The 72,089-nt window shown below is 42.6% G+C and overlaps 2 protein-coding genes across 4 annotated transcripts in view; one reads left to right on the forward strand and one right to left on the reverse strand.

The window, feature by feature from the left end:
* Nucleotides 1-49,379: 49,379 nt before the first annotated feature.
* Nucleotides 49,380-53,182, reverse strand: HINT1 (histidine triad nucleotide binding protein 1). The gene is made up of 3 exons (XM_037129957.2): nt 52,949-53,182; nt 50,915-51,019; nt 49,380-49,692 (listed from the first exon to the last, which is right to left on the reverse strand). Exons 1-3 carry the CDS (start codon nt 53,057-53,059, stop codon nt 49,528-49,530), a joined length of 381 nt encoding a protein of 126 aa, XP_036985852.1. The 5' UTR covers nt 53,060-53,182; the 3' UTR covers nt 49,380-49,527.
* Nucleotides 53,183-56,888: 3,706 nt separating this feature from the next.
* LYRM7 (LYR motif containing 7) overlaps nt 56,889-72,089 on the forward strand; it is a 20,654-nt gene continuing 5,453 nt past the window's right edge. Inside the window, exons 1-5 of one of the 3 annotated variants that reach the window (XM_053672781.1) lie at nt 56,889-57,193; nt 63,202-63,274; nt 64,704-64,774; nt 67,566-67,647; nt 68,140-68,543. In XM_053672781.1, coding sequence (XP_053528756.1) covers nt 57,176-57,193; nt 63,202-63,274; nt 64,704-64,774; nt 67,566-67,647; nt 68,140-68,174 — 279 coding nt within the window. In that variant the 5' untranslated portion in view covers nt 56,889-57,175 and the 3' untranslated portion in view covers nt 68,175-68,543. Of the gene's footprint in view, nt 57,194-63,201; nt 63,275-64,703; nt 64,775-67,565; nt 67,648-68,139; nt 68,544-72,089 lie in introns of those variants that run through there. The other 2 variants (XM_053672780.1, XM_037129945.2) reach the window with 2 other exon arrangements.

Genomic DNA, 72,089 nt, shown 5'->3' on the forward strand with positions numbered 1-72,089 from the left:
CCAGCCTCTGACAGCTACCAATCTACTCTCTGTTTCTATGAATTTGAGTATTTTAGATTCTTCATATGGATGCTGTCATGTAGTATTTGTCCGTATAAGTCTGGATTATTTTTCACTCAGCAGAATGTCTTCAAGTTCACCTGGGTTGTTGCAAATGGCAGGGTTTCCTTTTGGATGGCTGAATAATGTTCCATGGTGTGTGTGTGTGTGTGTGTGTGTGTATTACATTTACTTTTCTTTTTTAAAATATATTTTATTGACTATGCTATTACACTTGTCCCATTTTTTTCCTTTTATTCCCCTCCACCGTGTACCCTCCTCCCACCATCATTCCCCCACCTTAGTTCATGTCCATGGGTCATACATGTAAGTGCTTTGGCTTCTCCATTTTTCCTACTGTTCTTAACCTCCCCCTGTCTATTTTGTACCTACCAATAAGTTATGCTTCTTATTCCCTGTACTTTTCCCCCACTCTCCCTCTTCCCCTCCCCACTGATGATTCTCCACATGATCTCCATTTCTGCGATTCTGTTCCTGCTATAGTTGTTTGCTTAGTTAATTTTTGTTCTTTTTTTCGGGGGAGGGGGGTTCAGTTGTTGATAGTTTGGAGTTTGTTGTCATTTTACTGTTCATATTTTTGGTCATTTTCTTTTTCTTAGAAGAGTCCCTTTACATTTAACATTTCCTACAATAAGGACTTAGTGATGATGAACTTCTTTAACTTGACCTTATCTGAGAAGCACTTTGTCTGCCCTTCCATTCTAAATGAAAGCTTTGCTGGATAGAGCAATCTTGGATGTAGATCTTTGGATTTCATGACTTGGAATACCTCTTTCCAGCCCCTTCTTGCCTGTAAGGTCTCTTTTGAAAAATCAGCTGACAGTCTGATGGCAACTCCTTTGTAGGCGACTGTCCCCTTATCTCTTGCTGCTTCTAGAATTCTCTCCTTCATTTTAATCTTGGGTAATGTAATGATGATGTGCCTTGGTGTGTGCTTTCTTGGGTCTAACCTCTTTGGGACTCTCTGGGCTTCCTGGACTTCCTGAAAGTCTATTTCCTTTGCCAGATTAGGGAAGTTCTCCTTCACTATAATTTCAAATAAGTTTTCAATTTCTTGCTCTTCCTCTTCTTTTCCTGGTACCCCTATGATTTGGATGTTGGAACATTTAAAGTTGTTCTGGAGGCTCTTAAGCCTTTCCTCACTTTTTAAAATTATTTTTCTTCATTCTGTTCTGGTTGGATGTTTACTTATTCTTTCTGGTCCAAAGCATTGATTTGAGTCCTAGTTTATTTTCCTTCACTGTTGGTTCCCTGTATATTTTCCTTTATTTCACTTTGCATAGCCTTCCCTTGTTCCTCTATTTTGTGACCATACTCAACCAGTTCTGTGAGCATCCTGATTACCAGTGTTTTGAACTCTGCATCTGATAGCTTGGCTATCTCTTCATCACTTAGTTATATTTGTTCTGGAGCTTTGATCTGTTCTTTGATTTGAACCATATATTTTTGTCTTGGCACAGCTGTTACATAGTAAGGGGTGGAGCCTTAGATGTTCATCAGGGCAGGGCACCACATCACTGCATGTGATGCTGTATGTGGAGGAGGGATCTGAGAGGGAACAATGGCACTTGCTCTGCTCTCTGCTGGTTTTCAGTCACTTCCCCTGCTACCCACAAGCAAATTGGGCCCTTCTGGTGCTGATTTCCGGGTGGGTGGGCTTGTGTATGTTCTAGGACTCTATGGGTCTCTCCAACAAACTCTCCTGTGAGGCTGGGAGTTTCTTCCACTGCCGCCTTAACCCCCACAGGTGTTTTCAGTCAGAGGTTTGAGGCTTTATTTCCCCACTAGGACCCTGGGTTGTGTGTTCTGTCTCGATCCCCAATTGTGCTTCCTGGTTTATCTGTGTGCAAATATGGGACCACCTGGTCCGCCAGCCACCGCCTCACAGGGAGTCCTCTCCACCTGAGTGCCCATCTCTGCCCCTCCTACCGTCTGGATGAGAGTGTCTTCTTTAACTCCTTGGTTGTCGGACTTCCATGCAGTTCGATTTCCTGTCAGTTCTGGTTGTTTTTTGTTTTTACATTTATTGTTGTCCTCCTTTTGGTTGTGCAAGGAGGCACAGTGTGTCTACCTATGCCTCCATCTTGGCCAGAAAGATCAATACTACATTTTCTTTATGCATTCATCTGCTGACAGACATTTAGGTTGCTTCCAGGTCTTGGCTGTTGTGAATAGACCCTGCCCAGCAAATATTCTCTGCTGGCAAGACTCAGCAGATGGTTCAACTAGTCCTTCAACAACTGAAGCATGCTGAAACAAGTTATGGGGGCTAGCTTTCCTAAGTTGTTCCATGGAGACTTGGCTTCCCTTGAAGAAAAGAAGGGACTGACTGAGATGGTCTCAATGCTGCCCACAGCTTGATGCGGGAGGGAGCAGCTGGGGAATGTACATGCTCCAGAGGAGGGTCAGTTCAATTTACGATTCCTTTTCACTCTCCAGTCAAAGTTTTATGCCCCCTTCCCTTAACACACAGACATAATTTCTTTTCCTTAGGGCGTGAAGCGTCGGCGGCATAACATGTGTCATGAATAATATTTGAACAATTTTCCATGAAGAACTACTCCTGAAACTTCCCTAATAATAACATCCATTGCCTATTTTTAGTGTTTTATACTGTTGTTTAATGCTTAATTTTCTAACGTCTTAAAATTGTTGCGTACTCCAGTCCATCTTTTGAGTGTAAGATTTTTTACTTTTCTTTAGTTACATTAATTGAACCCTAAAATGTCAAATACACTTTTATTAAATGTTATCTAGTATAAGTGTACATTTAGTATCCCCACAGGTTTTCAAAGGAAAGGCCACATAATCAATGCTTTGTGAAAGAACTTCAGCACAACCAGACTGTAATGCCAAGCTAACAAGACAATGGCTCCTTCCCGTGAGGCTGGAACCCATCACGGAGTGCAACAGCTGCAGGCAGAGTCCTGGGAGGGCTGCTTTTGTTCTCCTTGTGGCTGTATTTCTTTTTTTTAATGTCAACTTTTTACAGTCCCAATTTTTCCCCTTTCTCTTCCTCCTCCACTCAACAGCACCCCCACACACACACACAAACTATTAAGCAATTATTCATTGCTTTTTTGCAGCCATTTCCTTCTTCAGGAAAAACTGACTTTGATAATTTCATTAGCCAATGCATTTTAGTGACTTTTCATGGCTTATGTACATACTAACAAGTAAAACTATGTTTTCACCTTGAAATAATAAATGTGCTTTGAAAAATATCTAAAGGATAAAGCAAAACCAAATGATTTTTTTATCAATGGGCACATTGCTTCTTCCTATACTTGTTCGATCTCAGTCTCCTCTACCTCTTCCCCTATTTTCTTGTAATGCCTATTTACACCCTGCAGTGATAGTATTCTGAAGAACACACTTCTGGGAACAGTGAATTAGACAGCTCCAGTCAAAGAATACAGTGGCTTCAGGCACCCTTTTTCATTAAAATTCTTTTAAAAATATAAATTGAAGTTTAATATAATATGCCACATGACCTCATTACAGCAAAGGGGGTAAAGAGAGAGAAACACATACCACATCTGTTCTTAGCCTTCCCAGCTGCTGGCCATTGCCATCCATCCCCTGGCTCCCATGATGGCAAGCGAGACCACAGGAAGTTACAGCTTCTGGCAAGGCCACTTGCACCTATGTGGACAAATGACCCTGAAAATCAACCTGTGATTCTAATGGTTCCCCATGTCTTTGATAAAAAACTGACAGGTATCCCCTGCTTTTTGAAGTTCATGTTCTGCCACTTTGCCTTTACAAAAGAACTATACTTAGTACCTGTTTTTACTAACCAAACAAAATTCAAGGATTTTTCACTTTTACGGAAAATGGTGAAAATCAAAATAGCTCAGGGAAGAGTGGCCCCGCCCCTGAGCTCCTTCCCTCGGCACCACACTCAGCATCTCTGCTCAGGCCTCATGGCTTTGAACTGTGTCTGTGCACATCTGTGTTCTCTCTCGATTTACTTTGCGCATCATTAGCAAGAGGCGTCCTAAGGCATCAGAGGTACCTAAGAGAGCTCGTAGGTGCAGTGATGCTCAGACTAAGACTGGGTGTAATTTAGCATTCCAATCATGGGGAATGAAACAAAGACACTGAGCAGGTGCTAAATGTGCCTGTGTGCACGATTTGTACTATTTACACGCAGACAGAAAGAATCACAAAAGCTGCTGAAACCACTGTTGATTCTGCTAGTGGCAAGGTGGCGTCCAGGAATGGACAAAGTGGAAAGCGTTGCTTGAGGTGGGCTGGTGGGTGTACAAAGCATAGTGTTCCGTTGTCTTGTCTGTAAGGAGAAATCAGTCAGTCGTTCCAGTAAGTGGAACCACCATGTGCTTACATTATCTGTACTCTATCTAGGCTGCGTACTTACGATATCATTCCTGCTTTTACTATATGTCAGTGTTATTTTAGGATTTATGTGTTATTTGGTCTGACTTAGTAGGTTATTTTGGGGGTCTGGGAATGCTCAGAAGTTTTTTGTATACATTAATGATAATGGCTTCTTCTTTGCTTTATGCCATTTCAGCTTATGAAAGGTTTCATAGGAACCCTCTGTTTTTGGACAGTGTGGGAAACCTGTATTGTAACTGGTCAATCAGAGGTCATTTTAAATCTGAACTTAACAAACTTCATTGGATAATGGGCCAAGAAATTGTCACTTAGAGGAGACTTCTAGAGATCTAAATATAACCAAGCTAATGTAAAGTTTGGTTCTGATCTCATACTTTGAATAACTTTTTTTCCCCCTGTGTTCCCACTGTCTACTACCTTTACAGCCAGATACCTGGCTCAGTTTGCCTCAGACCCACATCTCATGTGTTTTAGGAATAGTATTCTCAAATCTAATTCTATAAAAACCAAGGCGAGAAATTACAGCTTAGATGTGACCTCCAACATCCAGCTGCCCTTGATTATGCAGGCACTTCCCTAGGCAGAACTACCAATTCGGTGTTTATACAGTCAGAGGGAGCAGTTGTTCCCAAGATGCAAATCTTAACACATAGAAGAGACTGAAAGAGACTTGTCACTAGCTCTGGCGAAAGTTATTAGTGATGCCACTTCTTCCTCGTGTGGACTAGAAATCATTCTCAATTCGGCGGCATGAGCAGCTCTAGATTTCCTGTTGGCCAGTCATGGTGACATCTGTGCCATCGCTCACGTTTCTGTGTGGTGTGATCTGCTAGGGTACACGCTGCCATGCCAAAGGAAGATGCTCCTGGCATGGATATGATAAAGATTGGAGAGATCTGGATTTATCATTTCTCCATGTGGTTGTCAATTATACTTGTACATCTGCACTTTGGGGAAAGGCCATTGTTTCCTCACTCCATTGGAATGACAGTGCATGCGGAGTAACTCCATATTTGTCCGTATCTGTTTCTAGTCGGCTCCTTATTCTGTCCCATTGACCTCATTCCATATCACACCATCATGGTTACTGCATCCTTATACTAAGTCTTGATATCTGAAGGATAATATCCCAAGTCTTTATCTGCTTCTTCAAGAATGTCTTTGTTACTTTGGGCCCTTTGCATTTCTATATACATTTTAGAACGAGCTTGTTAATTTCTACTCCAAAAAGTTCTACCTGCCTGGCTGGTGTAGCTTAGTGGATTGAGCATGAGCTGTGAACCTAAGGGTCGCTGGTTCAATTCCTAGTCAGGGCACATGCCTTGGTTGCAGGCCACGTCCCCAGTGGGGGGCCTCTTGAGAGTCAACCACACATTGATTTTTCTCTCCCTTTCCTTCTCCCTCCCCTCCCCATCTCTAAAAATCAATAAATAAAATCTTTTTTAAAAAGTTCTACCTGGATATTTATTTAGATTCTATTGAATCTTTGGATTAATTGGGGAATTATTGATATTTTTCATGATTGAACCTCTGGGTTTATGTACTTGGTATATTCATCTAAGTTTTCTGTAGTTTTTGGTTTTGTTTTTATGTTTACTACATAGCTCTCTCTCCAAAAAGTTCCCTTTACTTCCCTGTCTGTTGACTTATTTCTATATATCTTCCATGGAGAGTTTTAAAAGGTGACTGAGAGTTCTGAACAAATGAGCTGACTCACTGAGTTTAGCCTTGTCTGATAAACTGATCCAGTAGGTTGCTGAGAAACTCTGATACACAGTACTTTGGTACTTTTAGGTATTGTCTCCCATTAGTTTTCCTAAGTATCTTCTTTTTGGAGAGTAAAACTCTGTGTAGCAGCATTCTGGGGAGGGAAGGAGAAAGCTTGGGAATTTCAGCATACAACCTGTACAAGATTACTTAACCCACCTATTTTTGTTACCATATCAATGCCATTATTTCTGCCCATGTTCTCCAGCCTAGACACACTGTGTTTTACTCTCCTCAGTCCTGAATTATCATGAGTAGAAACAGTAGCCCAGAAATGTATGATGTTGATTGTTTTAGAAATATCATTTTCATCAAATCAGTATTATTTAGCATTTTCTTTGATCTCCATTCAAAAAAGTATTTGGGTTTTTTAAATAATTGATAAACTAGACTATATTAAAATTAAGAAATTCATCCAAAGACACCGTTAAGAAAGTAAAAAGGTGAACTACAGACTGGGAGAATACAGTCACAACCCATGCATCCAGTAATAAACTCAAATCCAAAATACATATTTAAAAATATTTTTATAGGGACTTCTGCCAAGATGGAGGCATAGGTGGAGACGCCATGCTTCCTCACACAACCAAGTTGAGAGACAATAAAATATTAGCAACAGAAAACACAGCCAGAACACAGAAAATTGAACTTGTTGGAAGTCTGATAACAACAACTTCTTCAGCCTGACCGGTAAGAGGGGTGAAACCAGCAGCTGACGGAGTGGGGTTGCGCAGGAAAACTCGGTCAGACGGACTCAGGCATGCAGATCCCAGGAGTGGGGTTGCAAAGGGCCAACCCAGTGAGCGACCTAGTGAGCGAGACCCAGTGAGCAACCAGCGGATCCAGCAAGGATGAAGGGCAGCGGGTTGACTGTGCTGGCGCATTCCTGCGCAGATAGACTGGCAAGGGAGTGGGCAGTGAGACAGACCAAGCGGGTCCCAGCGACGCGAGGCAGCAGAAACTGACGCCATTTCCCAGCTCTGACCCCACCCCCACATACAGTGTCACAACCCAGCGACCCCGCCCTGGAGGCCCCGCCCCACCCCTAAGGCTCCGCTCCTCATACTTAATGGGTGGGAACAGACCAAAAATGGCTCAAGAAGATCTCAAAGCCCCAGAGCCCATAAATCTAAGCAATGAAGAAATAGCCAAATTTTCAGATGCACAGTTCAAAACACTGGTGATCAGGATGCTCACAGAACTGGTTGATTATAGTCACAAATTAGAGGAACATATGAAGGCTAAACTAATTGAAATGATTGGCAATGCACAGGAAACCAATAGCAATGGAAAGGAAACTGGGACTCAAATCAAAAAAGTGGACCAGAAGGAGGATAAAAATGACCAACCAGAAAAGAATGAAGAAACAAGAATTCAAAAGAATGAGGAGAGACTTAGGAACCTCCAGGACATCTTTAAACGCTCTAACATCCAAATTATAGGGGTACCAGAAGGGGGAAAGGAACAGCCACCAGTGGAAAACTTATTTGAACAAATAATAAAGGAGAATTTCCCCCAATCTGGCAAAGGAAATAGACTTCCAGGAAATCCAGGAAGCTCAGAGAGTCCCAAAGAAGTTGGACCCAAGAAGAAACACACCAAGGCACATCATCATTACATTAGCCAAGATTAAAATGAAAGAGAGAATCCTAGAAGCAGCAAGAGCTAAGGGGACAGTCATCTACAAAGGAGTTCCCATCAGACTGTCAGCTGATTTCTCAAAAGACACCTTACAGGCAAGAAGGGGCTGGAAAGAAGTATTCCAAGTCATGAAATCCAAAGACCTACAACCAAGATTGCTCTATCCAGCAAAACTTTCATTTAGAATGGAAGGGCAGATAAAGGGCTTCTCAGATAAGATCAAATTCAAGGAGTTCATCATCACCAAGCCCTTATTATATGAAATGTTAAAGGGACTTATCTAAGAAAAAGAAGATAAAAAAGATGAACAGTGAAAGGACAGCAAACTCACAGTTATTAACAACCACACCTAAAACAAAAGCAAACTAAGAGGACAGCTAGATCAGGAGCAGAACCATAGAAATGAAGATCACATGGAGGGTTAGCAATAGGGGAGTGGGAGAAGGAGAAGGGGGGAGAAGGTACAGAAAATAAGTAGCATAGATGGTAGGTAGAAAATAGATAGGGGGAGGACAAGAATAGTAGGGGAAATATAGAATCCAAAGAACTTGAGACACATGGTCATAAACTAAAGGGAGGGAATGGTAGGGGTGGGGGTGCAGGGTGGAGGGGAATGAAGGGGGGAATAGAACAACTGTAATGGCATAATCAATAAAATAAAAATTTAAAAAATATATTTTTATAAATAACTAAGTAAAAGACAGATAACCCAATAGTTAATGGGCACAAGACTTGAACAGGCACTTACAATGGATGATATCCAAAATCCCCAATAAGTCTACCTACCTTTACTTTGCTTGTTGCAAGTTAAAACCCACAAATGAGAAACCCACTCATTAGAATGCAAAAAAAAAAAAAAAAACCACAACATTTTAATGGCAATACCAAATACTGGCCAAATTGTGGAACTAGAACGCTCATATATTTCTGGTCAGAATAAATTGGCACAATCAGTTTGAAAAACTGTTTGGCTGTACCTATTTAAGTTAAACGGATGCCTACCCTCTGGTCCAACACTTTCTCTCCGAGGACTACACCTAGGAGAAGTGAGTGTGTGTATTCACCAACAGAAATGTACAGGGTCTGGCATAAGTAAGCCCTGCTTGAGTGTGGTTAGTGGGGTAATAACATGGGTGTAATAATGTATAGTTTTAATTTGAACATTTCATCTAAAATCTTATGTGGCATGCTTGAGTGTGATGTTGGTTATGTTACAATTACATGCTTATGATTTTGTAATAAAAAATGGGTGTCATTTGTGCTGGATCTTGTATAAGGATGTCCACAGCAGTGCTACTCATAATCATCCAAAACTGGAACAGACTAATGCCAATGCACAAAAGGAAGGATAAATTGCAGTCTCTCCACACAGTGGAATACTGAGTGCAAATACAAACCCCTGCTCTATGCAACATCATGGGGGATTTATACAGACATAGACTGAGAGAGCATATGCAGAAGAGTGTATTCTGTGTGATTCCATTTATGAGACTGGCAAAACTAATCTCTGCTGATAGCTGTTGGTTGTCTGGGGAGGTGGGAAGGGGGACAATGGCTGTTGACTGGGTGGAAGCATGAGAGAGCCTTCGAGGCAGAAGTGTTTGGAACTGCCACTTTCCGAGTCTTTATTCTGCAGAGAAAACTTTATTCTGGGCTTTTGTCCTTATTGACAGCATTCAGCTCTGTCCTCTGTTAAGTTCCTTACATCTGTCATCTCTCTTCCGACTTCCAGAAATGTGTGCGTGTTTTCTCTTTTTCTGTCCTCACTGTCCTTGCAAGTTAATTTTTTAAATCCCTTTTTAAAACCCCTAGAGTATTTGTAGTTGCATTTGCAAAGGAGTGATATTTGATGCCTTTTTTCAATTAGCCATCTGAATTTGGAATGTGATCATCTCCTTTTTCAGGGATGTTACACGACTTCTTCCTGAGATGCATTTAACACCCTAGTCATACAAGCATCGTGGTTACAATTAGACATTTAAATTAGCTATGGTCTCTAAAAAATGAGTTAAGATTCATCCATATTATAATGATCCTTATGCTATTTTACAGGGAAAATTTTCTGAGCTTTTTCTAAAATTTGAGATATGTAATGAAATTGGATCTTATATTTCCCGCAGCACAGCCTACATGTACACACAGCCACGTACACACACAACACACACCTGTGTACATACAACATGAACACCCACATACACACATGTACAAAACACATCCCCATGTATACCCACAACATGTACACACATATACACACGTATACACACCCCCCATGTACACACACACAACATACAACACAAAGATTGTCATTTTAGGCTAGCATTTATTTTTTAGTTTTTATTTATATTGTTAGCATTATTTGGGATTATGTAATAAATCATTTCAGAAGTCACACTTCAATAGTATTAAAAGTAGATTATTTTTGAAGTAAATAGACAATTGATCAAACTCTGCTTATTTATATTATTTACACCTATAAGAGTATATTTATGGCATTGAGCTATAATTGTCCAATATTATTACTGTCTTATTTAATAAGTCAATTTTATTTTTCTTTTCAATACAAAACCGATATATTTACATAAGTAGAATCCTCTCACCTTTTTAAATCAGTAATTATTTCTCTGTCCATATCCCCCTTGCTTTCTGCTAAGAATTATCGAGTATCAGCATTATAGAAGCTCTTTTAGACATAACTTGGAGCTCCAAACAGGTGATGTCACTGAAGCCAGGTCAGTTTATTCACTGAATAGCAGGTAGCCTTCCTTGACCTTTCTCTCTTCCAGTTCAGGACTTCTGTCTATTGCACCAAAATCACCTGCTCTCCATCAGACCTGTGAGTGTTATACGCACTAATTCTGGGTTCCCACCTCTGTGGGGAAGGATATCTGTGATATATAAAAAGCTTTGCCCACCTGAAATGACTCACTCAAGACATTACTCATTCACATCTATTGTATGCATGCCAGACACTTCTGTGTCTCATTGCAATAGCAACGAACAGGAAAATCAGGGTCCCTGTTTTCCTAAAGTACACATACCCTTTGTACAGCCAGCAAGTGCCTAAGTAACAAATTGGTAAGGTATTTTTCGATGGGCATAAAAAATACAGGTGATCATGGGCAGCCTCTCTGAAAATGGGAAGAAAGCCTTGAACAGTGTGCACTGTTGGCTGCGGAGCATCACCCAGACTAGCCCTCCTATCAGGACCAAAGCAGCCATCCCCCAGCTTCTGCCAGCCTTGCCTGCTGACATCCCTCTGCTGTAAAGGACTGTCTCCCCTGAGACTGCACCATTTTCCCAGGGTAGCTCTCACCCAATGGCTGATGGGAGAGTTATAGACATTTTGTGGCTTCGCCCCATGTCAGGGCCATCCCACCTCCAAAACATGTTTTAATTGGCTGAGACCTTTGTTGCAACTACAAGGCAGTTAAGTTTCTCCCCCTGCCTAATCCTGCCTCTGTTACTCCCCTCCCAGGGATCAACCCCAAGTACTCCCAGTATACTTTGTGCACATAAATCTCCACTGAGTCAGCATCCCGGGACGGCAAAATCATATGAGCACAAGAGCAACATGCACACAAGGGGTTTGGCAATAAATAAGACAAGTCAAAGTTAAAAAAAGAAAAACAGTCCAGCACACATTTACTATTTACCTAAGACTGGTTGTCTGTATTCTTTAGTGCAAAGTCAATACAGAATGATATGAAAACTGGAGCAGCAAATATCATGCTGGGTTTCCAGCAAATCCTGCATCATGAGGTCTGGTCTGATAGTATGAGACTCATTATTTCTCCTGGAGGAAAAAAATGGAAAGTCCCCCAAATATGCATGCATCAGATAAGTTTAGAATTGGTCTTTGCCTTTTTGCTTCCTTACTCCATGATAACTTTCAGTTGAAAGCAACGACTTGTGATTAAGACCTTATGTTACAACTGCTCAAGCTTAAGCCATTAAAATAGACCCCAGTCTACACGATGCAAGTGCACTTACTCATTCGTCATAGCTGAAGAATACAGATGAGTATGATGCCAACCCTTTCACGTTTCACTGTCCAGGACTTTACTGTCTCAGTCCACCCAGACTTTACAGGCACTCACTCCAGGCTTTGGCAGAGATGAAGAGTTAAGCACAATTCCCTGAGCAGTAGTTATAACCCAAGCCCTTTCTCAAGCCTGATTCCAGCCTATGAGTGGGCTTAGAATATTTCAGTGGGGGACTGATGATCCAGGTGTAAGAGACAAGCAAATACATAATTACAACAGAATGTTGAAATTTCGAGGATACTGTGACCAAAACCAATAGCATCTGCCACCGCAGCCCACTAAGAAAGTTCTGGAATGTTCCTTCCCTTCTGCCCACCCCAGCCCTCTTCTGCAGAAACAAGCCGTAAGTGAAGGCAAGGAACTGAGACATCTGGAGGAAACTACTTCGTGGAACCACCTGCAGGGGTGGGATAGAGATGGAGAATGAAAAGAATGGGAAAGTGGCTAGTTGAAAAAGTGGTCCTGTGAGTTTGAATTGGATCCCCTTAGTGTTCTTTGAGAGACAGAGTCAGGGTTCAAAATAGAGTTAATTACTTCTGATGGATCTGTTCTTTGAATGTGATGGCGTGCTGGCATTGGGCCACCTGGCGCCCTTGGATTCACTCAGGTCACAAGAGAACTACATGTGCGGGAGGGTGCAGGACATGATGGGGAGGGAGGATGGAGAGGGAAAGTCAAGAGGTGCAAGTCAGGTGTGCAAGTGTGAGCAGGAGCAGAGAGTAAAGATACAATTTATGGTCATGTCTCAGGCAAGAGACAGAGAAAGAGGAAAGTAATGAGTAAATTAGCCCAGCAGTGACCAAAGACTGTTTTATTCCCATCTTCTCTTTAGAAAACCCACATATTTGGATGTATGTGTTTGGGGACACTCCAGGCTTAGCAAGAAGCAAAGCCACTGTGGAGAGTGGCACTGTTAAGTGAAGATGAGACTAATCTGTGTGCACGCAATTGCTCAATCAAAGGCTTTCGCTAAAGCATTTATAAGCCTGACATGATAAGGTCAGATTGTGTTCTTTTGTTGGAGAAATAACTACTCTCTGTAAACATCAAAAACTTTTCTTGTTCTCATCACAGAAGTAAGAAGAAGCAAAGATTCTGTCTCTAGAGGAGGCTACAACTGCTAAAATATGGTCCTGGGCTTCCATCCCAGCTGCATTTAATGACATCAGGAAACCAAGATAACCCTCCTCCTCCTCCTCCTCCTCCTCCTCCTCCTCCTCCTCCTCCTTCTCCTCCTTTTCCTCTCTTTGGCTTGTTTTACCAGCCCTGGACCTTTCTGAAAGCCAGCCCCTTCTGCTTTTGTCTGGTAACACTTGCTTATGCTCAACTGGCAAATTCAGACCATTTTTTTCCCTCCTTGGGATTTTTTGCTCCAGGTCCCTGTTGTTTTAAAATTATATTCTTCTAATGTGTATTTATCTTCCATTTTCATAAGTCAGACTTTATTCACCCTCTAATCTACATTTAGTCACCCAAGCAAGAAACCAGGGGGTTCTTGCCCTGCCTCTCCCTTTTATTAGACTCTTTTGGTCATGGGATTTAATCTAAATCCTAAATCTCTCAGATCCATCCCCCATCTCCCGCAGGTCCGGGCCTTCATCACTCCTGTTGGCGTAGCTGCTGCCCCACGCTGCCTGCTGGTTCCTGTAGTCATTTGATGGCCCATATTGCAACCCTGTGGTGCCCTACAGGGGAACATCTCAGCTCTCGAGCATGGCGCACAGACCTCTTGGGCCTGGCCCTGTTGACTGTCCCTGCATCATCCCCTCCTTTTTCTACCCATACCCCTCTCTAAGTCAGTAACACTGAAACTGGAAATTCTCCAGATGCACCGAGCTCCCTCCCAAGCTCCACACTATTGCATGTGTTCTTCCCACAGCCCAAGATGCCAGACCGCAACTGTTGCCTCCAGGGCACAACTTCAAACTGCCCCTAATGACCCAGGTAGACTCGGGAGTTTCTTCCAGAACACCTCATGCCTCTTGTTCATTCTTGTCCTACAGCACTTGTCACTTAGCATTGTCATGACCTGGCCATGAACCAGAGTTCGAATGGCTATGTGACCTCCTTAAGGGCAGAGACAACGTGGTCCGTGGTGTGGCTGTAGAATGAGTAAATAAATGAAGCAGACGGAGGGCCACTTAGATCACAGAAAGGTGGTTTTATCACAGGCCCAAAGCCTCAGTTTAGAGTCCCCCAAGATAATCAGTTACACATCTGATGGTGGCTTAAGGTTGTCCTCATGTCTTCCAGGAACAAAATCCAGGCAGTCTCTGACATGTACTTCTGTCTGGCTTTTGTTCAAGTCTGTTAGATCATTTTTATAGTCTTGTGTTCTTTGCTCATTTTTTCAAATCACCCTTTTTTTTAAACATAATAAAAACATATCTTCTCTCTCATACTGGTTGAAGCAATCAAAACAGAAGCTCTTAGTCACCAGGGTTGGTCAGATACTTTCAGATAAATCGCTCCTCAGGATTCTTCACTTTTTTTTTTTTTGGCTTCTATAGATTTCTTCCATTCTTGCCATCTCAGCAACTCATTTAACATGGCAGTTGTTATGTATTATTTACTTTTTGTACCCATTGGGAGCGACCTCAGGATATCTAATCAATAAGCTTGCCCTCCATTTACTCTTATGCAGACGTAGAACATGCTGGTCATGGGATGGATGCATGACATGGACTGAGACAGTCTTAGTCTCCAGTTTCTCTGGGCCCAAACAGCCAAAGCAATCTTGAGAAAAAAGAAAAACTTGGAGCTATCACACATACTGATTTCAAACAATATTACCACCAAAGTACAGTGATCAAAAACAGTATGGTGTTTGTAGGAAAACAGACACACAGATCAGTGGAGCAAACTAAAGGGCCCAGAAATAAACTCATGCGTATATGGCCAATTGACTTACAACAAAGGAGCCCAAAATTTGCAACGGGGAAGGTTAGTAAATGGTACTGAGAAAACCAGAAAGCCACATGCAAAAGAATGAAACTGGCCACTGTCTTACACAACACACAAAAATTAATTAAAAATGGATTAAAGACTTAAACTTAAGACCAAAACCATAAAACTCCTGGAAGAAAATACAGAGGACCACATAAAAGTAAAAAGCTTCTGCATGGCAAAATAAACCATCGACAAGATGAAAAGGCAACCTCTATGGAATGGGAGAAAATATTTGCAAATCATATATCTGATAAGGGGTTAATATCCAAGATACATAAAAAACTCATAGAGTTTAATAGGAAAACAAAAAACATCAGTGGGTAGAATAAAAAATGAGTTAAAGGAACTGAATAGATATTTTTACCAAGAAGACATACAAATATCCAACAGAAAGACAGCTAAGTTAGACATCACAAAGGCCTTATAATGAATTTCTTAACCTCTGCTCAGTCTAGCGTACCCTTTTGCCTCATGTCAAATTCTAAAAACTTTAATAAACAATAAGACATTGAAACTCTGTACATACAGCTATTTCTAATTGTCTGATTAATGGCTCTCTTGGTCAAAATGACCTTTGTTTAACATAACTGAATCTATGGAAATTCCTGTACTTTTCCTAGTTACCTCTGTGTTGATTTTTTCTGCTTAACTGATCATGCCATGCACCTGTTCCTTTAATGTTATGTAACAATCTCTATAAAAACAAAGCTTAAATCAAACTCTGTGAGTTCGGTCAGACCCACAGAGGCCGGCTGTTCTCCGGCATCCAACCGGGTGTCTGACTCTTCATTCGTCGCCTGCGCCGTCCATCCTTTGGGGACCCTGAACCCTGTGGAGGCTGGACCCTCGCAGTGGGGGTGTAAGTTGGAGCAGCCACTTTGGAAGTTCCTCAAAAACTTGCCAATAGAACTACCATGTGACCCGGCAGTTCCACTTCTGCGTACACATCTGAATGGAAAGAAATCACTATCTGGAAGAGATGTCTGTGCCCCCATACTCAGTGCAGCGCTATTCACAACAGCTGAGGCATGGAAAGAACCTCACTGTCTGTGCATCAGCAGATGACTGGATAAAAAAATGTGAATATACACCAGGACATTATTCAGCCACAAGAAAGAAATCTTGCCATTTGCAATGACACGAACAGAACTTGAAGGCCTTATGCTAAGTGAAATAAGTTGGGCAGAGAAAGACAAATACTGTATAATATCACTTATATGTGGAATCTGAAAAAAATTAATTCAGAAAAAGCAATCAGATTTGTGGTTATCAGAGGTAGGAGAGGGTGGGATTGGATGGGGGCGTCAAAAGATACAAACTTCCAGTCATGACTGAGTATGAGTGATGCAGAGGACAACGGGACGACTCCAGTCACGCTGCTCTACGGTGTATGTACGTAAACGTTGTTAAGAGAGTAAATGCAAGGAATTCTTGTCTCAGAGAAGATGACATCTTTCATTTTTCTTTCTTCATAGCTATATGAAATAATGGATGTTAACCAAACTTCCTGTGGTACTCATTTCAAAAAATGTTGCTAAAAATGTAGATCTGAAAAGTTTGCATCACAAGAAAGAAATTGTCGTTCATATGAGGGGTTGAGCATTTACTAAACCTATTGTGATGATCATTTCACAATATATGTGTGTCAGACCATGATGTTGTACACCTGGAACTACCGTGTTATATGTCAATTATATCCCAGTAAAACTTATGGCCATGGGGAGCAAGGGGATGTAGAATAGTTTGAAAGTTCTTTTTTTAAGGCTCAGGGACACTTGAGACTATTTGAAAACCTTTTGTTTTTTTTCAGTCTCAGGATATACATACATACATATGCATACATGTATACATACATGTGTATGTATGCATATATGTATGCATGTATACATATACACATGTCAAGGGCAAAAATACAGAGACATTTTAAAAACACCCAACTATAGTAAACCAGTAAACTACAACATAGTATATGTGTAAAAAGCATCCCTCTTGAATTTATCTGAAGAAACCCGAAGCACTAATTTCAAAGAATACATGCACCCCTATGTTCATTGTAATATTATTTACAATAGTCGAGATACAGAAGCCACCCAAGTGACTATCAGTAGACAAGTGGATAAGAAAGCTGTGGTACATTTACACAATGAAATATTAGCCATAAAAAATGAAATCTTACTATTTGCAACAGCATGGATGGACCTAGAGGGTATTATGCTATGTGAAATAAGTCAGTCAGAGAAAGACATATATCATATGATTTCGCTTATATGTAGAATCTAACAAAAAACAAGCAAACAAAATTGAAACAGCCTCCCAGACCCAGGGAGCAGACTGGCAGTTGTCCGAGGGGAGAGGGGTTGGGAGCCTGGGTGAAAGAGGTGGAGGGAGTAAGGATACAGTTGGTGGTTACCAAATAGTCACAGGGGTGTGAGGTACTTGTAGGAAATACAGTCAACAGCACTGTGATCACTATGTGTGGAACCAGGTGGGTACTGGAAATATCCAGGGTAACACTCTGTAAAGTATGTGATTGTCCAACCAGAAAGCTGTAAACCTGCAAACAACACAAAATTAAATTGAAAGGAAAGAAATGAAACTTTTAAATAGTGTCACAAAAATGTGACAACACTGATTCGAGAGGAAAGTGGGAGGCCCACAGGATAAGGCAAGCAGGCCAGTGTTGGCCTGAGGACTAACACCAGGTGTGATTTGTAGGGGAAGCCCAGGGTTCTCAATGAAAAAAAGGAAAGAGCCACTGAACAATTTGTGAGTGAAGCAATTTGACCATCAGTTCAGAAGGTGTTTGCCTCATGTAACTGCCTTTCGGCAAGAAATGGAGCATTGTGTAAGTCTAGGAACCCATTCTGCACAACTGTTCATATTTCACATAAACTACAACAAAATGCACTTCAATCTATGTAGAGTAAGAGAGAGGAGCAGTAGAGTTGATGATCCTAAACAAGAATCCAAACTTTCCATGGGTGGTTCTGAGCTAGGGATGATTCTGCTACTCTGGGAACTTAGCGCAATGTCTACGGCATTTGGGGGTTGTTACAACCTGAACAGGAGTGATCCTGGCATCTCATGGGTGCCATCTAGACCAGGAATGCTGCTAAACGTCTCATGATGCACAGGACAGCCCGACAGTATAACATTATCTGGACGCCAGTGTCAATAGTGTCCATGTGGAGAAACCCTGCTGCAAGTAACCTGTTTGGAGAACTGATTATTCACCTTCCCTGATAGTTCATGGCTTAGGCTAATTGCACTGGATCCCAGTGATGTCAGCTTGGGAAATACAGAATTATACATTTCATGCTATGCTTCAAGTCTGTGGGAGATCAGAGTGTCCCATAACAGGAGTTTACTGCATTAAGCTTTGTTGTAATCCATAAAGACTAACCAACTAATACTGTGTGTGTGAGAGAGAGAGAGCAAGAGAGAAATAGTTTTAGTGGGAATTGCGTAATAATACTGCAGAAGCAATTTGATATTCCATAATTTTTTTGGTGGATAAATTAAGGCTTGGATGATAAACCTACTGATAATTTTGGTGTGATGTTCTTGATGTGTCCTAGGGCCCATAAGAGATTAGGATAAAATTGCTGTGGTAGCCTGAAATTAATAAAATGTATTCATGGAATTACAGGGTCTTTGGTTTTGTTTTTCTTCCTTTTTTCCAAGTATGGAACTAGGATATCATTTGGGGGGGGGCACACATGCTTAACTCTTCTTTGATGGGTACTTTTTCACCTCAAGTACATCAAAGGATTTTCCCACCCCCTCTAAAACTAGAAAATGTGTAACCTGTATTTTCAGAGACGTTGAAATATGAATGACATCCAGCTGTAGGGGCGAAGGGGGAATGGATTGATCGCGGTTGGAAAAATCAAGTCAGACCGACACAGTCTCTAGCCAAGAAATAGAGTTGACTCAACCCTCCAGTCGTCGGTATTGTGAGCTATTAAGGATGAAGCGTCTTCCTGTCTGCAGAGTAAGTATTCTGATTCCTCACTTCCTTTCATTTCTGGAGACTTCTCAGAAATGGAAATTCACCAGGGGAGAAAATGTAGTAAATGTGCTCCCTTGGTGACAGGGAAGGAAAAGTTCAGGCAATAAGTAACCGTGTGAGTTCATTTAAATGCTTAAAACCGCTCGCCCTGCATCATCATAGGCTTTTAAATGCAAACTCAAAGCAAAAAGAAAAAAAGGAAGCTTATCTCTGGTTTGTCTGTAATGACAGCAGTGTAGGAGGGTTAGTAAGTGTTATGAGATTGCCTGAAGAATAAAGCACCTTTCGGAGGGAACAAAAGTAGTTTCAGTGGATGAGACAACAACTCGGGTTTGAATCTCCCCTCAGGAGGGTGCAGAGGTGAGGGGGGCAGCCAGGGAACTGGTTTCACTGCAGCACACCCCAGCATGGACGCCAGGTCAAGGGCTCGGGTTTCAGGAATAATAAATACCTGAACATTGTACCTTCTCCAGCTCCACACTTCCTGTTTCTAATGTCTTCTTCCTTCTAACCAAGTTGATGTTTAAGAAGTGAAGCTGGGCGAGCTTGCTGCAAACAGCCACGTGCAGCGTTCTACACATAAGTTCCGGAGGTAGATAGCGGAGGGAAGTTTTTTGAGCCTCTGGTCCACCTCATGGTTATCTCGGTGCCCCGGGATCCTTGAGCATATGTTTCCATCTCTCCAGAGGCTGTGTCGTCAGATAGACTAGGACCTCCTAGTGGATTCCAGGTGATTGAAGCCTGTGGTCCCAGAGAAAGAACCCCTGGAGCTCTTTATTTCCTTGATCTTCATGGTCTGGTGTCATTGCAACCTACCTGAGATGCCTCCAGCCTACACGGGCCTTCCTTTTGCTTGTTTTGGTGTGTGGCTGCAGATGATTCCAGGTTGTCCAGATCACCTCCTTCACAATAGTTACTAGCATGCGCCTTTCAGACTTCTGCATGTACCTTCCCAGGGCATTTTCAGGTGCATACTTCATTTACCTGCAGATTGTTCCCAGTGACACACAGCCCAGTGAGATCTGACGGGGTGTGACCGAGGTTGGTCACGGGCTGAAAGCCTCCGTTACCTAGAGCATCTTTGGCGCTCCAGTACATTCTATTTTATTGCTCATCTGTCTCTTCTTTAATCGTTCTTGAAATTGGGACGTCTGGATTCATTAACTTGTTTCTTCCACTCAGGAGAAAATCAAATTGGATGAAGCTGGGGAAGGAGTGACTGCGAGTGGTATGTCCTGCTCAGGTATAAGTAAAGCCACAGACAAAGCAGCAGGGTGGATAGAACCTGTATAATCAACTTATACTTTTTTGTATATTTTGTATATTTTTGCATATGCATTACTTCCATGGGGCTCTTGCCCATGGAAGGGGAAAACAAGTGCTAGGAATTCTGGTATCGTATCCCTATAGCATAAGATTGACTCTTAAAGTGTACAATCAAGTAGTTATTTAGCATTTTCATGAGGTTGTGCAACCATCACCACTACTTAATTCCAAAACATTTTCTTCCTCCTAGGTGTATTTTGACCTTAAAAAAGTACTTTTGCTTCATAGTGGCTCATGCGGGAGATGGTATGGTGAACAGAATAACACACCCCCTCCCCTGCTGTGTCCACACCTAGTCCCCAGAGCCTGCAGACAGGTTAGGTTTGAGATGGGGGGATTGTCCCATGTTACCTGCGTGGGCCAGTGTAATCGCAAGGGTCTGTAACGTTAAGAGAGGGAATCAGAAGAGTGATTATCAGAGTCAGAGAAGGAGCCGCGATGCCAGAAGCAGAGGTCAGAGGCTGCAGCTGCTGAGCTGAAGGTGGCCGAGCAGCCGGGAGCCCAGCAACGTGAGTGGCCTCTGGAAGCTGGGAAGGGCAAGGAAGGGGATTCTCCCCTAGAGCCTCCAGGAGGGGTGCGGCCTTGCCATCGGACTGGCATGTTGACGTTAGTCCAGTGAGGCCCATTTCCAACCTCTGACCTGTAAGATAATACGTTTGTGCGGTTTTAAGCCACGAAGCTTGTGGTAAGTTGTCATAGCAGCCACAGGAAACTGGTACAGATGGGGAAGGCGGGCAGGTGGGGGAGCCAGGGAAGGAGGATGGGAGAGGAGAGAGACACCTTCAGGCACTGTGAGCATGCTGACCCTTGGTGACGACCCAGACCCAGAGCTGGCTTGGTCCTTTTACTTGGTCCTGTTGGTCTCTGAAAGGGCGGTTGGCAGTAGAAGCTCTTTGCTCACACATCAATCATTGGTTTTGCTGGTTAGAGTTCAGGAACTGCACTAATAGTGATGCAAATGGACTGGAGTTGTCACTGGTCTTCAAAGTTGACCGAGTCTCTCCGGAAGGCATTGGGGAATGGAGCTCATTAATCAGGGAGACACAGCGTTGCACACCTGCCTCCCACCTGCTGACTCCACTTCGGGTGAAGCTCACTGCACAGGAAATGGCTGGACATGAAGAATCAGGTAAGCAGCTCGATTTTAGCACCAGGACTCAGTTTTGCTTATCGACTATTTAAAACCTCCAGTCTGGCAAGCTTTAAAAGGGGAAGGAACATGAATACTAATGTAATGTGCTTCTCACTTCTTTTTGAGGAGATGTTTGTAGAATTTGGTTAGTTTTTTTTTCTAAAAGCAAAAAAGTGAAATTAATCTTGAAATTAGTTTTTCATATTCACTTTCTAAAATATGTTAACTATTCAGTCATGCTTGGAGGTACCTTATCTGCTAGTATTTTGGCAACAGCTGGAAATGCAACAGAGAAGAAAAGAAAGCTAATTACTCCTAAATGTTGATTTGACTGCAGTTTTAATTTTGTCTTTGATGATATGGTAAAGACTGCCTCATCGCAGCTACCTTGGATACGGTTTCTGAACTGGAAGCCCTGTGTGGAACTCAAAACCGGTCTCCGATCCAAAAATCCTCATCCAGAGGACCAGGCTGTTGCACAGACTTCCTTTGGGGTTACAGGGAATCGCACGCAGTCGTTTTCACAAGCTGCCAGTCTGCAGCAGGGTCACACTGGTAAGAGTATGGTGGTAAGCAGTCTCGTGAGCACCCCACGCGATGCTGGAGCTCTGAGGCCCCATTGGATGACCACTCGTACTGACGTGGGCACTCTGTTGAGAGGGGATTGGGATTTGTTACAGAATCAAAGGAAGAGCTGCAGGAACTCGTGCAGCTTTGAGGATCTCAGCAATCAGAACTAGAAGACGTGTACTTCCAAAGTCTTCTCTTTTTTTCTATTGCTTTTTCTCAGTCCACCTCTAATCTTTGCTGGTCTCTGGTTGGCTGCCAGTAGCAAACAGGCTTTTGCCCTATGGAAGGGGGAAAATGAGTGCTAGGAATTCTGGTATCGTATTCTCATGGCTCAAAACCAGTCTAGGGGAGAAATCCCCTGCCCCCCTTGGCTCCGGTTAGAAGGATCCTGGGGAAGGTCTCGGATTGCCCCCATTCGGGCAGATGTTCAGGCCAGTCATGGGCCCAGAGGGATTGGAGACTAGAATCATCCCAGTCTTTATTGTGTCCATCATGGCCGTGATATTCTAGGTCGTGAAAGTAGGTCTGTTACCAGGATGGCAAGCTTGTTGATTTGATAACCTAATGATGTTCCCAACACAGTAGGTACAAAAGCTAAACAATAGGTAACAACCACTGTGGTAAGTGAGTTGCTGGGATGGCAAGAAAGGAAGGAATCTACAGGTGCCAAAGTCAAAGTGAAAGAAGGAATCCTGGGAGGTGACTTAGCCCGAAAGAATCTATCCAGCCCTGGTGATGGAGAGCTTCAGGGCTTGTCCTTAACTAGGCATACAGGTCCAGGGAACAGAGACCTGCAGGCACCAGGCCGACAGCACCAGAGCTGCGTAACCTCAGAAGGGTGAGGGGAGGAGAAGGTTACCTGAACCTGAAAGGAGAAAGAACCACGAAGAGTAGGCAACCTCGAGAGAAGCGAGGACCTCAGTTGAGGAACATAGACCGTGCAGGAAAGAATCCAGCTGAATAACTGGCCTCAGCTCACTCTCTTCCTCTGATCTCTAGTGAGTGTGGCTCAGACCCTTCTGAAGCCAGAAGGCCTGGGAGCCCCATTGAAACAATGGATTAGCCACTCAGGACAGAGAACAAGGAAGACCTGTAGGAGCAAACAGAAAGCATTTCAGCCTGTGTGTTCCAGGTGGCCTGCTACCGACCTTTTCCTCATTCCCTCCTTCACAGAATGATCTTTCAGGATGAAATTCGTTTCTTACCACAACACTGGTTAAAAAATCCTTCAAGTCTCTGCATTCTACTTAGGGTTCCACAGTAAACATTTTCCATTCTGTGTCCTTCAGGGTTCTCTCTACATTATTTGGATCTTACCCATCTCTCCACTCACCTAGTTCCACTTTTTCTTTAAGGTCTTTACACCTACTATTCCATCTTTTGGCGAATCTCTTCCTTTACTTTTAATGTTGTCCGTTTCTTTACAGCCATCAAATCTCAACATAAATGTCACCTCCTCAGAGAAGTCTTCCATGACCACCCAGCTGCAATGCTTGGTTATTTCCTTGACACACAATACAATGTACACATATGTACATTTATGTTATTTATTCACTCATCTACTTGCCTATTGTCTGTCTGGCCTACTAGAACATACGATCCATGACGATGAGGAATTTTCTTACCTTGTTTACCCCAGTTACTAGCATGGCACAAGGCACAGAGTAGGTACTCAGGAATCACTTGTTCAGTGAATGAATGAATGGCTCCTGCTCAAAAGAGTCATTCTCAATATCTCGTACTATGTGTCCATTTTTATTAATCTCGTTCATTTCTCATGATGTGCTTCTGTCATCAGGGTGGTGCTGATGCTAAGGAATCGTGTGTTTAAACTGACCGAGACTCATCAGAAATTGCAGCCCCGTAAAATCCTCAAGGTCTGGGAAATGCAGTGCAGCTCGGGAGGCAGCGTTTCTGGAGGGGCCACCAAGCAAACACAATGCTTTTGCTTGGGCTTTGAAGAAGCAGAGCAGGGGCTCAGATACCATGCTCTTCAGCGATTTCCTAAGGAAAACCAGGGGAATGTTTGCAGGCTTCAAACACCTGCTGCCGAGGGCAGGGGACTGGGCAGGTATCCGTTGATTAGTGTGAAGTGCCAGCCTCCCTCTAAAACATTATCACAGTGTCGGTAATGGGCTCCTCTCCTTCCCACACAGTGAGCACCTGTGAGAGGGGAGAGGAAGCCCTTTGGCTACTGTGCGGGAAACCAGTCACAGAAAGCCACGGTATTAGACTGCTACGGGTCAGCTTGGTTGGTCAACAGCCGACAGATCCAAAGCAGTGACAACCATGGAAGCGGGGGCGGGGGGGGGAATCGTCCCCATGTCCACAGATGGCTGATTAATAACAGAATGAAAGTCTTCAGTCAAATTCACTTCTTGAACCACAGCACAGTGAAACAATATCAAAATATAATAAAATAACATTTTAATATCTCATCATGATTACTCCATTCAAAGAGGCAAGCCTAAATGGTACATATTATTGTCACTAAAGAGTTTAGATACAGAGTCAGGCTTCTGATCAGTCCCATTCCCCACAGGAAGTGATTGAATAGACCCTCGGGTATGATGTGGGCTTGTACGTGTGCTAGTCTGGGCAGACCAACTCTTGGCCTGAGTCCTAAGGTGAGTCTAACAATGCCGTGCCCTTGGACACCTGTAACTCTACGGGGTATAGTGCCCCGTACCGAAGCTGACAGCTCAAATGAATGCCGAACACAGGTCGGTGACCGTTTGTCAAAACCTCATGACTGAATACAGAGGGATGCACGGTGCCTTCATGGCAGAGGCATTTCCCAGAAGTCTGGAAGAAGATCGGGGATGTTGACTTTCGGTTTCCAGTTTATTCTGGACAGGGCAAAGGCAAGTTCTGAACTCTCTTATCGCTGTGCATGGTCTCTAGTCTTCATGGAAAACCTGGAGACGGGAGGCTTAGAAGGATGGAGGACTGCTAGTATTCCGTGGGCCCCCCTGCCAGAAATGTCCTCACTAGCTTCCCAAGTCTTTAATTTCCTCAGAGGGAGAGATGGTGTCTCCTTCCCGACTTGACTCCAGTCCCATCAAAGCATTTGAGAGAACACAGTGCTGGCCTTGAAGTTTTAAGTGGTCAAAATTATGTGCAAGACTGAGTCCAAGTTAGCTTGGCCTATTCTTTCACTCATTCTTCATTGATTACGTCATTCATGCAGTTGGCTGACCAACACATATGTACTGTGAGCTGCTTTCTCTGCAATAGGAGATGCAAAGAATAATGAACAACCTCCATTTCAGTGGGAGAATTGTTAGTGTCATACACACCACAAGGCCATATATGAGCACAGAGCTGGCTGTTGACTCAACCAATGGAGAGACCACTGTGTACAGAGCAATCACAGAAGATTCGACTAAAAACAAAAAGATAACTGGGCTCAGCTTGGACGGCGATTGACACATGAAGACAGAAAAAACTGCATACAAATGACATGCAGAAGAACATGAACGTACGGCCAGGTCTGCTGCAGGGGCTCCTGATCTGGGTGTAAGGGAGGACATCACCGGAAATATGTGTTGGAACTGGACTGGAAATCCTTGAATGCCAGTGTGGGCTTAATCTTGCAGGTAACAAGGACGTTCTAAATGTTCTTGAGTAATAGAATTACAATATATTTGAACTGGGAATGCCTTTAGAGAAAAATGAATATAAAAATGATGGCTGGCTAGATGAAAGGACAGACGGCCTGAGGTGAGGAGGTGAGAGACAGGTAATAGTTTAGACCGTTGACTTCAGTAGTGGAAAGGAGGAGTCTGGTACAAGGGAAAACACAAAGTAAGAGTGGGCGGGTCTTACCGACTGATAGAGGGAAGAAGGAAGATGTCTAGGATCACTCAGAAGTTTCAGCCATAGGTGAGCACGCAGTGCTGACGCCCACCGCTGGAGAATTCTGTTGGGAGCAGGGGCACGGATAACGATGTCACGGTCAAGGTCAGCTGAGGTGAGCAGGGTATCCAAGTGCCTTTCCACTAAACGATTGGAGTTTTGTGACTGGGATTCGGACATGTTCAAAGACAGAGATGGGGATTTGGAAATCATCCGTGTAGAGGATCCTGCCGATATTGCAGCTGTGGTCTGAGAGTAGCCCCCGACTCCTGAGACCCCGCAGGTAATGTGGGGTCTATTATGTGGATGCACAAGAAAATCATTCCCTGAGTTTTTATCCCAAGAGAGAACCGCAGGCAGAGTATATTCCACAATTAGCACATTCCCTTATAACTCACAATAAATGTATAAACTCAATATGTATAATGCAGAACAATAAGGCCTATTCCTGTTTGTCTTTGTGTTCTCTGTGGCTCGCACACAGTAGGTGGCCCCCCGAAGTACTTGACGACTACATGAAAATAGAAGCTGGCTTTCAAGGTAATTCATATGCTTTTATATGGCATTGGGCAGGGTTTACAATGCTCAGTTTTTATCCCAAGCACTTTTTGTTGAGAATATAGTAAAAAGCTCACAGAAGTTGGAAAAACTCTGGTTATGGGGGTTTTTTTAAACAGAAGGAATGAAAAAATAAGAATTTTCTTTTGTACCTTACTTATTACTAACAGTTTTTGAGAGAAAAAATGACTTTTGAATCATTGTCATCATAAACCTTTTAAGGCCTTAAAATTTAGCTTCTGGTCATATACTCTTTTTCTTTGTCCTCTAAGTCATAGAACCAGATTTTCTGAACTGGAAAAACCTTAGTGCTTACCCATTTTCAAAGGTAAAAATGTCAAATGCCAAAAGCTGTTTGACACGTACAGATCTTATCTCCTATGTATTATCGCTCAACTTCAAGCCGTATGTTCATAAAGCCTACATTCTGTGCTTGTTCAATACATGGTATTCAACCAGTACTCATAGACTTACATGTGAGTCTGCCAAATAATCCCTAACACACACACACACACACACACACACACACACCCCTTACCTTATAACTTGCTTAAAATAGAGCTTAGAAAGTCTTCTTTTCCTGCATTAACTAAATCATAGAAAAACAGTGGTGTCAGCGAAGGGCCTATGCTTTATGGAGAGCAAGGTCTCGAAGTAAAATGCTAGGTCGCCCCGACTCCTGTGGCTCTGTGGGGTGGGCATCGTGCCACACAGCGAAAGGCGGCTGGTGGATTCCCTGGGCAGGACACTGGCTGCTGGGGCGGGCATGCCAGGGGCAGCCGATCGATGTTCTTCTCTTTCCCTCTCTTCCCCTCTCTCTAAAAATAAAAGATTAAAATAAAAACGAAAGTAGGAACTTGTTTGAAAACATTGCCATGATTGAAAAGTGAAATAGTAAGTGACTAGGTTTACACTAGACATGAGAATATTTTGCCCATCCATGCCATTTACTATCTTTGGTATTTTCATTTACCAGTGTCTACACAGAGAGCTTCCTAAAGATTACTGTAGATGCCAGGAGTTAGGAAAAGCCCGAACAAAACATCTAGATCCCTGTGTAACTGTCAAGCTGTGAAAACAACATGGAAGCCTGGGATACGCCCTTTTGCCATTTTGCTCCTACGCACAGGAGTGAAAAGACCAAAAAGAGCATCAGGTGGATAGTTTCTGAAAGGGCGACTGAGTCACAATAGCCAACCCCCGGGCGGCAGGGGGGAGGGGGCGGTTGTCTCCAGCAGAAAGCCAGGTTGCTCTCACCTCTAACAGCTCACCCAGGCTGGTGTGCATTTCATGGTGCTGCTCTGCCCTCCTGTGGGAGCCCGGGGAAGTGCATGAGGACGCGGTGCCCAGGCTCCAAATCAGCTGCTACAGATGCCTTCACTCGGAGAAGCAGGCAAAGCGCACAATGAAATAGAGACTTAGCTTTTAATAGGAAGTCCACATTAAATATTCTTTTTTTCTGAGTATAGTGTTACTGGATGCAAGAGAATAAGATAAAAATAACAAAGGGCAAGAGATTTGCGAATGTCAGAGGGTTTTGTGTTTTTATTATTTATTTATTATTACTTTAGAGAGAGGGAAAGGGAGGAAGGAAAAAGAGGGGGAAAAGCATTAATTGGTTGCCTTCTGTATGCACCCCAACTGCGTGCTGAACCCACAACCCAGGCATGTGCTCTGACCAGGAATCAAACTGGCGACCCTTCAGTTAGAGGAATGGTGCCCAGCCCACTAAACTACAACTGTCAGGACTGTCAGATGGTGTTTAATCCATCCACTTGTAAGGCTGAATTTAATGTTCCCATGTACTTATCTTCTCATTTTCCACAGTGTAATATTGGTCGCTGGTGTGGGTTTAAATGGGAAAAGCAGGGATAAATAATGATAACACTCACTGAGCGATTAGGCACCAGGCAAATAAGCATTAATTCACTTAATCTTCACAACCACACCCTGAGAGGAGTGCAGACTCTTCACGCTCTTCAAAGTGCTTTCACGGGAGAGTCTTCTGTTGCTCCCTCCGCAGTGCTGTGGGGGAGCGAGGTCCTCGGCACACAAGACACCCAGAGGCTTGAGGTGGGTGGGCCCAGGCTGAGCCCCAGCCGAGAGTCCCAGTCCGAGGCCAAGTGTTTATTTCACTTACACAAAGACGTTCTTTTACATCCCTCAAGGAAAACCACTCACCAGACTACTCTTAAGAAATGCCTATCAAAACGGAATAGGCAGAAAGTATCAGGACTACCTCTGACAATTTACATGTTTTTCCTCTCCTGTTTTTGACACTGGAAGACAGAGGAGGCTAACTAAGTCACAAAAACAATAAAGCATACTTATTTATTGCATTATATAGTATTAAGCAGGGTTGGTTTAAGGTAAGTTAATTATTAGCATTAAGTCCTCACTGAAGGCCCAAAATGAACTTGAACTTTCCTAAAACTTTTCCCCCCATTGCTCTGACCTACTTGGTTAAATCCTGTTCCTAAAGTCTGTGCATCTGTATGAAGTTTCCCAAGGGGCTAACAGGGCTTGGCCTTGGCAAGCTGCCTGCTCTCTGCCTGGCTTTTGTTCATTTCTGTTTCCTTGTTTTGGTTTAGTTTGGTTTGGTTTTTGGTTCTGGGGGCGATCAGTGACCGTCGTTTAGATTCGTAGCCTTTAGTCTTGTGGTCAATTGTATTTAAAAATCGCATTCTAAATTTAGCTTGATTTCCCCAGCAAGCTCCTCAAGATCAAGTTATTTTATATTTTCAAAAACTAAATCCCCACCCTCAGACCAACTCTGCTGATACAACAATTGACAGCCACAGCCAGGAATTAGAAAATGCAAGGACTGGGATCGCACCACCCTGTACTTGACAGAGCAGGACTCCAAACCTGTGAGTGGTTACAGAAGTTTATCTGCCAGTTCACTGTATGGACACTGTGACGAAAGGCTTTCCCATTTTTAAAGTCACTACTAATTGCACTTATTCTGAGGACAGAGACTTTTGTTACAAAGCGGTTCCTCATTAGACCCCCTGCAAGACAGGCGGCCCCTGTGCCTGCTGTGAACCTGCACTGGTCTCACCCCTCTACCTGGAGCGCGGTGCGAGGAGCCGAGGGGCCACAGTGACACGCGCACCAGAGTCTGGCCTCCTTCTAGTGGAACCTGGGCTCCCCACTCACCAGGCCTGGGGTGGGGGGTTGTGAGAGCCACAGCATGGGTGCCCTGTGCACTGCCTCAGGGGAAAAAGACGGAAGGCGGAGGCCCAGGCACCTGGCGCGGGGTTGGGCCTCCCTCCCCCCACCCCGCCCCCCACCGCTTGCCCTGCAGCGCTGCATTCTGGGCAATCCCCTCAAAGCAGGAGTGTCCAACCTTTTGGCGTCTCTGGGCCACACATTAAATACATTGTAACACATTATCACCAACAAAATCTCATAATGTTTTAAGTAAATTTACGATTTTGCGTTGGGCCACATCCACAGCCGTCCTCAGCCACACGCAGCCAGCAGACAACGGGTTGGACAGCCCTGCCTTAGAATCTGGAGAATGGAACCTAGCCTTCCAGGTCCTATGGAGGCATATCAGCCAGAAAGGGGCCCGGAACAGACTATTGTATTCAAATGTTTGTTAGCTAGGGTTTTTTTTTTTTTTTTTAAACTAAGGAAACAAAGCTTGGCAAGACACAGGACCAGGCAACATACATTAGAAGCCCCAATGACAGCGAATAGTGTATAAAAATGTGTTCCGCCTGGGGAAAGTACAGTACAAATCAGCCAATGGGACAACTTTTCCATCTGTCATATTCACAGTAATTAAAGGATTGGCAAAATGTGATGTTGGAGTGAAAATATCACACCAGGAGAAAGTATTACAAACCATATGTCTGATAAGGAGGGCTACAACAATGGGTTTTTGTCGTTAGGGAGAGAGACTGGGCTCAATACGGTAGGGAAAAGTGGGAAGTTATAGCCCCGGTGGGTGTGCATCGTGGGGGTGGGGGTGGGGCAGGTAGTCAGTGATTAGAAAACTACTTCAAGAGGAAACATTAGGCACAAAGGGGGATTCTGGCAAAGAGGACCTCACGGGATTCCTTCCGAAGGCAGGGCAGGGGGATCAGCCATCACCTAGGGGATGGTGGCGAAGTCACTCCAACATTGAAGGAGAACAGATGGGCGTGGAGGAGGCAGCTGGCCACTCCCGGATGTAGCAAGATTCCTGCTGAATGACGTCAGGAGCTGGGCGTGAAAACAGCTCCAATGAGTGTGGTCGAGGAGCTGCTGCGCCTCTCAGTCTGAGAAAGACGGGGATTCCTGAAGGCATTGCATTCCAAGAGAAGCATTGAATAATAAGAACATCCTGGCTTCCTTTACCAAAACGCAGGAACTCTTTTTTTTCTTAATAGAAACTGACCTAGATGCAATCCAGTTAGAACTGTTGAGCCATATGTTGAGCTACCAGTAGTTTGTCCTCTCGGTTTAGTGAGTCAGTCCTTCTGCAAGCTAGACTCCCTTGCAAACAACGCAAGAAAAAAAAAAACAAAACAAAAACACCTTTGCTAAAATTCATCTCTTAGAGTTTTGGGTTTTTCTTCCTAATATACCCAAGTAATGTTCCAGAATGTAGGACTTCCTGGCCGAGCTGCTCCACGCTTATTATAGAACAGGAAGCAATGTCTCTTCCCTGTAGAGAGTAACACACTGTTGGTAAGCGAAAGGGGTAGGAGTCTCAAGATAAACGTATTCCTTAAGTAAATGGTCAAGTATCAGCTCTGGAACCAGCAGGAGGAGCACAGGACACACACGCTTGGCAGTCTCACTCAACTGACAGGCAAAGGTACCAAGTCAGAAGTGGGGGAGTGACGTTCTCGTGTCCCCAAGCTGCCACACAGCCCCAAAGGAAAGCAGGGAGAATATGTCCCCGGCCAGCTGGCTGGGTGTGTGGCCTTTGGAGCCCTTCAGGGACTTGTGCTGCACGGGCGGCATGTCCCCCTGATGTCCTGCGTCACACCGGCTGGCCAGTGGTCCCACACTCCTGCCTTCTGGGGCCTTCCCCCTCTATTTAGTCTCTCACTTACTCCTCAGAGATGCCCCGTTTTTTTTCAGCTTCTTCCCTGCAGAAAAATAGAGATGAGTGACAACTTCCTGTCAGATCTATGAATTTTTCAATGTGCTGCCTAAATGAAATTGAATGAGTCCCCAAAGTGCATGACTGACGTTTCGGAACAGCACTCACCGAAAGTGTCATTGTCCTGTGACAGAACTTCTGAGTGTGTTCCACACTTGAGAAAGAAACACACTTCTGGAAAAGTAACGCTCTGCTACCAACCATGAATCAAATAAGGCCGTCTTTACCCTATTTGAGTGGGATCGTTATTACTTCCTAAGGCAGGGCCACGACCCCCATTCGCAGGGAAAGCAGAAATTCTGCGGCCTGGGAAATGAAAGCAGTCAGTCCACGACGCCCCCAGGGACAGTCCGCTCCCTGCAGAGACTGGCGGCAGCGTAGAGGGGAAATCCCTGTGGAATGAGGAGAGAAGGCAGCCCATCCAAACCGAGGCCCCCGAGATAACAGGAAAGATGCTCTCCAGGGACAAACGCGCCCCCTCCTCGGTAAGGCTGGGGTGAGCCTGGAGCCCTGCGTCCGTCCGCAGGTCCCACGGCTGTGAAAGCGCGCAGGCGTTCTGCTGCGCGCTTCCCTGCTGAAAACGTGGCGAACACTTCAGACAAGTGGGATGAGATGCGGAGCTGTTAGGAACATTGGCTCCTTCTCCCAGGGTCAACCCCAAACAGGCGGAGAAGGAAGACTGAGAAATCCTTGACGGGGGAGTGCTTTGAACTGGTCTGTGCGGGGTATGGCGGCCTCGGCCTGGAGGCAGGCCGGCGGGAGAGGGCAAATCACAGGGAAACACCGGTCGCGCTTCTCCGCTGCCGTAGCTTGGCACAGACGGTGCCCACCGCCAGGGCCTAAGTGACCGCAGTCCACTGTGCGGTGGGGCCGGTCCAGTAGCCAGTGATTAAACTTTCAAGAATTTTGTCAGCCAGATAGCTATTATTATAATTATACAAATTTAAACAATAAGTCAACACTCACGTTGATTCACAGCAGCATTATTCCCGACACCCAAAAGGTGGATGCAACCCAAATGTCCATCATCAGCAGGCGAACGGACAAACAGAATTTGGTGTGGACACACAGCGGAATATTATCCAGCCTTAGAAAGGAAGGAAGTTCCAATACACGCTACAGCACGAGTAAATCTCGAGGAGTCACGCTAAGTGAGGTAAGACACAGAACGGCGAATGCTGTAGGGTTTCACTCACACGCGGCACCCAGGCAAACTCACAGTCAGGGCAGCGGGACGGTGGGGGGAGGAATGGAGAGACGTTCAATGGGCAGTTTCGGTTGTGCAAGAAAAATTGCTGGGGGTTGTTTACACAGCACTGTGAGCATACTTAACAATACTGAACTGTAACCACTTAAAATGGTTGAGATGGTAAGTTGCATGCCATGTGTACTTTGTCACAATTAAACGTTTTTTAAAAACTGGTTTTTTTAAGCAATGCAATCTCAATTTCCTGGCTTTGACCATGTATGATAATTATGTAAGTTGTCACCACGAGGGTCACCGGGTGATGGGTGCACAGAACCTCCCCGTGCTATTTTGCAACTTCTTGTGAGTTTATAATTACTTCAGAATAAAAAGGTTTCTTTTAAACAATACTCAAGTCATCATTTTCTAATTATTCTACTACAATTTGCCATTATCTGTATTCTTGAGATTATTTTTTATAGATTTTTAAAATTTATTTATTTTTAGAGAAAGGGGAAGGGAGGGAGAAAGGAGAGAAACACTAATGTGTTGTTGCCTCTCATGAGCCCCCCACTGGAGACCTGGCCTGCAACCCAGGCATGTGCCCTGACTGGGAATTGAACTGGAGACTCTTTGCTTCACAGTCTGGTGCTCAAGCCACTGAGCCACACCAGCCAGGTGTATTCTTGAGATTATTTGCACATGGTGCATGTACAGTAGAAACACTATATAATGCTGAGCTGTACATCACCCCTCAAAACTCGCCGTGCAGTTGGTAGCTTAAAATCAGCCCTGGAGGGAATGCTGGTACCACGAAAATCAGCAAATGCTACAAACAAGGGCTCCCCACTCACAACCCACAGCCCATTGCTAAGCCTTTCCCAGCAGCCCCTGGGCCAGGTGTCCTCAGGATTAAAATTAGGTTACCCCTGAGTGCCATGCTTATGAGAGGGTGGGACTGACTGACCGCTAGCAGTAACCTATGAACTTCAAAGTTGGGGCATTCCTGCCAGAGAGTGTCCTCCTGTGCTGGTTCTCCCTGCGGAGCTGTGATGGTTAATGAACACATGTGTCCACTTGGCTGAGCCACGGGAGGCCCAGGTAGCTGATAAAACATTATTTCTGGGTGCACACGTGAAGCAGTTGCTGGAAGGGATTAGCATTTGAAGTAGCAGATTGGGTAAAGAGGGTCTCCCCTCACCAAAGCGCACAGGTATCAGCCAATCAATCCATTTTGAACGCCCAAATAGAACAAAGAGGTGGAGGAAAGGAAATATTTCTCTCTCCTCCAGAGCGGGGATGCCCATCTTCTCTTGCCTTTCCTTGAACAGCAGGCACCAGAGCCCCTGGTTCTCCAGCCTGCAGACTCTGGGACTCCCAGCAGCGGCCCTGGTTCTCAGGCCTGCACACACAGACTGAGTTTACAGCTGGCTTACCTGGGTCTCGGGCTCTCAGATGGCAGGGCCCTGGATACCACCCAGCCTCCACCCACGGGGAGTCGATTCCTGTAACAAATCTCCTCCTACACATCTGTATCTCTATTTCTCCTACTGGCTCTGTTTTTCTGGAGAACTCTGACTCATGCCGAGGTACAGGGCAGAGAGGCCTGGCCTGCAGGGTTGTTCTGAGAGGGGAGGCGTGACAGAGTGGGAATTTTCTTGGCAGTGGGTTTTCTCCCACTGGGAACGCTCTGCCCCGGGGCTCACCCCCCTCCCACCTCCGAGTTCATTGGAAGTGGAGCTGAGTGGGGGCGCTGGTTTTCCTCCATTTCCCGCTCTCAGGCGGAGATATCTCTTGCCTCAATTTGGGCCTGGGAGGTCCAGGAGAAACCTGGGTCTGAACAGGTGTGGTGGGTGGAGTTCTGAAGCACGTATTTTTTCCTGGAAAGCCAGCTGAGACCGCGGCTGTAGAAGGAGCCCCAGTCCCACGGAGGCGTCCAGTTCCTGCCTCAAACCAGGAGGAAGAGACACTTGAGAGGGTGGGTTTTGGACTTGAGGAATCTTAGACTTTGGGTTTTTAACTCATGAGCAAGGAATTTGGGGTTTTGGATTTTAATTTCTTCGTACCTGATTGCCCCTGGGCTCAAATTTATGGAAAGACTTCACTTGAGTCAGTCCTTTCTCCCTGAGAATTTTGTAATGAGAAAAGATTTATACCTGATGTAGTTCATATGTTCAGAGTTTTCATTATTAGAGTAGCTTATTATTATCACTCAGTCTCACGCAGAACCTCTGATACCCTATGTCGGGCAACGGGAGGGTCATAGTTTGTTATGAAAAATAGCAAACGTTCGGCCTTTGAAATGGAGGACCTTTGGTGTTGATCCATAATGTACTTTTCCACCCGTTTCCGAGCCTTTTGGGGCCAAATCTAAACTCCCACGAGCAATCTGTTGCTGGACGTTGCCTAGAAGTACTTGGTTTGAGAGGAGCAGTTTCATGACGTGGGGACAAAACTGAGGGCAGCCGGTGGCTACCACAGGCTTAGCAGCCAAATCAGTGGATTAAAAATGAAAAGAGCTGGAGTAGGAATGCAACTCCTCTCTTCTACGCCCACAGGAGGGTTTCTTCCTAAGCACACTCTTCCCTTGACTCACTCCACCCAAGGCCGGTGGAATGGTCAGTCTGCTTGGTAAATCTATGAAGAACAACCACTAGCGCAAATTTTCAGTGTAGCTGTTCTTTCACCTGCCCTGCTCCTCCCGGGCTCTCCACCCCTCCTGGGTTACATCTCTCCAGTTCTGGCTTGATTCTTAGCCAGGACACCTGGCTGCAGGCTGAAGGCCACATCCTCCAACTTCCTCTCTACCAATTACAAAGATGGAATCAAAACGCTGGCCTCTGTATTTACTCTTTGTGTTACTTCCTCCATTTGTCCAAAACTCAGGCAAAGAAGAAGGGTGCTGTATATGTTGGGGGTCCTCTTGGAGACCTCAACACAAGGCAATTCATATTTTCCCAAGAGACATGCTGTTCCCTAGGATTTCAAGAGTGAATAACAAAAGCTGTATAGAACCCTAAACACACCCAAGAGCTTGATCTTTAGGATTACGTCCCCCACTTAACAGACGTGTGCACACTCTGATGTCCGTTTTCCTTCCGTGAATGCATTTGTAGACACGCTCCATGGTAATATGAATTGCAAAACATATACAGTTGACCCTTGAACAAGTTTGAACTGTGCAGGTCTACTTATTAGATGCAGATTTTTTTTCAATAAACACTGTAAATATTTTTTATGATTTTCTTAATATTTTCTCTAGCTTCATCGTAAGAATACAGTGCATGGTACATACAACATATGAAACACATGTTAAGTGACTGTTTACATTATTGGTAAGGCGTCCAGTCAACAGTAAACTGTTAGTAGTTAAGTTTTGAGGAGTCGAAAGTTATACACAGATTTTTGACTGGGTGGGGGCAGCTCTAATACCTCCACCCCAGCTTCAGTGTTCAGGGGTCAACTGTACTATGTGCAGAACTTGCTCAATTATTTCCAGCGAAAGAACATTCATTTGTTTGTCCTTTGCTAAATCGTAGTTAAAAGGAAACAAACAATGGAATGAAACATTTCCTAAACTTCAGATGGGAAAATCAATGCAATTCCTTTTCATTATAGCAGATATAAAAATAAAGTTCATCGCATTAACAAAAACCCAGAGAAAGACTTCTCGAAGTGGAACCTAATTTATTTTCTTTAATAACAAAAATGTGCTCCATAAAACAGTTTTGTTGAATTAAAAAAATGCAGTTTAGTGAAAGCCTAATGTGCTCCTATCCTATGTGGCCAGAAATAGTGTCTCAAGTGATGTGACAAAAATATACTTTAAAAAGGATCAATTGTTGCTCTCAAGAGCAAGATTGTTATCAGTCTTGTAGCCGGTGATGGTCTTAGGGCTGTTTTATTTTCAGGAGCTGCCGAAGCTGTTTGCAGCCAGGCAGATGCACCCAGTAAGGAGGAAATAGGAGAAACGATAGTGACAGAATACATCTTGTAATATGCCATTGCAGATACTAGGAGAGACTGCATACAATTCACCAGTTATTTGTTTTGAAATGGGGACAGTAAAAAGATAAGTGGTTGCCAGGGGAAGTGGGGAGGAAGGGATGAAAAGGCAGAGCACAGAGGATTTGTGAAACTGTACGGTATTGTAATGGCAGGTGCAGGTCATGATACATCTGTCCAATCGCCTAGAGTGTTCAGCACCAATGGCAAACCCCAATGTAAAGCATGGACTTTGAGCACTAATGACGTGTCACTGCAGGTTCACCATGACAAATGTACCACTCCAGTTCCGGATGTTCATAATGGGGGCAGAAGGTATACAGAACTCGCAATTTTCATCCAATTTTGCTGTGAACCTAAAACTGCTCTAGAAAATAAAGTGTATTTTAAAATATTATGTAGAAATGCAAGGGATCAGAAGAGCCAAAACAATCTGGAAAGAGAACATTGGAGGATTCATGCTTCCCAGTTTCAAAACTTATTCAAAGCTGCAGTAGTCAGACACCAGTGTGGGGCTGGCGTCAGGACGGACACACAGACGAAGGGAAAAGAGCTCAGTCTACAAGTAAATCCTCACCTTCACAGTCAGTAGATTTCTGAGGAGGGCGTCAAGGCAATTAACTGGGGAAAGAATAGCTTTTTCAACAAATAGTACTGGAATAACTGGATAGATGTATGCAGAACAAGTTGGACTTCATACCATATACAAAAACTTTAAATAGATCAAAGACCTAAATGTTAAGTGCAAAAATCTAAAACTCAGAAGAAAACACAGGTGTAAAACATGACCTTGATTAGGCAATGATTTTTTTTAAATGTTTTATTGATTATGCCATTACAGTTGTCCCATTTCCCCTTCATTCCCCTCCGCCCTGCATACCCCCTCCTCCCATTCCCCCCTTTAGTTCATGCTCATGTGTCACAAGTTCTTTAGCTTCTATATTTCCCATACTATTCTTGCCTTCCCCCTGTCTATTTTCTATCTACCATCTATGCTACTTAGTAGTCTATGCTATTTAGTCCCCCTTCTCCTCCTCCCACTCCCCTGTTGCTAACCCTCCATGTGATCTCCATTTCTATGGTTCTTCTCCTGATCTAGCTGTCCTCTTAGTTTGTTTTAGGTATGATTGTTAATAACTGTGAGTTTGCTGTCCTTGCACTGTTCATATTTTTTATTTTTCTTAGATAAGTCCCTTTAACATTTCATATAATAAGGGCTTGATAATGATGAACTCCTTGAATTTGACCTTATCTGAGAAGCACTTTATCTGCCCTTCCATTCTAAATGAAAGCTTTGCTGGGTAGAGCAATCTTGGTTGTAGGTCTTTGGATTTCATGACTTGGAATACTTTTTTCCAGCCCCTTCTTGCCTGTAAGATCTCTTTTGAGAAATCAGCTGACAGTCTGATGGGGACTCCTTTGTAGGTGACTGTCCCCTTATCTCTTGCTGCTTCTAGGATTCTCTCCTTCATTTTAATCTTGGGTAATTATGATGTGCCTTGGTGTGTTCCTTCTTGAGTCCAACTTCTTTGGGACTCTCTGAGCTTCCTGGACTCTTTGGAAGTCTATTTCCTTTGCCAGATTGGGGAAGTTCTCCTTTATTATTTGTTCAAATAAGTTTTCCAGTGGTAGCTGTTCCTTTCCCCCTTCTGGTACCCCTATAATTCTGATGTTGGAGCGTTTAAAGATGTCCTGGAGGTTCCTAAGCCTCTCCTCATTTTTTTGAATTCTTGTTTCTTCATTCTTTTCTGTTTGGTCATTTTTTTTTCTTTCTTCTGGTCCACTCGACTGATTTAGTCCCAGTTTCCTTCCCATCATTATTGGTTCCCTGTACATTCTGCTTCATTTCACTTACTGTAGCCTTCATTTGTTCATCTAATTTGTGACCAAAATCAACCAGTTCTATGACTATCATGATCACCAGTGTTTTGAACTGTGCATCAGATAGGTTGGCTATCTCTTGGTCGCCTAGAAACATTGGCTCTGGGGCTTTGAGCTGTTCTTCTTCTTAAGCCATAATGTTTTGGTCTGTTCCCTCCTATTACGTATGAGGAGCGGAGCCTTAGGTGTTCACCAGGGCGGGGCAACCCACATGGCTGGGTTGTGATACTGTATGTGGGGGCGGGGTCAGAGAGGGGCAATGGTGAATGGTGTTTTTTCTGCTCTCTCTCAGATTTCCATTTCCTCTGCCGCTTTCTGCAAGCAAATTGGGCCCTTCTGGTGCTGGTTCCTGATGTGTGGGCCTGTGCACCCTCCAGGACCCTGTGGGTCTTTCCAACGAACTCTCTGTGAGCCTGGGAGCCTCTCCCAGCACCTTGACCCCCGAAAGTTTTTCCAGTAGGTGTTTTTAGGCTTTATTTCCCAGCGCTGGGGCCCTGGGTTTGCACGGTCTGTTTCACTGCTAGCTCCTTTGCCTGGTTTATCTGTGAGTAAATGCGTGACCACAGTCAGCCAGCTGCCTTGCGCCCCCACTGAATCTGCTCGTTGCCACCCCACACCTGGGATCTGCCAACCGCCACCTCCGTGCCTGGGTCCGTCCAGCCGCTTCTTCCTGCCGCGACCCCCTCCGCCCCTCTTACGTCTGGATGAATGGTTCATTGTTGTCGGACGTCGGTACAGTTCAATTTTCTGTCTGTTCTGGTTGCATTCTGGTTTCTAAATCTTTGTTGTTCATAAACTTGGTTGTGTGAGGAGGTACAGTGTTTCCACCTATGCCTCCATCTTGGCTGGAGGCAATGATTTCTTAGACATGACACCAAATATACATAGAGACAACAAAAGAAAAGTAATTGGGGCATTATTAAAATTAAAATTTTGTACATCAAAAGGCACCATGCAGAAAAAAAAGATGATTCAAAGACTGAGAGAAAATTTTTGTAATGCATATGTCTAATAAGGGTCTAGTATCTAAAATATATAAAGAACTCTTATAACTCAGTCATTAAAAGACAATTCAGTTTTTGAAATTGTCAAATGATCCAAATAGACATTTCTGCAAAAAGATGTGTAGGTGGTCGATAAGGTCATGAAAGGATGCCCAGCTCCAGGGAAATATAAATCAAAACCATGAGATCCCACCTCATTCCCACTAGGCAACTATAATCAGAAAGGCAAAGTTGGGGGGAAAACAGAGAAGCTGGAACCAGACACACTGCCAACTGGAAAATCATTCAGCCTCTTTGGAAAACAGTTTGGCAGTTTCTAAAAAGGTCATACCTAGACCAACCATGTGGTCAACTAAGTAACCATACAGGCAGTTCCACTTCCAGGTATATACCTGAGAAAAATTAAAACATATCTATCCATACAGAAACTTGCCCACAAATGTTCATAGCAACATTGTTCACAATAGCCAAACGTGGAAACAGCCCGAATGTCCATCGGCTGATGAATGGATGCACGAAATACAGCATATGAAATATTACAGATCAATAAAAAGGGATGAAGTGTTGATAGAAGCTGTAACTTGTATGCTAAATTAAAGAACCCAGTCACAAAGGACTATACTGTATAATTCAGTTGATTTGAAATACCCATAACAGGTCAATCCATAGAGAGGGAAAATAGATTTGTGTTGCCAGGGCTGGGGAATCAGCAAATTTGGGGCAAATAGGGAGTGACTGTTAATGTGTAAATCACAGGCATCCTTACACTTCACTTTATCCCCAAATAATTCAGCATGTAGCCCCTAAGAATAAAGATATTCTTCTACAAAACCACAACACAGTTACCCACCTCGGGAAATTAACAATTCACTAATATCATCTAATATGCCCCAGAAATGTAGTTTATGGCTGTTTTTAAACCCAAGATCCAATTATTATAAACACATTGAATGAAGTCTCTTTCACATCTTTTAATCTAGAAGAATTCTAACACCGTTTTCTGGTGGTTGTTTGACGTCTGCGCAGTGGTGATATTGATAGTTTTTATGGCATTGACTCTTTTAAAGAGTTCAGCCCAATTCTTTATAAAGTGTCCCACCTTCTGCATTTGAGGGTCTATCCAATTGTTTATTTCCTCATTATCAGATTCAAAGTAAACATTTCTGGCAAGAATAATACCTAGATGGTGTTTTGTACTTCTTTATAGCATCCTTATAGGTGATGCTATTTTTTGTTCATATATTTCATATGCTAATTTCTTCATTATAAACATACACTTACCATTTTTGTATTTAGTGATTTGAAAGAGACATTTTGAAACCCTGTCCCCCCAAAACTTTTCACCCTGTGGTGTTAGCCGACAGTGATGATCCTTCCCTGAATCAATTATTAATTGTGAGCTGCAAGGCAGTGGATTTTTTTCATTGGATTGTTTCCTCTACATTGACTAGTTGGTACTTTTATTTTAAACAAGAAAATCCTGTCCCTTCTCTTCTCTTTTCTATTCTGTCTTCTCTCTCCTTTCCTTCCTCCCCCTCTCTGTCTTCCCCCCAATCAGTATAGATTCACAGATTTATTTGTCTGTGTATTAGGATCATTGTTAATTATTCTTATGTTGAAATTGTCCCAAATTTGGGCACATGGACCCCTTCAATCAGGTTTCTGTGTCCTTTTGAGGTGACCTCATCAGCCCCTGAGCACTCCCACTGCCTGGCTTACGGGCACAACGAGACACCCCACATTTGCCTTCCAGTTCCCCACCCACACCGGGAATCAGCCATTTCTTCAAGGAACCTTTTAGTTGAGGGTGTGATTTTAAAACTAAAGCTGAGCATTCTGTAGCGTTTACTGTCACCAGGCCTTTGCAGTGGACAAAGCTAGGATTTAAGATTTTATGTATTTATTTTTAGGCAGAGGAGGAGAGTGGGAGAAAGAGGAGAGAAACATCAGTCTCTGTCTGCCTCTCTTGAGCCCTCTACTGGGCACCTGGCCTACAGCCCAGGCATGTGCCCCAGACTAGGAATCTAACGAGCAACCCTTTGGTTCAGAGGCGGGCACCCAACCCACTGACCCACACCAGCCAGGGTGAGGATGTTCTCTTAATCCTCCGTGTATACTGGTGATTCTTAACTTCACGGGTTCTTTCTCATCTTCCCTGTTCCACATCTGTGTCTCCTTTCTCCCCACGGTGAAAACTTGGATTCTCATTCACACCAGTATCTTTATCCATTTGCTCTATCCTACAGTAACTCTGAAGACCAGTTAAACAATTGTTAACCCCCACAAGCGCATGAGATAAGGTTCAGGATTTCTGTGTAGTTGCCCTTGTCCTTAGAACTTACTGTGCAGACAACATGAGTCCACGTGCTGTGTCCAGAAGTCACTTGAATTATATTTTCTTTGTGTTCATGTTTTTAATATCTATACATAGTTGTCTCCATTCAGTTCTCCTTGCATTTGATTTTAGCCTCTACTTGTTAATCCTTTTTATTTGCTTTTAGCTCAGTAACTCTTGTGTGTTTCCAGCCTTTCTCTATCCTGTCAATAGTAGCACGTGCTAGTTTCCCAGTAACTTCTCTTTCCACATTTCCGAGGGTGGTCCCAATACACTATTTGGAATCTTGGGATATTTTCAAATGTGATGGCAGAGAAAGAAATGCAAGAAGCACATGGATGGGAGAGGACTGGTCGTGAGAGAGTTCCCTTTTCTTTTGAAAGAGCAAGGCACGAGAAATAACGGAAGTATGTGAGGAGTGATTGAGAAAGGCCTTCAAGCCGCCAAGAATCCAGCGGAGACGCTGCCCCCGCTGAAGAGGGAGGCTCGGTGGGTGCAGAATTCGGGGTGGTCTGAGTCAGCCAAAGCCTCCAGTATAGCGCTGCCCCTTTATTCAGATACCACTCTTTCCTAATCAATATCCTAGCTTCCTCATCAGAAACTAGACAGACTACGGATTGAACTACTAAAACTTGGCAACGCCAAGGATCAAATGTTATGTTGGCTTACAACTGTTTGAATTCTTCATCAGCAAGAGTGTATGTCATGAAAAAAAGTCTCATTAATATTTATGGTGTAGTCAAAAAGAGCCCTTAAGTGTCCATTGATAATTTAAGCTGATAATTTAGAAGTCTTGGCTTGCTGTTCTTTCTTCAGGGTATTCGGCAACATTAGGAGCAACGACAACACCTCCATGATCTCGGGGTCCTCCTGCCCTTTGTACCGATGGCAGCAGCATTGGCAGCTCAAAGGCTTGACCTCAGTTGGACCATCAGTAAATGCGATCCATGGAATTATTTAGCTAGCTCTTTGGCTACTATTTACTATGGGCTGAGAAAATCTGCCTTCTCAGTGTTAGCTGGCCTCTCCTGACCATGATCGCAAACCAGGCCAAATAACTAATCTGGGCTTAAAGCCACGCTGCCCACCTCCACCACCACCACAACCTTGCCCTGAGGATCTGCTGCTTACAACCATTCCTGGCAAACATTTCTCCCGCACTTAATTTCTTGAAACAGTATTTAATGGGTAGCTCACAGATTAACCGAGAAAATAGGCAAGAATCAAGAGAAGCTATGCAAATAATGCCCAGCCAAAACGAGAACCAGGGGGCTGGCTGTTGGGCTGCGGACACTGTACCGAGGCCTGCAGCTCGCTCCAGCGTCAGCCCTGGTATTCAATGCCAGGCCCAGCGGCTGGCAACACGGACACTGCCATGCCTGCCAACTGGATGCTGCTGTCACTGACACCAGCGAGAAATCTCCACTGTCCTTGTTCCTTTGTGTCATTAGTTTCAAATTCAAAATCCCAGATGAGTGCATCTGATTGGCAGAGCCTGAGACAAGGGCCCACATCCCAGCTGGCAGAGGAGCTACGATATTAGGTGTCCGTTCATTTCAACTTCTCTGTGGGGAGGCAGGGAGTCCCTCGGATTCCAAGGGGGTTCAAAGACCGAACATCAGCCATTACAAGTGTCCACTACACGCGCTCCTCTCTGGGCAGTGCCACAGGCTGTAAGAGATGTGCCCCGTGCTGCTGCGACACAAATCACACAATGCCTGCCTCGGAGCAGGCATTGAATAAGCAGCGATTGCTATTCACACTGTTATTAAGCTACTATAATTACTATCGTAATCATGATGATTGTTATGATGAAATGTCAACCTACAGGGATCAATGAATAAGGATTAAGTGCAATAACAAAAGTCCCAGGTAGACCTGGGAGACCGATGACAAAGAGGCCAGGATGCCCCTCCCGATGCCAGGAGGCCATACAAGACCCTCCAGAAATGAGGTACAGCCCCTGGGGTGGGAGGGGAAACTCTAAACTGACTAAAATTAAGAATCTTCACCTTAGTGGATCAGAGACTCAAAACAGAAAATTAGTTGTTATAGAAAATCTAAGAGGTAGCCCTGGCTGGGGTGGCTCAGTGAACTAAGTGCTGGCCTGCAAACCAAAAGTTCGCTGGTTCAATTCCCAATCAGGGCACAGGCCTGGGTTGCTGGCCAGGTCCCCAGTAGGGGGCACTGGAGAGGCAACCACACACTGATGTTTCTCTCCCTTTCCTTCTCCCTCCCTTCCCTCTCTCTACAAATAAATAAATATTTAATACAACAAAGAAAGAAAATCTAAGAGGTATATTTCTTTTTTTTTTAAATATTTTCTTTATTTATTTTTCGAGAGAGGGGAAGGAAAGGAGAAAGAGTGGGAGAGAAACATCAATGTGTGGTTGCCTCTCATGCATCCCCTGCTGGGAACTGGCCTGCAACCCAGGCATGTGCCCTGACTGGGAATCGAACTGCGATACTCTGGTTCACAGGCCCATGCTCAATCCACTGAGCTACACCAGCCAGGGCTAAGAGGTATATTTCTTACATACTTAATTGTAGCCTGATATTTATACACACAACAGCTTTCTTCGGGTGCACCGTACCAGAAAGCCAGGCGCCTGTGTAAGGCTTCAGAGCACCTGCCACTCCCACTGTCCTTTCTGTTAAGAGTCTGTGAGATCACACACATCGGCTACCACGGATAGAGGATTGCCTCACCACAGTGAAAACTGACCAGCCCTTCATAGGCTCTTCTGCCATATGAGGAGATCTGGCCCCAAGTTAATGCCTTAGAAGTCCTTGTCTTCTCTTAGATAAGAAGCAACAAGTCTTAAATGGCAGCAGGAGAGAAAGTAGCCGAGTTAGCAGGACGGTGGTGGTGTTAGCCGTTTCACGGCTGCATGCTCCTCCTGTTCTAGCATGTGTGCCCCTTTGCGATGGGACTTCTCCACTTCTCCAGGGGTCAGTGACATCTGTTTCTCCAAACCCTTGAGTCTAGACCAGCCTCTGACCAACAACCTGTGGTGGAAGTGATGTTATTTGAGCTCTGAATCCTAGGCCTCATGGGCCTTGCAACATCTGTTTTACCTTCTTGAAATGCTGCCCTGACAACCTTAAACTATTTGTGTGTTGATTGGGCAGTTCTTCTGGGGTTGAAGTCAGCGTGGAAACAGGCGAAGCCACCCCAGTTGTCCCAGCCAGATCCGTTCCATCCAGCCTGCATGAGTGAGTCCAGACGAGAGAAGCAGAACTGCCCAATCAACACACAAAATCATAAGAAATAACATGGCAACTGTTTAAAACTAAGTGTGGGATGCTTTATTACTCTGTGACCGCCATGTCAGCTGATCTGGCCTAAAGGAGAGGAAGGGTCACACCGAGGAGGATCGAAGGACCCCGGCTGATCGCCAGTGCCAGTCGTGAGCCATCTCAGTGGGGTCCCCTTGGGCCCCCCAGCCTTCAACAGACCACAGCAACGTGACCACACTCAGGCAAAAGCCGCAGCGACTGCCCCATCAGTCCACAGAATCTTGAGAAATAATAAATCTTGACTCCTCTCTATTCTCGAACCCCCATATTTACCCACTGGCAAACCCTGCCAGCTTCACCTTGCTGAGCACATGCTGACTCTGATCGCTCATCAGCTCCATCGCTCACACCGACTGGTCCAGGCTGCCATCAGCACTTGCACGGACTGTAAACTGGCCTCCTAACAGGCCTTTTCGGAAAGACTAAAAACTAACGTGTATCTGGACTGGCGTTGGATACACGACTTCGTACATTTGTAAAAATCGCTGAGATGTACAGTTTTAAAAGGTGGATTTTACTCTAAGGTATAAATCAACACTCTTGACTAGTTAAAAAAATAACCACCCACGCTTGCAGGTCACACAAGGTACAACGAATCCACGTTAAACCAATTGCATTTTTTCTAGGACAAGTGCAAACAAAAGTTCAGTGTGAAACAAAGAAAAGAAACCAGCTGTGGAAACATCAGCATTTACTCTAAAACAAACAAATGGATGTGCAAGTCACACTATTTTTGAGAAGCTTATAGAACTGACTATAATTATAATAAATGTATTCAGGGAGAAAACTTAATGAGCTATTATAGGCAAAAATGTCTTTATGGAAGGGTCCTGGATAGCATAGAAAGCAATTCAAGAAATTATCATCAGCAGCAGGTGCTTACTCTTTTTTATTTAATTATATTTATTGACTGTGCTATTACAGTTGTCACAAATCTGTCCTCTTTGCCCCCCTCCACTCAGCACCCCCACTCCCTCAGGCAATCCCCACACCATTGTTCATGTCCATGGTCAAGTATAATTTCTCCAGCTACTCCATGTCCTGTACCGTACTTTACATCCCCGTGGCTGTTCTGTAACTACCTAGTTGTGCTTCTTAATCTCCTCACCTCCTCCCCCATTTCCCCACACCCCTCCTGCGGGCCAATGTCAGCTCAGGTGGTACAGGCCAAGGTCAGCCCCCATTTGTGTTTTGCCCAGGGCCACCCTGCCAGAGCCATAAAGCAATCTGAGGTGGCTGCTACTTGTGCTGGGCTGGGAGATTCCCAGATGCAGCCAAGCTGTGAATCCAGGGTGGCTGCTACTGGTGCCAGGCCCGGGGCCACTTAGTGAGAGGAGTAGCACCTGGGGGCTCACTGAGGCCAGTCGTTGCTTGTTTGAGAGTTTTTAGGAAGCTGTGGAGCAGGAGCCAAGACCAATTCATATGGAAAAGTCCCTGTTAACAGCTTGGGTGGGCCTGTAAATGGGGTGTGATGGAGTCTCAGGGAATCCCCAGGGTGGGGCAAAGTGTTTGCCAGATTGATGGAGTCTCATAGATGCCACCACCTGCCAACTCTGTGACTATGTTGGGGGAGGGGTTAGAAAAGGAACAATGGCCTTTCCTTCCCAGAGAAAAGTTCTCCTTTCCCTGCCATTCCCTCTCAGAGAAAGTTCTCCCCTAGCTTTTGCCTCGATGCCACAGACTTCAGTTCCTCCCTGTATATACACCATGGTGCCTTTCAAGCTGCTTCCCCAGTGCCGGAGCTCAGAGGGAATAAGTCTGAGTAGGTCCATGTGTAGGTTCTTTAAGAGGAACTGCTTGGGACTCCAGGAGTTTCTTCAACCAACTCAATCCCCACTGGTTTTTGGAGCCAGAAGTTATGGGGACTTATCTACCTAGCACTGGAACCCTGGGCTGGAGGGCCTGTGCAGGGCTAGGATTCCTGGCTCCCGAGATGTCCCTCCTGAATTTTTATCCACATGTGTATGTGGGACCAGCCCGTTCTGTGTCTGCACCCCTCCTACCAGTCTGGATGGATGGTTTTTTTTTTAATTCCATAGTTGTCAGACTTCCATTCAACTTGATTTCTGATGGCTCTGAGTGATGGTTGTTCTATAGCTTCGTTGTAGTTTTGACGTTGTGCAAGGAAACAAGCCGTGTTTACCTGTGCTACCATCTTGACCGCAAGTACTCACTCAGCAGGTGCTTTCAAACGCTCCCTTTACAGATGAATGAAAGGATTGACAGGCAGAAGACTGATACCAACTCCTGGCACACTTGCAGTACCTATTTACCAAAGGCTTAACCACTTTTTTGTTCTCTTGAACTAAAACCCATGCCATAAGAAAAAGGCACTATTTAATATTTAGTCACTATTTTGAATGGCATTATGAGTAGAAAAAAGTATATTGTAATTAGTACAATAGAGCACCAGAAAGGAGTAAAGGAAGGAAGGACCTTAAGTTGGAATTAAAGTCGCACCCACTGCTATTATTCACTGAAAATAGCGGTCAACAAACACCTCCTGGTGTTGAGGCAGTGGTGGTGAAGAGTGAATACAAATTATGGCGACTTGGAGCTGTCTTTTCCAGCAGTTGGGTGAAGTCCAAGAATGCCTGGTTGCTCTTCCAGATTCGTGAATAGCTCCAAGCAGTGAGAGATTGCACCTTGTCTCTCAGTATCTACTCCACTTTCGTTCCCTTCTGGGTGACAAAGCATCCAGCTTTTCTTACAGCTAGAGGTGGCCAATGGTACATAAATAGGTGGTGTGGCACCTCTGGAAAAGCTCCTTCAGAAAGGGACATAATTCTGGCAGGTAACTTTTTTGGCATTTTCCTTTCCCCCCTTTTTGACAGGAGGAACTGTCAGTTCTGTGAGCTCCTCTCACAAGTTATCCGCGGTACATGAGGGAATTTTAGGAAGTTCTGATTTGTAGCCCATCGGTCAAAGCACTGATAACAACCTAGATTCTAAACGGGCAAGGGGAGCCAGGAGTCTATTTGGACTGAACCCTTAACCTGTGGAATCGGATGCCATCTCTGGGCAACCAGAGTGAGAACTGAGCTGAACTGTAAGACACCCAGCTAATGTCTGGAAAATAACTCAGTACCGTGTGGAAATCCCAACCCCTTCACACACTGAAACTTTTGTCTCAGAACCATTTTAGACAGAAAAGTCAGACACAACCAGGAAGACAAATTAGCAGCTGTCTACGTGATTTATTAGCACAGGTTTGACGAAATTAGTGGGAAATATGCCTAAAGAAAGCTGACTCAACCCTCTAGCACATAATACAAATGCTTCTTTCATTACATTCTTTACAGTGGCACAACCCCCTCCAAAACTTTTACCAGAACTTCCCCCACTTAAAAAGTCATAAAAGTACATAAAGCCATAAAAGTTATTAGGAAAAAAAATAATAATTTTTAGAAATCCTCCTGGGGTGGGAAAGGCTTTTTAAAATATGAAATAAAAATTGGTACATTAACTATATTAAATACTCTAAACACAGAAACCAAGAATTACTACTGGGAAAAAATTATTTGTAAGATATAAATGGCCAAGTTTCCTAATCCCCAAAAAATATTTTAAAAATCACTAACAAAATTAAAAATTACGAAGAAAAACAATTTTCGATTGCACATGTCAAACCCTGCTAGTGGCCTTCAGAAAGGCGAGGGTACCTGGCAAGACGGAAAAGAAAGCTTGGTTGTCAGGCTTCGCCGGGAGCACCCAGACCCTGAGACACCCCCCCCCATAATTCCACACAGCCAGATCCACGCACAACTCAAATATTTTTGTTGGTGCGAACGTAACACATTGAAAACACTGGGTTTTCAACTTGAAGTTCATTCTAACAGGTTTTCAAGTCTTTATAATAAATTTTCAGCCAGAGTTTTGGTATCAAGGAACTAGCAACGCGTGGCTTCGCATGGTCATCAAGTCTGTGGCTCATCTACTTTCATCCTTTCCAGAGTCATCCCAACAGTCTGGGGGGAACATACAGGCTGGACAACATTGTGTCCAAACCCCAAACTGTTTGCGGTCCAATCACATCACATATGCCTTTGTTCTTAGAAAATAAGAGAACTGGATTAGCACATTTTCTCCAGGACGGAAAGGATATTTCAAAGCTAAAGCTAAATTTATGAAATTTTGTAATTTGTCGTTGAAGATGGTCACACCATTCTACCAACGTACGTATGTTGAGTCCTCCTTAGGGAGAAAAACCAAAAAATCTCCTAAGGTATGATCCCCACCTTCATACATCCCAACATATATATTTTTAAAACAATAAATCAAATACAGAATTCAGAACATGCAACAATGTCTTTTATTACGTATGGGTTTTAGAAATTATTTCCTCAATCTCTCCATTCACAGGGAAAAGTGTACTGTTTAATTTGCAAAACTGATCATTCATTGCCTACAGTGGTGAAAATTATCCCTAAAATGTGCTTAACCAGGAGGCCAGTTCATCTGCCGACCTCCGAGAACATGAAGGTGAACGTGATAGACAGACTGTCCCCCATCGGAGCCTTCGTTCACCACCATTCGGTAGCCCTTCTTCAGGCCCAGGTCAGCAGCACATTTCTTGCCAACAATCATTAAATGTCCAAGAAGCTGGAAAAGAAAAAAAAAAGTGTCTTAAGCACTGGCGATTTACAACTTCTAGACATTTAATAATAACTACCAAGGTGAAATATTAAGTTAAAAAAACTGCCAGGTTAAAACTCTTTTGTGGTGACTGTGGGGCGGGGAGGGAGGGTGGTTTAAGAGAGTATGAGGTAATGGAAAAAATACAATAAAAATATTAATAAAAGGGAGATTTTTTAAATCCTCCTTTAGGCAAATATTTGGAAACTCTTTTCATCCTAACACAACATAACTTTTAATAAAAACCTAGTAAGATTAGATATTTATTACTAATTCCAATCAAAAGATTAGAAGCATGTATCTATTTCTCAATGAAAATAATTTTTAAGTGTTCTTAATAAAGCAAGACATCTTGCTCTCTTGTTATGGGACAGTGTATCAGTCAGGATAGACTGATTCTGCTGTGGTAACAAACCACCCCAAAATCTGGCTTAAAACAAAGAAGCATGTCTTGCGTTCACTACATGTTCATCACGAGTTGGCCCAGCTCTGTTTCTACATCTTTTTCACTCTGAAACCCAGGATGATGGAGCAGCCACTACAAAACCACATGGCAGAGGGAAGAGAGAACATGGCACAGCAGGTGCTAGTTCTTAGTTTCCACTCAAAAGACATGGATCGTTTCACTGACCAAATCAAGTCATATCACCAGTCCTGACATCAATGAGGCAGCAGGTGTAATGCACCCCTAAAGAATAGTCAATTTGTACGAGCAATTATACAACCTACCACAAAGAGCATTAGGAAAATATTTTAATTGAGGCCTGTACCTCCTGGTAAATGCAAATAATTATTTTCCCCTTTAACAGTATTAATAGAAGAGTCCATAAATCCTGTCCTATATGATATGCTACTTCTCTGAGGAAAAATGAGTCTCACCAATCATTATGTGGAACCCTTTCTCCTCAAGAATTTGTGGTGATGGACGTTAACTGGAATTACTATGGTGATCGTTTCACAGTACATACATATGTTCAATCGTTATGTTGTATACTTAAAACCAACATGCCAAGTATATCTCTTTTTTTAAAAATCAAACTACTTATAATTAGTATTGAAGCTCTAATGATTTTGCTTTCTTTAGTAATGCTGATGGTAAAACAAATATGTAACATCAGTTTACGGTCGAAATTTAGTCTCCCGATTTAAAAAGCAAGAAAATAAAATTTGTGCCAGTAACTTTACTTACACTTTCGTCAGCATCTTCTGCTACAGAAATCTGGGATATGTGCTTCTTGGGTATCACCAGAAAATGCGTTGGCGCTTGAGGGGAAATGTCATGAAAAGCAAGACACTAAAGAGGAGGGGAGAAAAAAAAATCAAAGTTTAGTGAATATACCATCTTGTAAGCTAAACTTACTCTTTCACACTAACCCCAGGGGAGACACTGTAGTAAATGCTAGGAAACCAGTCATGTACCCAAATGCATGCGGTTCCCTGGTCCTTTTCATGGAACTTACAGTCTAATGGGAAGTCTGACTTTAGATCCTACATGTTACAAAGCAAAAGTAAAAGTGAAATAAATTATTATCAGAGAAAAGTCTGATGATTTCAACTGGGTGTAGCAACTTCGAGGATGCAACATTTAAACATCCAAAGGATGAGCAGACATTAATGTAGACAAACCCTTGTCTGCCTTTCCAGTTCGATCTCCTACAGCTGTCAAAGCACTCAAGCTGTCCCTCTTATGCTCAGGGCTTTTTCCAGTGGTTTCCTCAACTGCAATGATCCTCTCTGCCATCAGTCCAGCTCTGGTCTAACTTAAACTGCTACTTCCAAAAGATACCTTCTCCAATGCCTCTCCCCACCTTCCCCAGGTCAGGAGCCCCTGGTTGTGTAATATCTGGCTTTTTTCCTTTACTGCAGTCATCAGTTTTGTATTTGTGTAACTACCCATTTCTTCCAATTTTACTCAATGTTTAAGAAAGGTCCTTATTTTCCTTTATAGAAATGAAGATAGCATGTAGACAAACGACACACACACGATTGTTTTTGTATCTCTTCTTCCCTCCTGAAGGTGGACGCTGCTTAACTTTTAATAAATATCCTGCTGTCCTGTCTCAGGAGTAATTCTATCGGGTATTCCATACAGAATGCTGTATCATTTAGATCGCTTCCTGATGTTATACTGTTGGGACTATGGTGGTTCAAAGGTCAAGTGTTTTAACGATCATTTATAAAAAAGCAACTGAAATTATTTCAAAAGAAATGTGCACTCTCCAAAACAAATGAACTTCCCTAAGTATCAACAAAAGAATTTAAATTCACCTCGAGGAATTAACATTTTGAATCTAAGAACGCTCCTAGTGGCTTAAAACGAATGTTTCCCTTATTTTCCATATTTCTTAAATGTAACAGAGTTTACAGAATGTTTTCTGTGTTACTCAGCCAACTTCCTGCTACGCTTTATCTGAGACCCAAGCCCAGAAATATAACAGCCCATTAACTATTTTACAGGATATGTCTGAAAGTCACATCAAGTCGGCCTTCCTAAAGGCCTTCCTCACCTATGGTGAGGTCAACAAGAACTACAGTCTCAGTCTCTTGGCACAAAATTGCTTCCTGCCAAATATAAAAGAAACCATTCTTCCCGGGCGGGGCGAAAGAAGAGCAAATCCCCGAAGCAGGCCCATTTAGTTCAAAGTCCGAGGTCCAAGTAGAGGGGTGGGGGTCGGGTGCGGTGCGGGTGACGAGCCGGCCCCGCGCGCCCGCACTCCCCCCGCGGCCCCGAAGCGCGTGCCGTCGGCCCTCCAGCGCCACGCGGCGCGGTGAGGACCCGGGGATCACCGGGCAGCGTGCGCGGGAGATCGCGGAGATTGGGCCTGAGTCAGGGCGCATCGGGTTTCTCTCCGTCAGGCAGAGCGCTGGCGAGATTGTGAGATTCCTGACAAAGGCGAGGTCCGAGGCAGCCGCGGAGTAGGCGGGCGCCCACGCCGCGGACCCGGCGCGCCCTTCACAGGCGGAAAGACCCCGCGACGCAGGCCCCGCGGCGCCAGGCGGCCTGGCCCGCGCCCGTGCTGATAACGCGTAACCGGAGCGCCGGCACGCGCCGGCAGGCCGCTGGCCGGGGGCCCGCGGCAGAGGCCGAACTGGTCTGCTGGGTCCCTTCCTTCCCCTTCCCCGCGGCGCCGCCCGACCCTTCTTTACCCTGGGTGGGGAACCGGCAATCCCACGCGCGGCCACCCAGCCTGAGCCCACGTGCGAGGTGGCGCCCGGTGCCTACCTGGTCATCCTCAAAAATGATTTTGGCTGGGATTTCCTTGCGAATGATCTTCCCGAAGATCGTGTCGCCACCAGGCCGAGCGGCCTGAGCTTTGGCGATCTCATCTGCCATCGCGGCCTCCCTTCCGCCCGTCAGCCGGGCAAGAAGCTCGGGGGAGGGGGAGCGGGCGGAGGGCGGGAGCGCGAGACCAAGCCTGCGCTGGGACCGCTGCTTGCTTTAAGGTGCTGGTCCTGCGCCTGCGCACTGGCAACGGGAGCCGCGGCTGCGGCGGGCGCGTTGGCTGTGCGCTGGGGAGACCGGGGAAGCTGCAGAGTTCCGGAAGGAGGCTGTACATCCCAGGCTCCAAGGAGCCGTACGGAGATCGTTTTTCCTTATTTCTTTCTGGTCTCTGAGGCAATGGAGTTAGTGGTAGAAGCCTATCTTCTCTTGCTTTATGGACCCTTGCAGCAAAAATTAGATATTGTAACTGAAAAGATTTGATAGTTCAAACGGTGTTGTCCCTGTTTTCTGGGTGAGACCCCGTGACACTCATTTCTCATCTACTGTAGGTCTAGGGTCCAGCAAGTACGCCTTTCTTGCATCATTTCCCCCTCCCTCTAGCAGTGGTTCTCAACCCGGACTGCACGTTAAAGTCATTTGGGGAGCAATAAAAAATCCAGGGAACCTGGCCACACCCCAGATCAATTCAATCAGACACCGATGGTGAGACCCAGGCATCAGTATTGTGTGAACCTCCCTAGAATCTTCTACAAAGAATTTTTCTAGCAGTAAACATAATGTCAAATGCCCAACCGTAAACATTTCTTAACCACAAGTCTTCCATATCTTTGCTCATTTTCAAGATTTTTTCCTGTATATTGTGGACACTTTCTGATCTTTCTTTTTTGAGCCCTTTTGTCAAAATCACCGAGGACCTCCACTTACAAAATCCTATAGGTAATTCTAGTTATCATCATACTAGACCTCTTGGCATCATTGGCCACTGTTGACCATACTCTGGCCTCAGCAATAGTCCGCTCTTCAACCTCTTTGGATGCTATATCTCCTTCGCAATGGGCTTTTTCCTATTCCAGGCTTCTCGATGGATTCTGTTCAGGGCCCTTTTCTCTAGCTAACGATCTGCAGGTGTCCTTATTAAGACAAATTAACTGTATCCCCCCCCCTTACCTGTATGTCTCTATATTTTACCACTTTGTCTTGGCAAAATTTACTGATAGTGCACTGATCCCTTTGATGTCAAAAGTGTCCCAATTTGTTATTTTTGTTATCAAAGGCATTACTGGGACAATTGGTGAAACCTAAATAATGCCTGTAAATTATATAATAGTTTTAGAATCATGTTAATTTCATATCATATCCACAGCAAAATTATCAAAATCAGTTGACTTATAGTGGAGCTGTGTAACTTAGGTGCCTATATAATGTCGTAAAAGGTAAGATTTCCTTCTTTTTTCAGCCAGGCAGTGTTCCATTGTGTAAATGTACCAAATCTTTTTTATCCACTTATCTACCAATGGGCACTTTGGCTGTGTCCAGATCTTGGCTATTGTAAATAATGCTGCTATGAACAAGAATATGCTGCTATGAGCATATTCTTTCTGGTTTGTGTTTCAGGATTCTTAGGATATATTTCCAGAAGAGTGGTCACTGAGTTCAAATTTATTTTTACTTTGTCCTCAAGAATAGAACAAAAAGACTCCTCCTGCAGTATTCTATATTTTCTATGAACACCATTCATTGAATTGTTTAAGTCAAAAGCCTTAAAATAATCCTTTACTCTTCTGCCAGTACTTTCAGCACATTTCGTGAATATAGTCACTTCTTACATCTACTCCATTACCCCAATCCAAGCTACTATCATCAAGATGATCTCCTTATCTCTAGAACCAAGGAGTATGTTCCTATACATGGTAAACGGGATTTGCTGATACAATGAAGTTAAGAATCTTGAGGTATGGAGATGCCTAGATTTCCCAGGTGGGGCCAGTGAATTCACAGGGGCCCGTATAAGTGAAAAGGAACACAACAGAATGAGAGTCAGAGAAGGAGACAGGATAATGGAAGCAGGGGTGAAAGTGTAAGATGGGTGCAGTACTGTTGGCTTTGAAGATGGAAGAGACCACAGGAAGATGACATTCTGGAAGTCAGAAGTCTGAATTGGGTTTTACTGAGCTAAAATTATGGTAACAGCAGGGCTGCATATCTTCCAGAAGCGCTAGAGGAGAATGGTTTTCTTACCCTGTCCAGCTTCTAGAGGCCACATTCATTCCTTGGCTTCCTTCCTCCACCTTCAAAGCCAGAAGCAGAGCATCTTCAAGCTGCTCACTAACTCTGCTTCCTTCTTCCACTTACAAGGATCCTTGTGATTATCTTGGGCCTACCAGACAATCCAGGATAATCATTCCATCTCAAAATCCTTAATTTAATCACATCTGCAAAGTCCTTTTTGTCATATAAGGAACATATTCAGAAGTTCCTAGGATTTTGGAGGCCGTTATTCTGCCTACCACATAGCTCCATGAACTTACATGATGAACAGGTTGGAGTTTCCTATTCAGTTCTGGGTCCCACACTTTGAGATGCCAACAAATGAAGACATATTCCCAGAACAACCAGAAGAGTCACCCCATTTATGGAAAATCTGAAGGAACCATAGAGATTTATCTAAGAAGAGAGAAGCTTCAGTACTGAACTGATTTGGGCACTATGGGGACTGTATTTTCTAATATTGGCTAATTAAGGCTTTTGGTTAATTGAATAAAGGACCCCAGTTAGCTAGAAATTGTAACAATAAATTATACACTTTCAGGAAGGTAGGCTATGATCCTGAACTGGAAATGAAGTAAGCATCTTTCTATCATTCATTAGCAATCAGAAGACTTCACTGCAATATCACAAGATCATCTACTTTATTGTTTCCTGGATAAAAGAAAGTACTCAGTATTTTTGGCTTAATTATGTTGAACATTCTTTTGCAAGTCTGATATGTTTTGTAAAAAAGCAAAGTCAACTCAAAATTGTCATGGGGATGTAAAGTACAGCATAGGGAATATAGTCAGTGATATTGTTATAACTATGTACAGTGCCATGTGGGTACTAGACCTTCTGGGAAGATCGCTTGGTAAATTATGTGTCTAACCACTATCCTGTACACATGAAATTAGTATAAAATAATATTGAATGCCCAATATATTGACAAATAAAAAATTTGTATTAAAAAAGCAAAGTAGACTATTTTTTGCTATTTTCATGATGACTTTCAAATGACATAAATCACAGAGGTGGAAAGGAGTCTTGGAGACCCATTGGTCAAAATCTCTTTATTTTTAATAAAAAGTCAATTTTACCTACAAGTTATCTGAAAGGTTGTACGGGATACAAAAGGCAAACAAAGTTTATGCAGTCGGAACAAGGTTAGGATTTTTCTTGATGCTTACAAGGCCATAAGTTAAAATGTATTTAAGGAAATGCTTTGTGATTATTTATGATTCATAAACTATTTCTGATTACTTGCAAAGACAATGAGTAAGGCTGGGCATTTAAAGGGTAAGACTAGGCTTTCAGGTCAGAAACAGGGATTTGTAACCCAGACTTCCATTTACAAGTCCTGAGGTCTTAAGCAAGTAACTCGTCTTCACCTTCTAAGGAAATTCAACGAGAGAATGTACGCATAGCACTTTGGGGAGTCACCCAATCAATTGATTGGAGTTCCAATCAATGTCAGTCCCCTACAGTTGTTATGACTTGGCTCTCACTTAAGCAATTCTGCAAGAAGACAGTTGCAACTGGAAAACGTTATAGTAAGAGTTCTTAAATGATAAGCCTGAACCCGAAACGGGATAATGAATGGTATGTATATTGTAGATGCTGAAGCCATCCATTAAATGTCAATCCACTCTCTGCCACCAGGGGCTGCACCGAAAAGACCGGAAGTGACTCTGCCCCTAACTAACATGGCGTCCAGGTGATTTCCGTTCTCCTCACGCCTAGAAGGGACTTCGGAGGCTTCTCGCGGTTTTACCGCACTCAGACGTCTACGTTCTTCAAACTCCCCTCACACCGAGTCCTTGGAAGGCGGGGCTACAAAGGGAATCCTGCGTGGTGATTGGTTGCGGTGGCTTCGGTGCATAGTTACCGGAGTTGGCCGGCGCAGGCCAAAGCGGGATTGGTTGCTGGAGGCGGGACGAGTAGACTGCTGGAGAGGTAGCCGCTGCGGTGAGGAGAGACATGGGTCAGGCAACCAAGGTGACAGGGCATGGGGAGGTGTTGGGTGTGATGCTGACCGTGGGTATTAAGAGCTAAGCCTGATGAATGTTTTCAGGAGTCCTGTAGCTAGCGTTCAGGCCCTCCACGGAGGATATATATGGCTGTTGCCCCTGACGCATCGGGTGCCTAACCCCGAAGAGTATTCAAGGGTTTGTGCAGGTGCCTAGGAGAGAGGGAGGCACCAGTGCCTCCTAGTTCTTAGTCCACCAGGGTACCGAGTGTGTTCCGTGATGCAAGACTTGAGTTCTGCCCGCATTTCTTCTCCCCACCGAGTATTTGTGTGAGGGACCCATTTCCCATCCTTGGGAAGTAAGTGTGGGAAAACACCAAAGGCAGCCCTGCGTTCCCATCATCGCAAGAGGTGAAAGGTATAGTAATATAACTGGAAGCTACACAGAAGTCTAGGAACCAAGGAAACCAAGTCCCGGCAAATTCATTACCAAAAATAACAGCTACACAGAACAGAGACCTGAGCGCTCTGAATGAGCTTGGGAAGCGATGGCCGTGCCGGGGTCACATTCCTGAGCTCCTGGTCTCAAGTCCGTTTGTCATCAAGCTGATGCATGTTCCTGGTCGATAAATAATTTTCAGAGACAAGCCATTCTTAATCTTAAATATCAGCATGGCTGGTTGGGATCTGTCCCTGTTGGGATCTGGCTCAAACACAGACATGGAAAGGGGGAAATGCCCCGCTAGAATATAGTGAGGAAGAGCAATGCTATTGTCAGTAACAGGGAGCCGCTAAGCAGTGCCTCATGTACGCTGAACCTGCTGTCAGCACGTTGTAACATATGTCACAGCACCAAGACAGACAGAATTGTAAAGGATTATTCTTTCAAAAAACTTTCTGAGTGGCCATAATAGCTATTAGTAATACCTAACAGCCAACATTTAGCCTATACTATCTAAGCATAGCGGATCCAACAATAAACAGGCCATCTTTGCCTTCGTACAGAAGTCTAGCAGGTCAGGGGATTTATAACAATTACCTAATTAGAATTGTAAGTGCTTTGAGTTGAAAATACAGTGTATTTGTGCACATATAATTGGGATTTCTCCTATCTGGAGGGATGCAAAAAAAATAGCTTTAATAAAAATTAAAGTTAGGTTGTAACCTCAAGTTTAGAAATTAGCTAGGAGAAGGGAGAAAAAGACCATTCCAGAAAGGGGAACTAGCATGTGGAAAGTCCTTGAAATGGGAAGTTGCTTGGAAAACTTGAATACAAATGAAAAGATTCATTCCAAAAAAGCATTTTAGCCAGGCCTACAATGTATGGAAGACACCTATGCTAAGCATGGAGGACACAAAGGTAACCCGGAAGCCTTTGAGGAAGTATGGCACAAGTAAGCAATTAACATACAGCGTAGTGAGTGCCCAGTGTTGGGGATATACTCAGAGGGGCACATAACCTTGGCTTAGAAGGAGGGGGTAATGACTGTCTTCAGTGAAGCCTAGTACAGAAATTATACCATACACCCTTAAAATTACCTTTTTTTTATTCAAAAAAAAATTTAACACAAAAAGTCTCAGTAACTTGTCCAAGTTTACAATAAGTGCCAAAGTCCGATTCAAACTGATCTGACTGAAGAGTACATTCTCTATATACACTGCCTGAATGTGTCCAATCAGTATAAGGAAATGGGGACAAGAAGACGACCTATGACCTTTCTACTTTTGAATAAAAGTGTATTAACTCCAAGGTGATACTAGCTCTGATAATTCCAGGGTAGTAATGATAACCTCATCTTAATGTGATGATATCTGCAAAGACCCTATTTTCAACTAAGGTCACAATTTCAGGTACTGGGGACTAGGACTTTAACATTTCTTGGGAGGAAATAAGTCAAACCATACAATGTTAATATACAACAATCTGTTTACTCATTCATGAGTTTATGAACATTTGGGTTGTTCATACTTTTTGACTCGAGTACAAATAATACTACTATGGGCATTCATGTATGAGTTTTTGTATGAATACATGTTTTTTAAATATATTTTATTGATTATGCCATTACAGCTGTCCCATTTCCCCCCTTCATTCCCCTCCTCCCATATTCCCATACTTTAGCTCATGTCCATGTGTCATAAGTTCTTTAGCTTCTACATTTCCCACACTACTCTTGCCCTCCCCCTATTTTCTCCCCACTATCTACTCTATTTATTCTCTGTACCTTCTCCCCTCCTCTCCTCCTCCCACTCCCCTGTTGCTAACCCTCCCTGTGATCTCCATTTCTGTGGCTCCACTCCTGATCTAGCTGTCTGCTTAGTTTGCTTTTGTTTTAGGTGTGGTTCTTAATAACTGTGAGTTTGCTGTCCTTTCACTGTTCATATTTCTTATCTTTTTCTTAGATAAGTCCCTTTAATGTTTCATATAATAAGGGCTTGGTGATGATGAACTTCTTCAACTTGACCTTATCTGAGAAGCACTTTATCTGTCCTTCCATTCTAAATGAAAGTTTTGCTGCATAGAGCAGTCTTGGATGTAGGTCCTTGCCTTTCATGACTTGGAAGACTTCTTTCCAGCCCCTTCTCACCTGTAAGGTCTCTTTTGAGAAATCCGCTGACAGTCTGATGGGGACTCCTTTGTAGGTGACTGTCCCCTTAGCTCTTGCTGCTTCTAGGATTCTCTCCTTCATTTTAATCTTGGCTAATGTAATTATGATGTGCCTTGGTGTGTTTCTTCTTGGGTCCAACTTTTTTGGTACTCTCTGAGCTTCCTGGATTTCCTGGAAGTCTATTTCCTTTGCCAGATTGGGGAAATTCTCCTTTATTATTTGTTCAAATAAGTTTTCCACTGGTGGCTGTTCCTCTTCCCCTTCTGATACCCCTATAATTCAGATGTTGGAGCGTTTAAAGATGTCCTGGAGGTTCCTAAGCCTCTCCTCATTTTTTTGAATTCTTGCTTCTTGACTCTTTTCTGTTTGGCCATTATTTGCTTTCTTCTGGTCCACTCCATTGATTTGAGTCCCAGTTTCCTTTTCATTGCTGTTGGTTTCCTGTGCAATTCCATTCATTTCAATTAGTTTTGCCTTCATATGTTTGTCTAATTTGTGGCTATAATCAACCAGTTCTGTGAGGATTCTGATCACTAGTGTTTTCAACTGTGCGTCTGAGAGTTTTGCTATTTCTTCAGTGCTTAGATTTATAGGCTCTGGGGCTTTGAGATCTTCTTGAGCCATTTTTGGTCTGTTTGCACTCGTCAAGTATGAGGAGCGGAGCCTTGTACTCCCAGGTCTCTGGGTTTTGACTCTGTATATGGAGGTGGGGTCAGAGTGGGGAAATGGTGGTCCCCTCTGCTGTTTTGCACCGCTGGGTGAAGAGCAGAGCCTTAGGTTGTTCACTGGGGCGGGGCCACTTAGGTCGCTTGATTATGATGCTGTATGTGGAGGTGGGGTCAGAGCGGGGAAATGGCGGCGCCCTCCTCCGCCGCTTGCTGCTGGGGCTGCTGGCTCTCGTCCAATCACCCACTCCCTCGCTTGTCTAAATGCACGACCACAGTCAACCCGCAGCCCTGCTCCCTCGCTGTTTCCCCAGGGTGGCTCGCTGGGTCGCTCACTAGGTCCAACCCGGGGCCTGGGTTCCGCGCGCCTGAGTTTGTCTGACCGAGTTTTCCTGTGCAACCCTGCTCTGCCAGCTGCTGGTTTCACCCCTCTTACCAGTCAGGCTGAAGAATTTGTTGTTATCAGACTTCCGAAAAGTTCAGTTTTCTGTGTTCTGACTGTGTTTTCTGTTGATATTATTTAGTTGTCTCTAAACTTGGTTGTGTGAGGAAGCACAGCGTCTCCAGCTATGCCTCCATCTTGGCGGAAGTAGTTACTTCTATGTTTCTAAATATGCTTAAAGTGCTATTAATTTATTTCTCTTTGGAGATATAATTTGTTGACTTTTAACCATGGAGGTTGAGGACTAAGCTTCCTCTTACACCTTATTCATCTCAATATACAAGTTTTGGCTATCAGTTTTGTCTCTGGTATCATTTGACTATATAAAACTTACCCACACCTGATCTCTCTAATATAAATATTACATTGCTTTAATCTGTAATTCTTAATTTTTCTTCAAATTAATAACTGTTTTTATCATTAGTTAGTTCCATATATATTTCCAAACTCTGAACAAAACTAAAATCTACCAGTTTTATACTTTCCCTAGTAACATCTTTTCTGGAACAGTTGAGGCTTTTCCTGTAGTCCAGACTAGTTGATTTTTTGGCTGGTTGCACAAATGCTGACCTGTATTTGTCCTTTACCATCATCTGTGCCTCTCTGGTGTTGGGTCCCCTGTCTTCCTGATTCCCATGCTTTTTTCTTCTGTGGTTCATCCCTTGTTTTGGTGGAGCGCATTTGGTGGAACCCGTGTAGTGTTCCAAGAAAAGGTATATGGCATATAAGAGAATTTGCATTTCTGAAAATGTCTGTTTGCCCTTGTACAGTAGGTGGCTTGTATGGTACTCTAAGCTGGACACTTTCTTTTCAAAACCTGCAGATGTTACGCTATTGTCTTCTCACAGTGATGCTATTTAGAAGTCAGGTGCCATTCTGACTTTCTACCATTTGTACATGAACTGTTTTTTTCTCTCAGATTTTTCTTTCTATTAACATTGTGCTGAACTTAGGATGAGATGTGGTGTGGATTTTGTGTTGGGCACTTGGTGGAGCCCTTTCAATTTAGTAACTCACATAGCTTACTTGGTGAACTTTTCTCGATTTATCCCCCTTTTAATTTCTGTTTTCTCCGTTCCCTGTTGTTGGAGCCATCTAGACCACTCCCTTAATCTTCTTACCTGTTCTCTCCTCAATTTCTCTCTCAATTTCACTCTACTTTCTGGGCAGTTTTACTCTACTTAGTCTTTGCTCTCACTCATTTAGTATCCAAGAGCTTTTGGGAGTTTTATGAATGTTCCTTTTTAATTTAACTTTGTTGTTGTAGTTATTCCATGTTTGCAATAATTTATGAGTTAATTGTAGTTATTTGGTTTTTGTTTTGTTTTGTTTTATTTTTATGTTTTCTGCTCTTCGTTTCCTGTTTCTGATTTGGTGTCTGCCTTGGACGTGATAGGTTTTCTAATGTTTAAAATAGTGCCTAGCACACAGGAGATTCTCAGTAAATGTTAGCTATTACTATGTGATAAACTGACTGCAGGAAAGGAGAGAGTGGTGGCAGAGAAGGGTGACAGATCTCTGTAAGTTGTCTAAGAAAGACATGGGGAGCATCTGATCTTAAATGGTTTGAGGGTATGGTGAATATACCAAAAAAATTAGTCATCCTAACATTTCCACATGAAGAGTGAGGTATACTTAAAGTTGACCTTGAGATTTTGGGCTTGAGAAATTCTGTATCTTCCATAACTGACATTGAGAAGACAGGAGGAAAAGCAGTACTGGGGCAGTAATATGGAGGACCTTTTGGGATTTGAGAGTGTGAGGCAGCCTCAGCCACTGTCTGCTCTTCCCAAAGTGGCAGGCTCTCTTCTCTCCAATTTTTGGCACAGTTGTAGAATACTAAAAAATCTCAGCATTTTATTTATTTTTTGAGAAATCACAATTGAACTCGCCTAAATTACCTGAAATATCTTCCTTCTGGACTCTCTTAAGATATAATAAGATCATGACTTTGTTTCTATGTGTGTCTCACTTTAAGAACAGATGAAGGCCTCACCATGTTAAGAAAAATGATAACAATACATACCAGACTGGTAAAGTTGTTTACCTCAGCAGACTGGTTTTGGCATTATTAACTTTTTAATTATCTTTGAATTGTTTTGTTTTAAAGAACTTTGTATTATTTTTGTAAATAAAGTTATTTTTTAATTAAAATATATATATAATTAATAGAAAGATATTTTGACAAACCCTGGTTTTCATCAGCTACTTTGAAAAAATAGTCTAAGAAACAAACAGAAAAGAAACACTGTTTAAATCTTGTAATTATGTAAAAGGTGACTTTTTTTCTTTTGAGGTCTGAGTTCTGTTTTTCTTGATAGGTTTTACAGCTCTTCAAAACATTGCACAGGACCAGACAACAAGTTTTTAAAAATGATACCAGAGCATTAGAAGGTAAGTTGTTTTTTTTCCCTTCGGAAAAAGTCCATTCTTCAATGACTGCTAACATACGCGAGAAACCATGTACACAGTCAAGGCTCATCTTAGGGAATGCCCTTCACTACCTCTTCTCTAATGTTGTTTTGTGTTATAAAGATTAGTTTACATTACACTTTTTTGCGGAGTATATACTTAAAGAAAGTGAAAGTCACTTCTCTATCTTATAATCAGATTTTCACACTCTCTAGGACCAGATACCACATTGTTAATACCTCATGTCATTCTAGAAGTGACAGCAGCTAATACTGGATCTATCCCAAACAATCCCAAATTCAGTATTTCACTATTTTATGTGGTTTCTATCTTACCCGGAAGTCAGAAATGTGGAGCGTAGGCTCTGTGTTGGTCAGGTTTGGTTCCGGTCCTCATACATTTCTAAACCTCTTTAACCTAGGTAAGTGTCCCCACCGTCCCCAGGAATTCAAGTTTTTGGAATTCACCAAAAGTAATTTCTTGAATATTACAGTATATACTTTATATTGTACTTTGCACAAATTCTTTATTTAATTCTTCTAACAGCCCAGTGATGTAGTTGCTTTTATAATTTCTCTTTTTTCAGATTAGAAACTAAAATGTGGAAGGACTTGCCCTGCATTGTGCTCAGTACAAGCGAGAGCTAGGGCTCGGTCTGTGCAGGGTGACTCCAAAGCCCAGGCTCCTAACCAACCACCTTAGGTACTGCAGTTACTTGCTGCAGTTATGAAGCACAGCAGGAAGGCTTTATGACTGTTCTCCATCAAAAGAGCATATTTTTGTTATTTTAAATGCTTCTAAGTGAAATAATCATAAGAACAGCTAACATTGCATATTTACTAGCCACTTTGCATGGGTCATTCCATTAAATGCCCACAGAAATACAATAGGCAGTTTGTAATAGGCAGTTTGTAATGATGCCACAGTCTCGCTGGTGCCTAGAACAACAGCTTTATTTGTCACTCACTTTACCTGTCAGCCAAGGCTTTGAGGCTGCTATATCTTTATTTTAATTTGTGTATGTATGTGTTGTTTAATGTGCTTATATATATTGAGTTTCGCCATCTTAAAATTTTTAATTTAAATTCTTAGATTTATAGCAACAAATCATTGGATTTATTAGAATCTAATAGATGTACATAAATGAAATTGGAATTAAAAAGCAGGATACAAAAGTATTAGAGTGATGAATGTTTATATTAGGTTTCATTACAAATTTGCCAGCCTGTTGGAAGCTCTCCAAGAGACTTCTTTAATCAGTTTCTTATTTTGCCCACTTTGTTTCACATGCAGCAAAACTATTTCCTCTACTACAGAAGTAGCCATTCATAATGAATAACATGTAAATTATTGGGGCTGGAATTATAAATTAGAAAAGCAAATAACTGTATATGTATTTTTCTTTCTGTAGCAGCCAGAATAAAAATAAATGAAGAATTCAAAAATAATAAAAGTGAAACTTCTCCTAAGAAAATAGAAGAGGTACAGTAATGTTTTCAATTACAATATAGCTCATAAGTTTTCTTAGCAACTGGAGGAAATGATGAAAATAGAAGGGTTATTTGATATAAAAACCCTGATAGTCAGAACAACTATAGATAACCTTCACTTATTCAGTATGGCTCCCCTCCTCTGGTTCATCTCCTTATATCCATAAGACAGCAAGTTGTGTGGTAAAAAGAACCTGGATGTTGCCACAGTCCAAACAAGAGCCGCTGAATCATTCTAGACACCATAGAAATGCTGCCTTCCCTTAAGGCAGGTGACTGAAAGTACAGAGAATGAATGAGTGCTGTAGTAACTCAGAACTACAGAGGTAACATCTCCCTATTGAGCTCAACCAGACAGATTTTTTTTTTTAATTCCTATGTTGGCAGTGGAATTAACCAGCCACAGTTTATGACCTACTCTTGGTTTGCCTTCTATATTTGCATTTTAGTCACTTGTTCTAATTAAATACAGTCTACTGACATTAGTCTGTGAATTCCCTAGTACTCCCCGTACATATTCATTGAAAAAAATGCACAATGATTTATTTTCTGTATAAAATTATGCTGCATATATACATTGTCTCAGTCTTAAACTTCCCAAGTATTCCAGTATCTAACTTTGTATCAAATGGGAGAAAAAGACCCATAGGAAGAAAATGAAAAATGGAGAATTATTTGCAGGAGTAGTTATGATTCTAAGAATTGGTTTGATAATAGGAATGGTACAAATTAGAGAAATTTTTGGATATTTAATAAAATTTCCACATCTTAAAAAATATTTTATAAATATACATTTATATTTAAAAAGTGACATTTTTGAAGTAGTAAATATCTATAATAAAGTAATGATATAAAATAAGATACCTTAAATATTTCTATCACTATAAGATAAAGAAAAAAGGGAAAGATTTCTCTCAAGCATATGACAGGGCAAACAGGGTATACAATTCTCATTTATACAGAAGGTAAGATGGCAGAGACCAGCACTCCTCAAACTTTCTGTTCTCAAGACCCCTTCATATTCTTAAAAATGGAGGACCATAAGAAGTGCTGTTTTTATGTCATACATATCAATATTTACCATATTAGAATTTAAAACTGAGAAATTTAAAATATATACTGATTAAATCATTTAAAACAAGAAGCTTATTTCATGTTAACAAATATTTATGAAAAATAATTATATTTTCAAGATAATTTAGAAGAGTGACATGCTTTACATTTTTGTGAATCTCTTTCATGTCTGGCTTAGAAGTCAGATAAATTTTATCTGCTTCCTCATTCAATATGTTTTTTAGGTTGAAGTATTTTAATAAAATTGAGCCTCACCAGCTAAGTAGTTGGAAAAGTGTAGGAGTATATAATAGTCTTTTCAAATAATGGTGAATATTCTTCCTTACTGTATGCCAACAAGTGATAAATTTCCTTAAAGAGTAGTTGCAGTGTGACACTCCGTTCCTAGCAGACCTACTGGATATATAGACCAGTGGATATATGTATACACTTTGGCGGTTGGAGGGGATGCTGCAGGATTTAAACACACCACCTCCTGTTCCTCTGGTCTCCCCTAATCCTATGTTCCTTGTCTGATCTTGTTCCCAGCCCTAGACCCAGGGCTCCACTCAGTTTACGTACCTCCAGTGGGTGAGGAGATCCTTTATTTTTCCCCCTCTCTCTGCCCTGCTAACCCCCTTCTCAGGTCTGTCAAGATGGGCGGCTTTGCTGTCCGACAGCCTTCTCCCTGTCGATTATGGCAGCTCCCTCCCATTGCCGCTCTGACCAAAAACCTAGGTGCGCTCTTTCTTGTCTGCTTCTCTTCTCTCACACACTGAATCTGGCAGCAGATCCTATCGGTTTAACCTTCAGAATATACCCAGAATTCGACCACTTCTCATCGTCCCCATCACCTCTCACTGAATTGTTTCAACAGCTTCCCGCTGGATCTCCCTTCTTTTGCTTTAACATCCTACAGGCTGTTCTCAGTACTTTTAAAGGCAGAGTGAGCCTTTTTAAAAAAAGATATTCTCTATCTCTCCTCTGCTCACAACCCTCGTGATACCTGGTCCCATCCAGAGCAGAATCTAAGGTCCTTATCTCCCATGACCTGTGAGACTGTATTATCAGGGCCCTGTTAACTTCCTGCCTCACTTCACTCATTTTCAGGAGAAAGTCTCACAAATACCCAAGTCTGAATAATCATAGTTTGCCTGCCTGACAGTGGTTTATTCAAGTACAAAAGTATTTCACAGAGAAAGCTCTACTTCTCCCAACTCAGACAGTGCAGAAGGCTCTAGTATTATGAAAATAATTTTGATGTCATGGGTCCCTTGAAAGGGTCTCAAAGTCCCTCGAGGTGTCCACACCATTGAGAATTTCTGTTCTACTCCAGTTCTTCATTTTGCAGATGATGAGCTCTGAAACTCAAGAGTAGTTGTTAGTAACAGAACCAGAGTGGGAATCCAAGTATTGTAACTCCTCATACAACACTCCTAGTTCTCAGGACATCCAACTCTGGACAAGAAATATTTGCCTACCCCCAAAACAAAACTGTTTTAAACACACTGTAAAATATGTATACAAAAAAACCCATTCTAAGTTCATTTTGGAAAAGTTAAAAGTATACACCTGTCTGAGCTTTCTGTATACTTGTAATGGTTAGAAAAGGTTAAAGGCAGGATTACCTAAAAAAGAGCAAACCTGTAGTTTTCAAAAATAGTATATTCATATGAACCATTGAAAAAACATTTGAATGATTTATTCTTTGTGTTTGGTTTTCTTAACAGCTAATAAAAATAGGTTCTGATGTGGAATTGTTACTCAGAACATCTGTTATACAAGGTATTCACACAGATCACAATACACTGAGTAAGTAAAGTTAAAGAGAACTGTTTTCTGATTGCAGTGTGTTTTAAAATATTGAGCGATTAATGGTGCTTTTAATGCTGATCAGTAAAACAGCTTGATTTTGCCAGACAATCTGGTATATGTATATTGTATACATTTGTAAGGCAATCATTTAAAAATGCTGAATTATGAAACTTTGTCTTATCATATTTTATTTTTTTCTTTTTTAACTTTTAAATCTCAACTACTGGTTATATTTATAAAACTATAGTTACAAAGACAGTGTAGCTACTTTTATTATATTTATTTAAGGTTATTAATATTTCTAGTATCATCACCTCCCTAAACTGTTTCTTTACTTTTTATTCTGTGATTAGAGTTATTTTAATTCATAAAAATTGGGATTATAGAAAATAAAAATAGAGTAGAGGATCCTTCATTATACCTCAAGACTCCCAGTGGGGCTTCAGCAGAATCTCATTTCATATTATATTCTGTTTTTATTCCCTAAAGTTTCTTTGAGGACAACAGTAACAACAAAAAGATGACCTTAACAATTTTGAAAGGCTTTTTTTCCCTTTAAAGTAAATGATTGAAGTATAACATGCAAACAGAAAAGTGTCCAGTTTGTAATTGTATAATCAGTGAATTTTCATAAAGTGAAATATTTGTGTAACCAACATCTACGTCAAGCTCTGTGATATAATACTACCAGTTCCCCAGACGCCCCTCCTGGCCCTGTGTCCCTGCCACACACTCCCTCCCCACGAGTATAACCACTGTTCTCACTTCTAACACTGTCACTTTTTAACTTAATAAAGTGTTTTAACTTTACACGAATGGCATCATACAGCATTACTGTTTTGTCTGGCATCTTTCTCTCTACATTTGTGAAAATCATCTATATTTGTGGTGAATAGCAACATTTCCATGAATACTGTTTGAGTATACCAAAGTTCATTCATTCTACTATTGTTCTTTTGGGTTGTTCCTAACTTGGGACTATAATAACTAATGATTCTGTGAATATTCTTCTATGTGACTTTTGGTTTAAAAAATACATGTACATGTATATCTACATACACATATACATATATAATGCATTTTCTTGGGTATACGTATAAAGCAGTGAATTTTCCAGGTCAAGGGATTGTGTGTTTATTGAGCTTTAAGAAGATAACTCCTAACCAGTTCTCCAAAATGGTTATACTAGTTCACACGCCCATCAGTGGTGTCTGAGAGCTCCGGTTGCTTTACATCCCCACCAACACTTGGTACTGCGTGTCTCTTTAATTTTAGTCTTTTTGGTGGTTGTCTAATGGTACCACATTGTGACCTTAATTTGCATTTCTCTAGTAACTAATGAAGTATTAACACCTTTTTTAGTTGTTTAATGGCCAGGTATTTTATGAAATAGCTGTTCAAGCCTTTGGCCCATTTTTCTTAGCAATTATCTACCTTTTACTATTGATTTCAAAGAATTCTTTACATGTTCTGAATATACATTCATTGTTGGATGTATGAATGACAAGAATCTTCTACTTCGTGGCTTCCTTTTTCATTTCTATCTTTGATGAGAAGTTCTTAATTTTAATGTAGTCCAGTTTACCTATTTTTTCTCCTCTGTGTTTAGTATAGGTAGTCTCCAACAGTGCCAATACGTTTTGCTACTTTAAGTGAAGTGACATATAGTGAAACCAGTTTTTCTGAGGCTAATTGATGTAAACAAGAGTTAAGCTCCTAAGGCATCTCATCACTGTGACGTTGATATGAGATTGAAGAAAATGGCATTATTTCAGGACCTGTTGTACTTTTGAGCCCTGTTTAAGAGGTATTAAAGCAAGGTCATGAAGAGATTTTCCTGTGCTTTCTTCCAAAAGCTTTATTGTTTGATCTTCCTACTTGGTTGTTTCTATCAACTACAGTTGACTTTTATATGTGATGTGAGATAGAGGTCAAGTTTACTGCTTACATGTAAATGGTCAGTTGACCCAGCGTTCATTGAAAACAGCACTCTCCCTGCTGTAGCGCAGGGCCACCTTTGCCTAAAGCTAATAACCACGCATGTGTTTACATCTGTTTCTGGACTTTATAATCTCTTCAGTTAATTCATTTTTCTGTTCTTCTACCACATACCATAATGCCTTATAATAAATCATGATACCTAGTGATGTAAGTCCTATAGGGTTTTTCAGGTTATTTTGAGTTTATGAGGATTTATCAGAAATTATTAGATCTGAGTTATATTTATAAGTGCAGTAAACATAGTTAATCCTAAATTAAAACTTTGTAGTCATTAGCTTTAATTATCTTCCTTAGAGCTCTGTATTGTGTAGCCAGCATTTTAAACAGGTGATCACAAGTAAATGTTATTTTATGTAAATAAAAATTTAAGTTATTTTAAATAATTAAATTTGATACCTGTATTTCAAATACTTGGTTTTAGATAGGACAGTATTGGTTTACATTTCTTTTTATTTTTTGGTTTTTCTCCATAATTTAATTTTCACACAGGATGGAAAATTTAGATTCTTTTGTGTATTAGTATATAATGCTATATGGCTTTAATAATGGCCTTATTCTTTCTACTAAGATATAAATGGGCTCTGGCTGGTGTGGCTCAGTGGACTGAGTGCCAGCCTTCAAACCAAAGGGTCACTGTTTGAATTCCCAGTCAGGGTCATGGCGTCTGTTTTCATTCTTCCGCGTGTGGTTGTTCAGTTTTCTAAAGTATTTATTGAAGAGACTATCATTTCCCAAGTGTCTATTTTTGGCTCCTTTATCATGTATTAATTGACCATATATACAGATTTATTGTGAGGCCCTCCTTTCTGCTCCATTGATCAGTGTGTCTGTTTTATACTGTTCTGGTTGATACAGCTTTGTAGAATAGTTTTAAATGAAGAAGTGTGATGTCTCTGGCTTTGTTCTTCTTTCTTAAGGTTGCTTTGGTTATTTGGGGTCTTTTGTTGTTCCATACAAATTTTTAGATTGTCCTATTTCTATTAAAAATGCTATCAAGATTTTGATAGGGGTTACATTGGATTTATAGCTTGCTTTGGATAGTATTGACCTTTTAACAATATTAATTCTTGCATTCCATGAGTACTGACTATCTTTTAACTCATTTGTATCATCTTCAGTTTCTTTTATTAATGTCTTAGAGCTTTCAGCGTACCAGTCTTTCACCTCCTTGGTTAAATTTATTCCTAGGTGTTTTATTCTTTTTGACAAAGTTGTAAATGAGATTATTGTCTTAATTTCTCTAGTTGGTTATCATTAGTGTGTAGCAATGCAATTGATTTCTGTATATAGATTTTTTTTACCCTGTGACTTTTGTAACTACCAGTTTGTTCTTAATCCCTTCACCTTTCTTCACCCAGTCCCCTAACCCCTTCTTCTGAGGCAGCCATCAGTTTGCTCACTATATTCATGAGGAGTCTCTTTCTGTTTTGCCTGTTCATTTATTTTATTCTTTATATTTCACAGTTAGTGAAATCGTATGGTGTTTTTCTTTCTCTGAATGACTTATTTCACTTAGCATAATACCCTGTAGGTCCATCCATGCTTTCTCAAATGGTAAGGTTTTTTTTTCTTTTCTATGGCCGAGTAAGAAATTACTTTTTAAGAATACATTTAATATGGCCATAACGTTTTCTAGGGGCTTAAAGTATAGGAAATAAACCATGATCTTAGTGTAGTGCTCTATCAAGATCTGGCAACTTAGTAAACTAATATTGTTATGGTACTTTGATATATAATATATAGAGCAGAGCCGTGGTTTTATAATCTATAAAACAAACTTACAGTGAAAAATAATATATTCCATGTAAATTTAACTGATATGTTTGGCCTAATTAAAATGTTAGCAATCAATGAATGTAGAAAAATTCAATCTTAGGGTATCTTTTGATTCCAAAGATTACCTAATAAGGTGAATTTTATAAAGGGATGGAGTAGTGAAATTTGACAGGTTTTTTTTTTATTGTTTACCACTCTTTGAATGTCCTTGCTTTATTTCCCAAGATAGAATCTAGAAAATTCACTTCCTCAGTTTCCTGTGCAGCTCAAGCATGGGCAGTGTACAGGTACAACACTCTCACCCATATCCAGAAATGCACTTGAGAAAGGGGGCTTAGCACAGAATCTGTTTTGCTGGCAGGAATAGCATCAATGGTTCCAGAGTCCAGTGACTGATACAACGTGGCCCTGGTGTGGTGGCAGGAGCAGATGTCAAAAGGAGCATCTGAAATGTAGCATCTTATGCTCCATGGGGGTAGAAATGGTGCCAGTTTCTTCTAGTGCCCCCAGTCAGCAGCGGTTTTTATCATCAGTCCAGTGCTGTGGCGTGGCCTTGGACATGGTGCCTAGAAAGAAGCTCCGCTGCAAGCCTGCCCAATTTGGAAGCTCTTACCACAATTTCACGTGTTAGACCAAATACTCATTAACGAATGCATCATCAG

The sequence above is a fragment of the Artibeus jamaicensis genome, unplaced genomic scaffold (assembly GCF_021234435.1).
Source record: "Artibeus jamaicensis isolate MK-2021 breed Jamaican fruit bat unplaced genomic scaffold, CSHL_Jam_final contig_786, whole genome shotgun sequence".
Taxonomy (NCBI): domain Eukaryota; kingdom Metazoa; phylum Chordata; class Mammalia; order Chiroptera; family Phyllostomidae; genus Artibeus; species Artibeus jamaicensis.

Bases quoted from the DNA above. Each gene is read 5' to 3' on its own strand.
- HINT1 (XM_037129957.2), bottom strand. From the start codon at position 53,059: ATGGCAGATGAGATCGCCAAAGCTCAGGCCGCTCGGCCTGGTGGCGAC. The intron at 51,020-52,948 runs GTAGGCACCGGG...CCTCCTCTTTAG, and splicing joins TCATTTTTGAGGATGACCAG to TGTCTTGCTTTTCATGACAT. The intron at 49,693-50,914 runs GTAAGTAAAGTT...TTTCTTTTCCAG, and splicing joins CAGAAGATGCTGACGAAAGT to CTTCTTGGACATTTAATGAT.